Source organism: Ammospiza nelsoni, chromosome 1 (genome assembly GCF_027579445.1).
Source record: "Ammospiza nelsoni isolate bAmmNel1 chromosome 1, bAmmNel1.pri, whole genome shotgun sequence".
In the NCBI taxonomy this organism is placed as follows: Eukaryota; Metazoa; Chordata; class Aves; order Passeriformes; family Passerellidae; genus Ammospiza; species Ammospiza nelsoni.
The window spans coordinates 71,998,604-72,070,692 of record NC_080633.1 but is presented as its reverse complement, the minus strand read 5'-3'; the positions used below and the strand labels follow the sequence as shown (position 1 = coordinate 72,070,692).

Sequence of the window (72,089 nt, the reverse complement as noted above, 5' to 3'; positions counted from 1 at the left end):
GTTCTAACTACTTTTTAATGGAGATTGATTAATCCGTGGAACAGACTGTATGATCTGTTTGCACCTCAAAAGTAGGGCTCAATGATCTGGGACAGGAGGGAGTTTCTTGCACAGTTTAAGCCATAGGAACTGGGATGGGACTTGAGCACTGTGTTACACACAGAGCTGTCAACCAAAATATGTGTGACATGGGAGCAAAGGCTTGTGATCCAGCAGGTGCTTGGCTGTGAACAAGGATTTAACTCCAGCTCTGCTCTCCCTTCTGCTTGGACCCTGTTTAGAAGAGCTAGTGGATGGCCAGAAGGTAGAAAACTGCTGCTGGAAAGGTCAAGCTCCAGAAGAGGCTTATGGTACTGGGCTGACCCTTGTGCCAAGGGATTTTCTATTGTGATTTCTATTTCTTGTCCTACACCTTGCTGACAGGCTCTATGGTTTTCTGCTAAATCACTCCTTCTCGTGCCATTGTGAATGAATTCAGGACCTCAGGAGTACTTCTCAGAAACTGAAAGTCAGCAGTTTCTCTCTTCAATTAAAACTTACCAGAGAGAGCAGAGGGCTGTGTAGACAAGTGTCAGCAATACATCCACATCTACAAGAAAAATTTGGAACAACACAGGCCCATTCTCTGCAACTCAAACAGTTCTGAACAGTATGCTTAGAAAAGTCGCTGTCCTCTTCTCATAGAAAGATAAAGGACCAAATTTGTGCTGCTGCTTTTTAAAGTAGCTTGCCACAGAGTTTAACTGGGGGCCATAAAAGAAGTTCCACAAGAGATGGAGAAGTGTGTCTCTATTTATAAATGTTCAATGTATCAAGATTGTTTTACCCAGGGCAAAGCAACACTAAACTGCTGAGTTTACTGGGGTGAGGCCAATCTCTTCTCATCAACAAAGACCGAACAAATGCAAAAGGTCACTTCTACCTTTCACACTTAGAGAGTGATCTCTTACACTTCCACAATCACTATTACTGTTCAAAGGTGAAACCTGTGCATTATACCTGTTGTATGTTGCATCCCAAACCCAGAACAACAGCTGTCTATATACCTGAGTTCACAAAATTCTCCATTGAAGTTGTTGCCACTTTCTCTACCTCTTTGGGATGTAGATCACATATCAACAGAGATTAGCATCTCATTACCTGTCTGATATTGTCCCTACAGCTATCCCAGTCAGATATTGCTGTGGCACCCTTGTCTTTGTATGAGCAGAATTCTTGAGATGTCATGCATGACTTTCACAAAGCAGGCCTGCCTCACAACACCTGACAAGAGATTTTTACACTGAGCCACTGGATCACAACCTGTAGCGTTATTTCACACTTATTCACCACTGCACACCTGCTCAGGTTTCCACCAAAACAATCTGCTCTGGCCCATTAATCAGTTACAGAGCTCTACCCTCTGCAGCAATGGTCAGTTCCAGACACATGGGGAATTTTACCCAAGATGTTAGTGGGCGGCCCTGCTGAGAATGGGTGAACATCAATGTAGGCTCCCAGTCAGCACCCTCAGCCATTAAAATTGATGGGAAACAGGAGGCTGAAACAAAATTTTAGAGTGAAAGAGAAAAATCAGGCTCTTTGCTGTAGTGCAGTATCTGCTCCACCACAAAAGAGACCAGATCCAGAGCAGTGCAGAGGGCGACTACGACTCAACTACTTTGCTAGGAGATGGTTGCACCAGCACTTCTGAGGTAACACAAAGGGACACAGGACCCTTGGGGCTTGTGGAAGCTGGAGGAAACACAGACGAGGTGGCAAGACACGGCCCAATTCAGTAGAAGATTCATAATTCTCCAAAGAGAGGGGGTCAAACTGTAGAGGGGGTCAAACTGAAGAAAATTCAGGAATCAGTATTTGTTGGATCAGGAAAACTAATAATAAATGAAACAGAAGTCTACTTACACTTCCTCTACACAAAGCTGTGAAGCAGTGATGAAGGGCTTGTGTCTGAAGGAGAAAGGACAATAAGAAGACAACAGCACCCTCCACTGGGGCAGGATGCTTAGCACATCTGCAGCTCGAAGTACGGGTTTCCAGCATATGAACTGAGAAAGAAGCAAGGAAGACACTCTCCAACTCTTCTGACCAGCCACATGTTCTTTGGGCTTGGCCTTCAAAGGCACCACTCTTACTTCTGAAGGAGGCTGGGATGTAGGTTAGCACTTCCTACAAAGGATGGTAATTGGGGCAGACTTTCTCCATCTCTTCATGTACTTCAGGGGAAAAGGTTTAGTCAAGCTGCTCTTATTTTAACATTACAACAGACAGTTTAAAACAGAAGCAATTTCTGCTCAGCAAATATCTATCATTTCAGTCATTGCTGGGTATCTTTCTATTAGATAGGCACAGCAAGAAGGGATGAATGCTTTTCTTCCCTTTTCTTAGCTTGCTTACAAAATTATACACCCCACTGCAGTTGTAGTTCCCTCTGCGGGGCTGGGGCTGTCGGGAAGGAACAGCTGCCCCAACAGAAAGTCTTCAAGGACCACTTGGTAAGAAACAGGCACTTATCTAGATTTAAAGAGTATGAACAGCCTTTTCAACAGGTTAAACACACAGATATACAGAAAGAGAGTAATGAAGAAAAGTGTCATATCCCTAAAGTACTCTGACAAAGCCTTGAGAGAAGTTACTTGGCTGCAGGCAAGATGCCAATGAAAGTGGTCCCCTGACATGAAACAAACTCAGATGAGTCAGGAAAGCTATAAGGTCACACAAAAACCACAGTGAAAGCATGGAGAGCTGGCTCTGGTGGAGGCAGAACTCAGTGAAAGCCCTGCAGGAAACACAGTGTGTTGCTAACTGTGTTACTGTGAGAACAGAGAGCAAATCATGGCTTTGAATATCCTCCCAAGCAAATCCAAAGCATTCTCAACACACCAACTGACCACAAGAATGGAAATCTTATTTTTTTAATGATGTGCCTTAGATACCTCTGAATTTCCCTGATGGGAGAGAGAACCTCCTTTCAAAACAAATTACAGCACATTTCACTTGTATGAAAACAACAGTGTCAGCAAGACTCTGGCTGTGTTTTTAGACTTCCCATATTCAGCGTATGAAACCATGTAAGAAAACCATAATAGCTGTATTTTCTTAAATACTTTTAGGCAGACCATTGTTTTGGGGACAGTTAGAAGAACATCATGATTCAGTACTGGTAGTGTCATGGCACATAAATAAAATTCTCACCGAGAGCATAACAATCGCTTTGTTTTGATGTGCACAGCTGAGCAAGAAGTCATCACCAAAATAAACTTGATTCAAACACACCAGAAATGTTTTTGTTTCTTTTCTTTTTGCTCTTTGCACTGAATTCTATGGCATGCAATCTGCATAGACTAGAGATTATTTTAACTATAACTTTTCGTTTTCAAAATATCTGTTGACTTATCTTTTTAGAATTTTTTAACTCTGCCTAAATATTTTTCATTGCTCATTATTTTGTTTACAGCCATGTGATAAAAAACACGAGAAGCAGATGAGCACAATTCTAACTTGTTATGGGAAAGAATGTGAGATTTAATTTGCATGTTTGAACATAAGCTCTTCTTGGAAAGACAAAGCATGTATGAAATTTCTTATCATAGAAGCCAAGATATTTTTAAGGTGTAAAGTCAAGCATATATAATTAACAGGGAGCAACAGGGCATTTGAGTAGAAACCCCCTGGTGAGTAAATAGAACTCTAGAGGCTTGCAAAGACCTTCCATTCCTTCTCCCAAGAACTGCATAATCATTACTAAAGTAATGATAATTGACAGTTCATGGACACACCTTAATTTTGTTTATATTTTAAAGCTTCCTCACATGGGAGGGAAGATATTCCCTGTCAGGCAATGCTTCCTCATGATTTTTTTTTTTATTCTCATTAAGGAAATATTTCAAATCACCAGTTTTGCTGTAAACTCCCTCCATTGCATACTCCCCTTCACTACTGTCGCATGCTAGAGGTGACACAAAGTCTTCAGCAATTTTCTATACAGACATTAACCATCCTGGTTTCCTTAGAGGTATGAGTTTTTCCCTCTTGCACACTGTGGTACAATCTCAGGATAAGCAGTGGTGGTATTGATAGAGGAGTCAGAGTTGCCACAAAACTGCTCAGGGAATGATATGGTCACCACAGTGGAAAAGGATACTGAGAGTATTCAGGTGGTATGCCAAGGCTGGTTTTGTCTTCATTACCAAAAAAGATAGACATGAAAAGCTGGTATCTGCTATTCTCAATAAAATGCTAGGGAAGACAAAGCTCCTGTAGTTTCCACTTCTAGGCAAACTTCTAGAAGCTTACCCCACAGGTAAGGCACAAAATGCTGCTGAGATCATTTTCCTATCACAGAGTTACAGAGGTCTTCTTTCAACTAGGGTTTTACAGCTTAGGTATCCTGTATTGGGAATCCACTGGGAAAAATCCCACCTTTTCAGCTACAAAACTAATACAAAAGTTTACACCCCTGGTATCCAGACAGTCTACTTGCACTGTGACCTCAAACAAAACAGAGTAACAAACAGAGCAGAGGCAATAATTTGTGGTCAATCACACTGAAAAAAATGTCATAATGTCACTGGGTTAAAAAAAGATCTAATTTAATATGGTAGGACCCATGCCCACACACAAGCTCACTCATGGTTTTGTGTTGTGCTTTTGCTCTGCTGCCAGTTCTGATGCACATTTGTGCACCTGTGTGGATCCCCACAGCAGTGGCCAATGGCTTATCCACATCATAAATACTGCCAAGTTCCCTTCACCCCCCTTCACAAAAAGTAAATTCATTCTAATCACAGCTGGCTCTGGTGGCATTTTAAATTCCTTTTTTAGACTGCAGAAAGCTCCTTCTTTTTATTTTTAAATGAAAGTTAAATTCTCATGCAACCAGAATCCAAGACCAAACTTTAAAGAACAATGCTGCTGACCTAAAGGCATAATATGAACCACTGGAGACAGCAAATCCATCACCACTGAATCAAGGCTTAGCTAACTTCGGATTATCTTCCCACAAGTGATTTCTTTATTGTTCTCATGAAAGTGACTTCTAAATTAATGAGAAATACCCTGGGTGTTTATCCTATTGAGCTCTTTCTCTTGCTGCCTGAAAAAAAAATTAATCATTGTTTAATTAATTATTTAGTCAGGTTCCTTTTGCAAAGAAATATCTTCATGCAAGCAGCTCTCACCACCAGACTTAAACAAAATCAGCAGTCCTATCTCATTTGATTTAACAGGAGATTACAGGCTAAATACCACTTTAATATTACATACTAAACAAACACAAAAAGAATAGTTCACCCAGAGGAAAAGAGCAAGTTGGGAAGATCTGGTGTTATTTGCCTTCTACTGTCATCAAGGAGGACACTTGAGACTTGGAAGGGCAGGCCTGTCAGCACTACAGGATGTAGCTCTTGTTAAAAGGAATACTACTTTTATATTAAAAATAGTGTTGTATTATTATAAAATATAACACAGATGTCTTAGCAGAATTCTAAACAGATGTATGATAACACACAATCCACACATAAATAGAAATAGCCAAAGGCAAAAACACAATTGGGCCAAAAAGTGAGGCTCTTCTCTTTAGTTTTGATTATTTTTGTAGATAAATATTGACTAATGTAATGCAAGAACATTGCAACCATATCCCCACTACAGGAGAGTGACTGAGACTGATATATCAACTTTTCTCATTGTTACATTTCTTGGCTCAGGTGCACCTTGAGAAAAGTCCTTCCCAAGTGTACTTAGCAGCTGTTCTGAAGCCACCAAATTGATGAGTAACAGCAGTGCCAAGTCTTGACTACGAACAAAGAGGATATGACAAAAGATTTCTGTTATTACAGTGGTACTTAGGTGACAAGCCTTGTGGAACAAGTACATCTGAGGGACATTTGGGACAGGCAAAGCAATTCAGCCAAGCAGTGAACTTGGATGACAATAATTCATGTTAAAACCTGTCAGCATCCAAAGGTATGATAGTGTCTGAGAAGTGAAGCTATCAGCCTCAATCTTGTGTTCCTCCTGTTTAAAAACCTGAGCTCTGCTTCACTTCTGAAAGCCAGCAGAGCAGCCCCTGGAAGGACAGAGCACACAGTGCACACAAACCACCTCCTCCCTCATTGCAGTTTTCAGTGATTTTGTTACTGCTTTCTCTCCCTAATCCCACATAGAAGAGAAAATTCCTTCTCCTCCCCATGGCTGCCCTAACACTTGGCCTAGACTAAGCAAGAGTCTCTGCAGCAGAGATTACCCAGCACATGGGGCAGAGTAGAAACTGCTCCATCCCAGGCAAACACCTCTCCTAACATCTTTTGGGGGGTGTTGGGTGGTTTTCTGACTCTTCACATTTCTTCTCTTTGCTCATCTGTGACTCCAGTTTCCTCCTGTATAAAACAATCAGCTCTACAGTACAGAAGTTTTCTGAACAGTCTCCACCTCAGCATGAATTTGTCAGAAGGTTATAATTCTCCTATAAAATGTCCCAGGATTTTCTGCGTTACTCCTCTCTGCATGGAGAAAGGTATGCAACACCAATCCTTATTTACTCTTCCTACCAATAATGTGCCCAGGATGCCTCCAGATCTGAGGATGAAAACCTTGATTTGAGACTCTTTCCCCATTTCAGTGGCCTGCTTATGCCATCCCAAGGCTGTGCCTCCATGTTGCTCTCAGCCAGAAAGCCCTGAAGGTTTCTCTGCTTTCCCTGAGCTCAAGACTGGGCAGCCAGGGCTGCACTTTTCATCAAGGTCAGAGGAAGCACTGACCATGCTGAACAGCGAACACCTATGGACAAAGCTGAAAGTTTTCACACCCCTACAGTTCCAAAAAGCCAGGTAATACAATTCAAAGGAAGCCAGGAGGTCCAGAGACAATTGTGGGCTCAAGATATCGCAAAATGTCACGCTCATACCGTGATGTCACGCTCAGGCGAAACCACTCCCCTTTTACCGTTACCCTGTTATAAATTACCCCGGCTAGCTGTTAATAAACGCCATTTCACCGTCCACCACATTGGTGTCTGTGTGGGCTTTGGTCCGTGTGGCAGGGGCGCTGCCACCAAGCTGTCCTCGACCCGGGACACCATGCCCCTAGCGGCGGCAACGAGTGGTGCCGAAAACCCGGGAACAATCCTGGAAGCAGGAATCGCCTGGGCAAGGGAATGGCAGCTGGAGCAGCGGGACTGTCTCCAGCAGGGAGGATGCTCCCAAAGAATCGACAAAGGGGGAAAATCTCGCACTGGGAATCGGTGAAAGAGGAAGGCTCACGCCTAGGACCGACGAAGGAGGAAATCTCATGCCAGGGCAGCGGAAGAGGAAGTCTCGCACCGAAAATTGATGAAGGAGGAAGGCTCACACCATGGTTGGCGAAGGAGGAGGGCTCACGCCAGGCTGGTGAAGCACGAAGGTTCACACCGTGGCCGGCGAAGGAGGAGGTCTCGCACCGAAAAAACAGCAAAGGAGAGGATTGAATCCCTTTCAAAGGTCATTTTTAAAATTCATAGACAGTGGGGCATAAACTGTGAACCGAGAGACTTTATCCTTGAGGCGTCAAGGCTTCTGCGCATTGGGGTACTTGAGCAGCTGGAAGATGTTCTCCACCCAGAAGTGTGGAATGGTTGCACCGGGGCCCTAGCAGAGGAGGCTATGTCCTCAGGCTCAGGGCGAAATCTAAAATTATGGGGCAGGGTCATGCAGGCTCTGCAAAAAGTTCAGCAAGTTCAGCAGGAGCGGGGAAAGTGGAAGGCCACCCAGGACTGCTTGCGGGAAGAGTCCCGGCAGGGTGTAGGGGTGGCCAGGCAGACCGCGGATGATCATGGGGATTTACAGCCGTGGCGATGCTCTTCACAGCTTCCAAGCCTAGGCGCCCTGGCTACAGGAAAAAAGCGGTCATTTTGGAACGGACTGCTGGAGGAGGCATGTGGTGCCACCGTTAGCTCAGAGGCACGGAGTGCAGCCGTTAGCTTGGAGGTGGGGACGCTGCCATTAATTCGGACTCCGAGGGAGCTGGGGCAGGGCCTCCACCTTACATGCCATGGGGTGGTGAGCCCCCGAAGAGGAGGGAATGCGGGCACGGTCGGTGGGGGAAGAAGGGCTGTGGAACAGCACAGACACGCGCGATCAAGAAAGAGGGGAAAAGCACGGAAAACCTATTCTTACGAGATGCTAGCATCCCCCAGCAGGAGGCGGGGCGAGCCTAGAGGGAGGGATCGGCTCAATGCTAAGAAAAAGGGGCAGCAGTGGCGGTGACGATATCAGACCCTCCCAGCTGCAGCGGGCGCGGGCAGCACGGCGGGTCCGCAGCCCCGCGAATGCGGCAGGTCCATGAGTGGACAGCTGCATGGCCAGGCTGGTCATAACAGCCCGGTGAAGGGCTGGTTGCGGGGTGGGGGCGGCCAGAGGGTCCCCACCACCACCAGCATCCAGGCAATCGCCCGAGCCCCGACCGACGCTCCCGTCCCATGATGTTTGTCAGCGGTGAGGCCTGGTCCCCCACCACGCCGCCTCTCAGGAGAGTCTCGCCATGACCGTGTTTGAGTGCCTGCAGGATGGCTGCGGCAGCCCCGGTGCACGGCCTAGCCATAGGACGCACTAGCAGAGCAGAGCCCCGCCGGGAGGAAGAAGGCGCTGCCCACCCCAGAGGCACCACACTGAGCCATGGCTGTGGCCGTCACCATGAAGACGGCATGGAAGCTGCAAAAGATCATGGCCCACAGCAGCAAGGTGTCCTCAGTAGTCCTGGGAAATGGTTCAGGCCAGATGCTGGCCGCTGGAGGAGACGACTGTCAGGTCAACATATGGTCAGTTAGCAAGCCCAACTGCATCATGATCTTGACAGGTCACACAACCCCCATCAAGAGCCTACAAGTGAACCCAAATGGGAAGCTCATAGTGGCAGGGTCCATTCGAGTTTGGGATCTGGAAGCTGCCAAAGTTCTTCGTACCCTACCAGGTCACAAAGCAAATATCTGCAGCCTTCATTTCCGTCCTTTTGGAAGCTTTGTGGCATCTGGCTCTTTGGACACCAAAGAGTTGTGTCAGGACTGACATGGATCTGCACCGAACTGTGGCTCGCAGATTCAAGCTTCTGTATTATCCCTGTTCGGGCACCATTTGTCACAGTACAGGGAGACTTGGGACTTTCAATATGAGAATTAGCAAGCTTTGTTCACGCTTTGTTTATTGATCAGAGCACTAAACATTTATCTACAACAAATAATAAGCTTATACATACTCTGCAAGCTAAGCAATTTATTGGTTATATTCTAGATATCAGCTTCTTCATTCTAAAGGAGTTACATCTGCTTTTTTTCATGTCTCTAGTCTCTCAACTACAGCACTTTGTTATGGTAAAACAGCTATGCTCAAGGACAGTGTCCTTGCAGGTGCAGGACTTAGATTAGCTGGGATCTTGTTACATAGCTATTTCTCCACAGGATATAAGAAGAAAAGGCTGTATCTTCACATTCAAGGGTCACACAGAAGCAGTTCAGTGTCTCTGCTTCAGCTCTGATGGGAAATGGGTGGCCTCTGCTGCTGATGATCACACTGTAAAGCTGTGGGATCTGACTGTTGGGAAGTTGATGTTTGAGTTTACAGGACACACCAGCCCAATAAACATTGTTGAATTCCATCCCAATGAGTACCTTAAGGCTTCTGGCAGCTCTGACAGGACTGTTCGGTTCTGGGACTTGGAGAAGTTTCAAGTTGTGAGCTGTATTGAAGAGGAGGCCACTCCTGTCAGGTGTGTGCTCTTCAACCCTGATGGCTGCTACTTGTACAGCAGCTTCCAGGACTCGCTGTGAGTGTATGGCTTGGGAGCCAGAGCGCTGCTTTGATGTGGTCTTGGCGAACTGGGGAAAAGCAGCTGACTTGTCTATCAGCAACAACCAGCTGATAGGAGTTTCCTTTGCACAAAGCACAGTCTCTTCCTTCATTGTGGATATCAGCAGAGTCCCAAAGTCACATGCTGTTCCTCAAGGGTTGATCAGGGACGACCAGCCTCTTGTGCCACCTACCCCCACAGGGTCTTCCCTTCACCGCATCTATGACAGGCCCTCAACGAGCTGCAGCAAGCCACAGAGCAGAGTGAAGCACAACTCTGAGAGTGAGAGGCACAGTCCTAGCAGTGAAGATGACTGGGATGAGAAGGAATCAAAGGCCGAGATCTAGAACCAGGAGGATTACAAAGAGATCTTCCAGCCCAAGAATGCAATCTGTTGAACTCCTCCTCAAAATGAGCCCTTTCCTGCCCCTCCTGAGGATGAGCCTGGAACTGCCAAGGAAGCAGTGAAGCCCAGCCAAGCTGTGGATGTCCAGACCTCGCTGCCAAAGCAGGAACTCCCTGATCCAGCCCAGAGGCCACTGAATGCCTCCTCAACTTCTTTGAGCAGAACAGAGCCATCAGTGATTCCTGCAGCCAGGAATGAGCCCATTGGCCTGAAGGCCTCTGACTTTCTTCCAGCTGTGAAGAACCAAAGCCATGGTAGTGCCTTTCGGGAACTGCTGCTCCTCATGGCTGTCCTGGACTAACAGCCACCACCTCCTCATGTACAAATACAGGTGGCCAAGCTTCCCCTGTTCATGGTCTGGCTGGATTTCAGATCTCTCTGTGTGCCCGTCCTTTCCCCCTGCCCCTCTCCAGCATGGTAGGGAAGTGCAATCTGCCTGGCTGGTTGCCCAGCCAGCCCTAGTCCCTTAGGGGCTGGATGGAGGACCCTAGTGGAGAGATGTGTGTGCTGTGTGAGGGGCCCTGGTGGGTGGAGGGCTCCACAGAGCCCTGTAGGGGAGCTGCTTCATTTCAGCTCTTCATCTCAGCATCCAGCTCTGGGCTGCTCTGTGTGCTGGCCTGTACCTGCAGGAGGGCTCTGAGCCTGCTGTCACCCCTCCTTCCCACTTGTGCTGTCAGTTCTTGTTGCCTGGCCCTGTGGGCCGGGGCCCTGCTCTCGCTATGCGGCTGCTGAGGACTGCAGACACTGCCCCACAAACACCTGCTGTGGGGTGATGCCCTTTCCATACAGAAGGGACTTCAACTGCCATGGGGGACCAGCCCGTTGGGCTTCATCTGACATGGGCAAGGACACTGTGCCACTGTGCTGGTGCATCTCAAGGACCTGAACCAAGAGACTTTCTCTTGGCTTCTCAGCCATCCCTGCTGGCACCCAGGGCTTCAGAGGATATCAAATATCTGAATGAAATATACCAAATGACTTAGATTTGGAGCCAGGCTTGAATTTTGCAGTCCAGGCATATCTAGAGGTGTCTGAATACGAGAGATTTACTGGAAAGAGTTATATATACCCTTATAATAATATGTATTTGTAATGTATAGGCCCATATATATCAAGAGTGTTGCAGAGAGAGAATCCATGGCTTTGGACGTTTGCAAGAAGAGCATGTATAGAAGAAAACCATCATTTTCTGTGCCCAACCTGGCTTGATTGGTGTACCTTCTACCAAATAGTTTTCCTTGTTTTGATAGAAAAGGAGCAGAAATATGGCTGAGTATCTCATCTGAGACTTTGTCTTAGCACTTGAGGAATGCAGAGGATATCAAATAAACCCTTTAACACCCTGCGTTGTAACATCTGTACAACACAGCTTAGAGATTGTTGTTCTGCTATTACTACCTAGTAAAGTGGGCCAAACCGCACCTTCAGGGCAAAACTAATAAAACTTGTCAAGTTTATTTTGCAGGACTGAATCTTTAGACACCCCCGCAACCCATATACCCTGCTTCATGAAGGCCACAAGAAGTCATTGAGCAACCCGGCAGCAGACCGTACTAGGGTTGTGAGAAATTCCATGGCTGAACGGGAAGAGATGCTGGCACAGAGAAAGACTGGGGGAGAGGCTCAACAGAAATGTTTTCAATCATGGTTCAAAGTTTTGGAAGAATTCAATTGTGTAATGGTTTGATTGCATGTTCATAATTGTTGTTTTTAAAAGAAAAGTCTTGTTTTAAGGAATATCCATCAAGTAGAGTTAGAACCCTGGCCAAGTTCTAACTGTACTTAAGTGGAATAGGATGATGTCCATCAAGCGGAGTTTGAACTCTGGCCAAGTTCTAACTCTACTTGAATGGAACGATCAACTGTTTTATCACTCGTGTGTGTGTTACCTGATTGATTTCCCAAGCATCAACAGGGAGAAGCCTCTACAAAAGTGCCAAAAAGCTGAGGAAGAAGTCCTGCAAAAATGTTTGAGTCACGGTTCATACAGGCCCCATGATTTGTCGCCTTTGATTCCATCTTATTAGGCCCCTGGCATTGACTTTGGACCTTACAGTTTAAACAAGTGTTAAAAAGATGTTTTAGTGTTGTTCTTTAAAAACCAGTTAAGAATAGTTAACATTTTGCATGTTAAATACTTACAGTTAAGACGAGTTTGTTACGGTTATGTTGCATTGTTCAGTTTCAGTACATTTTTACCAGTTACACGTTTCCCACTTGTCAGTTTTAACCTTAGCATTTTCTATGTTTTAGCTGGTCGTAAAAGGAGGAGGAAACATGGGCTCAAGATATCACAAGATGTCACACTCATAATGCAATGTCACACTCAGGCGAAACCACTCCCCTTTTACCGTTACCCTACCGTTACCCCCATTATAAATTACCCTGGCTAGCTGTTAATAAACGCCATTTCACCGTCCACCACATTGGAGTCTGCGTGTGCTTTGGTCCGTGTGGCAGGGGCGCTGCCACCAAGCCGTCCTCGACCCGGGACACCACGACCCTAGCGACGGCGACAGACAAAGCTGTGTTGAACCAGACACATTGCCTCCGACTTTCATGTTCCCAGATTTAGGTAGCACACCATTGTTACCCCCATTGTTTCCACACAGAAATCCATATTCACAACACCTCAAAAGAAAAACATGATCCCTACCAGTCAACTTCAGGAAATCAAGATATGCTTTGCTCCCCATCTCCTAAGGCTCTCTTCCTTTCCTCTGCCCCTCATTTACTGATTATGAGCATCAGCTGCTTGGTGCAACTCATAGAGGAAACCTCAGCAGCAGCATCTCTCACCTGGAGGAGGTCTGAAGAGCAGGGTGAGGCGAGGGAAGAGGAATTGGGTTACCAGAAAAACTCTCCTTTGTCCTCCAGCCTGTAGTATGGAAAAAGAAATCAATATTGAGTTTCAGATGAAAATAAAAAGGTTTTATTTGAAACACTCTCTCTGTCTTTAACTGGAGAAGGTATATTTTCTACAACTAATAAGTTCTATATCTTTTTATATACTTTTAAGGGAATACGTAATTAATATGGTTTTAAAGTAAACTTTGTAAAAGACATTTTAATATCAGCAAATTGTAATTCCAAAGCTAGCTGTTGAATTGAGCATGTATCCAAGGTTATTTCTGTTCCTCAATATAATAGTATTGGGTTAGTGCATTAAGATAAAATGTGCTGGTTTGCTTGTTTGTTATTGAAAGGGTATTTCCCCCTAGAAACATGTACTTCTTTTATCTTTATAGAGCTATATTAAGACAGAGAAAAGAATGGACAAGCATCTCTTAGTGTGCAATTCCACTTTGTCTGCAGCCCAATTACTAATTTTATTTGTATGCATTAACATTTGAAACAACAAATAAAATTATTTGTTATTTAATAAATACATAAAAATGTAGAATCCATGTGCTAACTTAATTATACATAACATCTTTCCCATCCTGGAAAAAAAATCTAGAGTTCCCAGGAGAGAGGGAAGGGAAGGAGGGACAGGGAGAGGGTGGTCGCAATTGCTTTTCTGGGGAAATGGAGTTGCAAAAGCATCCCAGGAGATTGGGCAGATGAGGAGGAACAATGGAGAAATGGGACTGCATGGAAGGTCATACTGCTGTTGATACTTTTAGAGGCTGGAAGAAGTGAGGGAAAAAGGAAAGACTAAACACAACTGCTTCCCAATGGTACCACCATGGTATGTCCCCTTGCTCAAAAAGGATGGCAGCAGCAATCCCAGCACTGCTTGGAGCTACCCAGTGCTAGACAGTCATGGATTGCCCAAGAGCCAGCCTTCACATCAGCGGGATAGGACAGGCAGAGCATTCTTCCTGGGCCATCCTGCCCTACAGAGCCACCAGCACCACAAAATGCTCTTTAACCTCATCTCCCCATAGCTACAGGAGAGACTCAGCCCCCAGGACTCCTCCCTGCTAACTCCCCAGCACCAGGGTTAAGGAGGCCCCGAGGGCTGGTTGTCTGAATCACTCTGAGTTTTGGGCCCAGGTGCTCTAAGAGTGAGAGCACTAAGATAAGATTGACTGTAACCAGTCTGGGGCTTCCCAGGCCAAGATAAGAGTCCAGTGAGGGGCCTTCGAGGTCTTGGACTGGAGTACCTCCCCTGCAAAGAAAGTCAGAAATGGGGCTGTTCAGCCTGGAGCAGGCTTAGGAAGAGTCTCATGATACATATAAATACCTGAGGGGAGGGTGCAAAGAGGATGGAGCCAGGCTCTTAATGGTGACATGTGACAGATCAGACTCAATGGCTACAAACTGAAATACAGGAAGTTCTCTCAGAACACCAGGAAACACTTTTTCACTCTGAGGGTGACCAAGCAGTGACAAGTTATCCAGAGAGGTTGTAGAGTCTCAGTCCTTGGAAATATTCAAAATATCTCCAAGATATTTTGAAAAGATATTGCATCAAGGCCATATCTCAGCTGGGTCATATATGCATATGACATTGCTCCAGCAGCACTTCACCTTCATCTCTAAGAGACAACTGGGCACAGAGGAACTTCCCTGTGCCTGCATTTCTCCTGGAAGGAAGCCCAGAAAAATTGCAATGTGCACATTCAAACTCCAGCCTGGGCCAGTAGACAAGAAAGTAAAATTCACTGACAAGTGTTGCCATGGCTGGTGATCCCCCTTCACTTATGTTTTCTGCATGCTGCACCAGCACTGACAAATGCAGGTGTTTCATGTCAGCCACACTTAAGCCACCCAACAAACTAGTTCCTTCTCCTGAGGGACAGGCCCCCATGGCTGGCACACCCAATTTTCTAGTCAATATTTCATCATTGCTTTTAAAATATACCTTCCAGTTCATAATAAATGGAATAGGCTTTCAAAAGAGAATTTGCTGCAGAAAAAAATTGCTCATATATTACTGCATACAAGTATTTGAGCCCCTCTAAGGCAGAAATAATACTACAGGCAGTACAGAAAAATCTTTGAATACATTTGTACTTTCATATACTATAAGTCTTGGTTTAAAAAGTGAAGCGTTTTTTCCAGAAAATTTAACTGGGAGATTAAGACCTGGAGAAAAAAATGAGCCATTTATCCTTTAGTATGTGGGGTTAATTTAATTTTCAAACCATACCAAATTGAATTATACATACTTTTATTTTTTTAATATTAAAACAGTCTCAAATGTAATAGAAGCATTAAAGGGAGTATGGCATTGTAAAAGGAAGACTTTGGCAGTGTGGAAAAGAAAAAAAAACACAGGAAGGAAGGTAGTACCCACCCCATGAAAGGTTAAAGGCTTGTCACTTGAGGAATTCTTATTGTTTATACACACATGTATTCCTTTGGCTAGGGCGGTACACGTAAATGGCATTCTTACTTCCTCTCTCTGTGCTCAAGGTCTAATAATACAAATAGAATTGGAGATTAATGTCATTTTTATGCTTGTTTTTCATCCCTGGCAAGTCTATAAAGCAATCTCTCGATAAAGTTTCAGAGCTAAAATAAATTCACACACTTTACAGTAAGTCTAGATGGGCTGCAGAAGTAGTTACATTGAAACGCCATCTAATTACAGAAAATAAATCATTCCTATCTAGACCCCATACAAAAGCCTGCATCCCATCTTTTTGCCTTAAAGGGGAAATCTCAGAGCCCAGCTGTTAAATATTCTTAGGCTGGAGTGGGCTTGGAAGGCAGCTTTAGACCACACATCACTATTTCTAGAAGATGCCTTGAGCAGAGGGAAAGAGGGGGTCACACACTTTGCCTGTGAAGGACGGGTCACACTGGCTCTTGGTACTTTGCTCCTTGCATTTACACAGGACTCTCCACATGGATGGGAATAAATTGGTACTTTTTAACACAGGAATGACACCTGCTGCAGTCTCACAGGCACCAACAAGCAGGCCTGACACCAGTGTTTCGTTACCACCACCAGAATTACAGTGAGTGACAGCCAGAAAATTGTTAAGTATTTCAGCAGGACTGGGGCAGAGCTCTGATTAATATTTAAGCACCTATGTTTGCAGAAGCAACATTCTTATTTGCTTTAAAAATACTTCTCATTACAGTGTAGTCCAGCATTCATAAGGCAAAATATAGCCATGTGGCTTTTGTGAATAATCTCATCCTTCGTTTTCTTGTTTGAAACAATTTTCATAACCATACGGCAGTATTTCAGTAATTCACACTGTAATTGAACTGGAACTGCTGGATTAAGACAATCTTCCATCTTCAATGCCTACCTGCAGAACCAATTTACTTCAGAACCTACCTCACAAGTGGAATACTGTGGAAATTGACAATTTTCTGATTGCAACTATTGGCTGCAGGTACTGGAATGGCAGGAGACTGCGCTGCGTCTGTGAGTTTCTTCTGTTTCTGGCTCTTACTGCCATAAAACACCTCAACCATGAAGAAAAAAAATTGCTCTCATAACCTTGAATTAGATCTCTGTCTGCAACAACAACAACAAAAACAAAAATCTGAGTTGAAGGTATGGAAAGATACTGAAGTAAAGTTATTTTCCTAGTTTAGGTTGGAGTTCCTGGAATGCAAATAAACCAAACTCCTCTCAAAATAGTAAATGTTCTGAACCCAAATGTGGAAAATACTAGACCTGAAGTAAAGGCCTGGAAAAAAATACACGAGATGAGTGGGGAGCACACCTTAAATTGAGCAGGGCTCTTCCTCAATGGAACCTGTGCAGTAAATCTCTTAAGCTGTCAACTGTTTGAAACCTTGGGAGCCCTTTGCTGGGGAGCCACAAAAATTACAGGAAGTGACCTAAAAGAAGAATCACAATGACAAATTTTCACCATCAGATGGTAGCACTTCTATCACTGTCCAAAACACAAAAAGCAGCAAAACTTAGTCTTCAATTTGGTATTGAGATTAGCTACGCCATGGATAAAATCCTGGAAATTAAAATGCAGTGAAATCTAATGGACATACCAGTGCTAAGCCAGGTCAGTGTCAAGTGAGAACTGCGTGCATCTAAGAACAAAATTTTATGTGTGTTGCAAGCTCATATCTTTATTTTCTCCTTGGAAATGGATTCAGGGTCCAGTGACCAAAGTAACCTGTAATGGGGTTAACATATGGAAGTCCAACAGCTTCTGATAAGCAGTACTTTCAACCATTGTCATTTCTGATGTGGATCTGCAAGGACTAGACGTTAATTATCAAAAATGAATGGAATCACACATGCATGTTCTGAAGGAAGACTGTGCAGATGATATGCGTGAACAGACTTGGTGTAAAACCCCACATCTTCCTGTGCATCAGTAGGAGGGTGTTCATTTACATCAGCTGAACTTCAGACTGACACTGTTCAGAGTAACTTTTCAGAAGCTTTTGAAATATGAGCCTTCTTAATAAAAGGGGGGATTTACTTATGATAGTTTATATCTGCTTTACTTTCTAGCTACTAGTAAATCTGTCAAATGAGTGTTCAAGGTACTCTCTAAAATTCACCGCTCCACGAACCTAACGATGATTTCATGTAGCTTAAAGCACTGTGCATTACTACTAAAGTGGTAGATGAAGCTATAAACAAAATTCAAATGATTTTGAAAATACCACTATTTATCTTAAAGCTGTCACTGTAGCACAGGAGAGGTTGTTTCTACTCAACCACACATAGCATCATGTAAAGTTTTTATCATGAAAGAGTTAAAAGGCTACCAGTGAGCATAAACCAGAATACCATGGATTGGCCCTTAACAGAAATAGAAAGCAGAGTGAGTTTTGTGCTTGGAAATATTCCATGAATGAGTCCAACATGGTAATTTCATTTGATAAAGGAGATGTCAGTCTGTAATTCATAAGGCACTTCAGTTCTGTGAGCATTAAAAACTGAGCCAGTTTAAAAGACTGCATATATTAAGGTCCTGGTCCCTTAGTCAGGTAAAATAAAATATTTTGCCTTTGTCAAAGAAATCTTTGCCGTAAGGCTTCAAGATTGTATTGTAAGGGAGAAATATTGCCCTCTGTTCAGGCAGTAAAAGCCTGGTATTCAGTGAGCCAGTATGCTTCTGAAGTATGAATATGACAGGATTTCTGAGCAAGGAGTAAGCAAAGCCATTTTGGAGACACATCTGCACACTGACAGGAGTCTGAGAAGGGGAGTCTTCCCAGCCACAGTGCACTTTAAAGAAACCCTCCCTTTAACTGCAAGACCCTGCTTTGCCTAAATACCCCTTTCAAACCTTGTTTTGAAAGGTAATTCATAAGGAGTGTTCACACATCACTAACAGCATGGGGTTGCTGCTTTCATCGACCCTTGAAATGTAATCACTCAAAACTATAAAACAGCTTCTGCTGAGGAGAATGGGTTTGCCTGAGGGGAGATGATTTGCACACCAGGGCCACCTGTCAACATCCCAAAGCAGCATGAGCTTAATCCCTTCAGAAGCAGCTCTGATGTGCCCTCTTGGAAAACCACTGAGTGGCCAAAGGATATATCTACCAAATCTAGACAGAGCATGTGAGCACAAATGCTTTTGTCTTCATCCACAGAGAAGTTAGGAGGCAGTCGCTCAGAGCAAACCAAAGGTACTGATCTACCTGACTCCTCTCCAATCACACAAGCTTGCACAAAAAGAGTTTACAGGCTATGTTTGGATGTGTATAATTGGGAAACTGTCTTTAAGGAACCTAAAAGATATTACCCACAAGTTCTATCTTCCTAGAAAAAGCTAGGTCTTCCTTACCCTGAGAGGTGTCACATCACAGAAAATACTTCTTGCTCCACTGCCTGAGCCACCTGACTGAGCTGGTACAAAGCCAGTGCAGGATGCTACTGAACTGAGAGGTACCTTCTTCATGTTCAATTCAGAAAACAATTCACTGAGAGAGATCTTTCCATAGAAAAATAAATTTCTGATGCCTCCAGAGATAGATATGTATCCAAACCTTGCTTTAAACTCTGTATTGAAGGAAGCTGAGCTGCAAATAATCAAAATACAAATCCACATTAATCCAACAGGGAAGTAAAAGGCAGTGTGCTTACCCAGGACTTTCTGGTCTGACTTCCATGCAGTATCCCAGCCTATCTGAGCAAGAGCTTAGAACTTCCAAGTCTGGCACTGGAGGACAAAATAAATCACTTGACTGAAAAAATAAATATGAGTTGCTTAGGTATTGTGGCATGCAAGGGGGTTATCTGCAGTAATATTAGTATTTCTGATGTCTGTGCATTTTAAACCACACTGGTTGAGAAATAAATTAATTGCAGAGTCATTTACTGCCAAACTGTCCTGCAAAGCTGAGGAGGCACTGCCAAGCCCTTCTTATTGTAAGATGATCTGAAATACAGAGGGTAGTTTACTTTGTAATTGACCTGAAGAATAACTAACACAACAAACATTCCTATGATTAATGATATTTCAGATAATAGCATATACTGAAAACAGAATACATTGAGAAATATGAGAAACTCTGTGTGATTTGTTCCTGCGTTGCTTCATTCAAATGTTAGAAGCGGTTTTAGACAGTTAAGATGACAATGAGGAATGAGACTGTGGAATACCAGCCTCAAATATGTCGCAGTCTTAGTGGAGAAGGCAAAATCTGGGCATGAAGAAAAAAAAGCTCCAGTCTTAGCTAAAATACAGCTACTCTCTTTCCATCACCAATTTTGAAAACTCTAAAGGATTTTCCCCCGCTGCTCCCTAGGGTGGCCTACTTAGTTAATTGTGTTCAGATTGAAATTAAGTTCTGGTAGGGAAAACCCTCCAAGCTGTGAAAAGCTTCTGACATCATTGTATTATTTTTAAAATTTTCCTCCATCACTCAGCTATGAAGTGTAAAGACTACAGAGCTCTGGTTTGCTCCACAACTTTTCAGTAAATCACTCCATTCCACAATAGGCACTTGGCAGGATAAAAACTGACTCAATCTCATACACAAACCCTTTATTTTTAGTGATTTTCCAAAGCCATTGATTGCAGTGTTTTCTTTATCACTGAAACTGAATGTGTTTCTATCCCCAAAAGGTTTAAGTGAAAGGGATAATAAATAAGAATAATTCTCCTGATTTTATATAAAGCCATGACTTAAAAGGATTACAACACAATTTGTTGTTCAGTAAGTATTACAGACCAGATTTAAACTGTGTTATAATCAATGGAAATTTTTCCTTGGGGCTTAAATTGGCTCCATATCAAGACACACACGTACACAGAGATTCTCTCCTCCCCAGTACCTCAGAAATCTCTCAGGTTAAATGCATAAGCTCTATTACACCAGTTGCTGTAGCCTCCCAGCTTAAAGGAGGGAGATGGAAGTGGCACAGTTCGAGCAGTACAGTGCCATAAATTCACAGACGCCAACTCTCTGGGAAAAGGGCACACAGAAATTGATAAAACACATATATCCCACAAATACCAACTGTTTTGAAAGAGCTGCTGTCAGGCTGCAAATCCAAGCAGACAAAATAGCCCAGGACTGAACTGGGAGTGCTTGCACATCATCACAATGCGCTTCATCAGCTCACTGCTCTGCAGCCACCCACACAGCTCAGAGGTCTCTGCCCACTCCTCCCAGCCCCAGGCTTCCCCCTGGGCAGCTGATGTCTGCCTGCACCTCCTGATGGGCAGGATTACTGCAAGAGCAGCACTGCACAGCCAGAGCTACCTGCCTTCTTTACACAGGCTCCACTTGAACTGATTTGGCAGCTCCTTCACTTTGGTTCAGGACCAGCACCAGGTTCAGCCCAGCAGGCATGAAAAAGCAGTTATATGGAGTGGCCTGCCCCCTCAGATCAGCTGTCCTTCGTTCTGACCTCATTCCTCACATCTTATGCTTGTATCCTTTTCCCACTTAACCTCCTGCTGACAAAATACCTGCTTGCTCTATATCCCTCTGGCCAACAATTTTCCTAGAGCATCCTGATGAGAAAACCCTGGTATGCTAATTCCTCCACATCTTCCTCTGTAAGGACTAAGTTAATGGATTTCACTTTGGGGTAGAACACTTGATAAACGGCCAAGCCTGAGACCAGGACACCTTTGTCCCTATAATTATCTTCCTGCTCACCAGGCAAAGAACAGCTCTATCCTACACCCCTATAGGAGGATAGTTTCACAACTCTATTCAAACTTCCAGAATCAAAGAACAGCTGAGTGTAGTACCCACTTTCTTCTCCCCTTGCACTTTTAGCCACTGTTTGCATCTTTTCACCTCATATCTAGAACTCCAAATACCTTTTCCCAGTCTTTACTGTATCATTCCTCATAAACAGGTGAATAATGAAATGGGGAAATATTGTTCTGGAAAGAGATTTTTTTTCCCCTTCTAACAAAAATTGAAATGAATTTGTATTGTACAGATTGTGACAGGTCATTTCATTCCAGAAGTCATCACATTATATTCATTAACCACAGGACAATGGTGCCTCAAGGTTAGAGCCCAAGGTCTGGAAGTTTAGAATTTAGGTGACGGCAATTGCATGAGCCATGAGAAAGACCACACTCGGTTAAGCACTGTTTAACATGCTGCCTATATCTGCATGGTAACAATGAGGGCATTATGTCCAAATCCTGTGATAACATCCACATCAGAAACTGAAATCCTACATTTAAATGATAAGATGGTGATGAAAGCCATAGACTGCATGACAAAGCAGCACCTGCAATCTCAGCCCTAAACTCTGAGCTGATGGGAGATGGATGTGAATGCTAAAGGAACAAGGAGAGTATCTATCACTTTTGTATCCTGTATTCATGACACAGAGAAAAGATACCACATCTGAACAAATAATACAGAATGATCCTGGTCTCTGAATAGTTTGTGATTGAAAGGAGTAGGCATAATTGATCCACAGAGCTGTAGGCCACAAAAAACAGTAATTAATTCGCCCACCATGCCTCTCTGTATTTTAAAAGTGACTAATGCTCATCTACCTAGTCTTGTACTGGAACCAGTCTCTTGTACTTGAAATACACATTCCAAACAGGTGATATGAATGTCAGAAGGATGGGGAAAAAATTAGTGGGGTTTTTGTTGTGTTGCTACCAGAGCTCCTAGTTCAAAATCTGTGCTTTATTTGCTGTCTCCACTGGTGTAATTTTAGCTTCCAGCTATAAGATCATGTCACACACTTGTCTAGACCTCATTACTCTCTCTCCTTGAAAGAACTTCTCCACTGTAAACCTGTCACCTCTTGATTCTCATTGCTGATAAAATAAACTGAGATACTTAAGTCTTGTTTCAACACCGGATCCCCAAGCCCTCAAAAAACATTTACTCTCACTTCATTTATGTTTCAAAAAATCCTTTTGAAACAGCTGACACTGGAACACTCTGTAACAATCTCACTGTGGCCACACGTGGGTCACATACGATTAACTGATAGCTTACTTATAGTTGAGTTAATATTATTAACACATAGATCATAACCTAGTAACTAATCAGCAAATCAGCCATAAGAATTACCTGTGTTTCACCTATATTTCACCCTTCCTGAAGTACAACAGAGTCCTGTTTCCTATATATTATCCAACTCTCTCTCCTTTCCCACCACCTTTGAAAGAGATTCTAATTTCTGAATTCCAGTGGTTCCTTGAGACCATTACTCCACTCCACCAAAGCCTGTTTATACTTTTAACAATAACTTACTAAGACCAAAAGAGTCCCAACTTTCAACAGTGTTGACACAAGTTTGACACTTATTTCACCTAAGTTTGTGTTCATTTGCCACTTCCACTTCTATCTTTCACTTCTTTCTATAACAGAAAAAAAACTTTTTTCTTCATCAGCCAATTGTATTATTCCAGAATTTCATTCATATCAGTGAAAAATAAGAGGTGCTACAAAAGCTCACAACCTATTCTGATAATTTTTAAGAATGGTTTTCTTCCAGATCTCAAATTTCAACTCATTTTCCTTAATATTAGTCTGAAAAAGTACCTCTTTCATGTCACAAGCTGAGATGTTCTGCATGACAACAGTAATTACTGTGTGTAATAAAGCACTTAATAATCTCTATTAGGATGTCTATTGAGACTCATTATATCTCCAAGTCTTAGCCCTCAGAGTAGTATTTTGCAGCTCTGTAAATCTTGATGTTGACATTAGCAGTAGTCACTGGTCATGGATACAGAATACAACTGAAATTAAGAGGAAGCTGAGAAAATATGGCAAAACAGCTCACTGAGGCAATATTTTCACATTAATCTGTGGATAACAAAAATAAGAGCCATCTTTGGTTTTTCCATTTTAGTGACATGCATCAGAATTAGTCACATAGCTGGATTTGAAGTGTTGGTCTGAATGACCAACAAAGTATTTAGGAAATACTATGACATTCCTAAGTTGAATTTTCCTATTGAGAAGTGAATATTCCTATTAACTTTAATGATCTAAATGCACTGAGTCTGAAACCCCTCAAATCAGAAAAATTGAAGTTGCAGCATTCTCATGGTTTACAACATTTCAAATGTCCAGTTCCTCCCCCTCTTTTCAAAATGAATGTCACTTCCATTCAGTTGCTTTAGGATTTTGGTTGGGGGGCTTTGTTTGGTTTTAGGTTTGGGGTTTTTTTGGGGGGGGGGGGGGGGGAGTTTGGTGGGTTTTTTTTTTTGTTTGTTTTTTTTTTTTTTTTTTTTTTGTTTGTTTTTTTTTTTTTTTGTGAAAGTCATCTGTAGCAAACTGTCCTTTTCAAAAATCTCCCTCAGGAACCTAAAAACTGAAACTGGCGCATTCCATGCCACATAGGAAAGCAAAGACATAAGATCAATAAGTAGAGAAACTTTGGAGAAGCAGCTGATCCCACTCAAGCCCAAAAAGCTCCTTGCCATTTTCTCCTGACTTTGCTAATCAGGACAAAGCAATTCAGATGTAAGAGCTCATTTATAATGTCATCCTTCGGGTCAGTCTCAGACAAACAGTGCAAAGCAAAAGCACTTTGGTGTTCAATGAATCATGTTGTGGGTTTTGAATATGGAATGTGAATGAGCTTGCTGCTGAGGGAGAGCAATGGGCAGGAGCCCAAAGTGTCAACAAATGGAGAAGTAGGTGTGAAAAATGAGGTTGTTTGTGAGCCTGGTGAATGGAGAATGGTTGGTCAGAAGGATGAGAATGAATAAAAGTGAGAGATCACTCGGCTAAAAAGTGGCAGTGTTTTCTATAAAATGCCAAGGTGAGTATCTGAAGAGCAATCTACTGTCCATTCTCACCAGCAATCACAAACTAGGCAGATTTTAAATCACTAAGTTGCAAAAAATTGCATCGAAAGCAGATATTACTAAGGGAAGGTGCAAGTGCCACCACTGTGGGCAATCCAGGGTGAAACACTAATGGGCAGATATCTCAGAGGCTTGGAGTCTCAGCAGTTTCTGGAAACAGGATCCATTTAACTCATCACAGTTGGAGCACCAAAACAATGAGGCTTTGCTGTTGCTGACAGACAGAAACAATCAGTCAGGAATAAAGGAATAAATGTGAACAAAGCAAGCCCCTTGTTTCTGCAAAGATATTTATTTTTAGGTGCAGAATCCAACATAGCTGCACACAGCCACAAGTTTCTGCATGAGCAAATATGCACAAATAGGTCTGATCCTGAAAGAATTTCCCCTTAACTTCACTAAGAGCAGAAATAGATGCTAAAGGCTAATTCTCTGCCCTGAATTCTTCCAATTCTCTGAGCAGCTGCAATAATTTGACCTGTGAAATACAGAGGTGAGAAATGATGTCATCATTCAGCCCCAAGGATTTTGTGAACTCATCTGACTCAAAAGAACCAAAAATATAACTATTTTCCAAGCTCCAACCATACAGCTCATAATGCTGTCAATGCAGAAGACTTGAGACAGCAGTTGAAAGGTCATAAAATCAATACACAGAAAGTCATCTCACAGAAAAGCCAATAGGAGAATAGCTTTGTTTCAGAACAGGGGAGAAAGGTACACATCCCTAATGGTTTCTAGGTGGCAGCTTCTCTGTTGCTTTGAAAGGCCGAAGGGGCATCTTTGATTTTATACATCTAGCTTACTTTTGCAATCAGTCCCATACACATACAGACACCATTATAAGATCAGTTCTTTAACATAGAGGTAAACACTATTCCTCCTGGACAATTTACAAGCAAGGAATTAGAGATGTGCTATCTGATCCTTGAGCTTTCTGGATGGACCATAAACAGGACTCCTCTGTGCAGGATACAGATGGAGCAGAGCTTGGGTGCCTATGGCTGAAACAGGGGTGAAACCACACAGGGTGCAAACACAGCCCAAGTAAACCCTGTAGCACAGCCACACTTAGGAGAAGCCCAGTATTCATTCACTTCCACCCCAGAGCTGTGGATGCCCTCAGGACTCCACCCAAACCCTTCCAATGATAAAGTACAATTGCATAGCACATCTCCAACTGATAGTCTCTGTTGTGGGAATGCCACTGGATGGATGTCAATCATTTCATTTACAGGTGGTTTTCCATCTGGATGTGGACTGTTCTAAAGGCTGGTGAAAACTGCACGGGTAGGATGCCACAGCCCACTCAGGATGGGGCATGCTGTCCATAATAAATGTTCATTTGGCTGATCAAAGACACCAGTCCACATGTCAGGGATCTCTTATCTTATTATATAGTTGCTGTAATTCCAGAAACTAGCCCACTACATAATGAGAGAAGTGTTGGCTAACAAGCTCTTAACTTTTACAACACCTTTTAACATGCTCCCAGTCCTTACAGCAAACTTCAGTACAGAGTACAGGGTAAGAATATGAAAGCTGCACTTTGCCAAGATAAAGTAAAAGAAGAGAGAAATAAAGACATAAAAGAGAGAAAGAGAAGGAGAAAGATCACCAGTGCTTAGATCCTACGTTGGTTCTGCTACCACGGATAGTCCAAATCTGGGGTCAAAAGAGAGAGAAAGGGACCAATCCACTTCCTCTTCTGGTTTATCTGATGCATATATCTTATGTAAAATAGGTTTTTCACACCATTCACATTACATTATTTGTGCATGCACAGACAGCCCTTCAGAGCCCTCCAGGAAGTGAGTGAGGCTGAGGGGGAGTCGGTGCAGGCACAACAAGCACAAGCCTCAAGGCAGAAACAGGAGCTGCCTGAGAACAGTGCTGCTCCATCTCCACAGGACCCTCTCTTCCACTAACAGCCTTCCTCTTGCAACAATCAGAATACTCAAGAATAAAACATGCTTATCTGCTTATGCCCAGTCCTCCACACAAGATTACCCTGGAAATTATGTATTTTCTTCTTGCATGAGGTGGCAACCATAAGCATAGAAAAATGGACTGCCACACTGCAGATGAAGGGGAAAAAATTGAAGACCCACAGAAAGGATAGAGAAAGATATGATACACAGCTTGCTATAGTGTAAGAAATCCCAGCTATTCAGTTTAAGTTACAAGCATTTGTGTACATCACAATGCATTTACTGCAGTGCCTTTTTCCCAGCAACCTCCCTGTCTCCAAACTCTACAATCTCATTTCTTTTACCTGTTAAGACCCCAGTATAAAGTCTCCCACAGAACATTTTGCATATTTTCAGGTCTCAGCTACAAGTAATACAACTACCCTGGGCATATCCGTTATTCCTCTGCAGCGTTTCCAGAGTTCTGAGGGGTTATGGGCTGTAAGTGTGAAAAGCTCTAGTAGCACTTGTACTTTAGAGAAGCTTGAGAAAAAAAAATCCAAGTGTTGTAGCTAAAGAGGAAGGTTCCATTAACCAACAGAACAACAGAAATGCACAAGAGTCTCACTTGCATTCAGCTGGCAGTGGAAACTACCCTGGTTGCTCTGTGTCATGGTTAAAAATGGTACTCCCCAATTTAGTGCTCCCACTGAGACCCTCCAAACTACATGCCCTTTACTCCCTCGCTCCTCCTCCCTCTTCCCCTTCCCCTGTGGCAGGATGGAGAGGAGAATTGGAGCCACAAAAGGTAAAGATTGTGGGTTGAGAAAAGAACAATTTACTGGAAACAGCAATGACATATGGAAATTACCAATAACAGTAATAATATTAACAACAAAGTTGTGCAAGAAACAAAGGATTTGCACATGAGTTCTCACCCCTAACAATATCCAACCTCTCCCTCCACCATGCTACACCGACCCACAAGGGACCCATTTCCCCATCCCTGGAAAATGACCTGAGGTGGTACAAAACAACTTCCAGGTACCATAGCCCCTTCCTGGCTGTTGTCATCTTATTGCAAAAGTCCTGTACTTTCTTGGTGATTTCTCATGGGCACTTCCTTGCAGCACTGACTCCGTCTTCACAGCACAGCCAACAAACTCCAACTCCCTCCTCACCCACCTACCCCTCTCTTTTGTGGCACTCATCCTCATTGGACACAGCTGTGGCCTATTAAGGGCAGGCCTGTTTCTAATCTTTGGGGATTAGTACAGCTGCAACTCCTCAGGTGTGAGACTATCTTCTGCATTATTCTCTTACATTCTATCCCTCCACACCTGGCTACTGCAAAAATTAATCCTGTCCTCCTGAACCAGGACATTCTGCTAAATGCATAATGAGATCACGAGTATCTAGCTGTGCTTGCTTCTCTCAAATATTTAGTCAAAGGAATAGAAGCAAAAGCAATCACCTCAAGAGTGCAGTAAGAACAAACTTTTTTTTGTTTAAAAAAATAAATATCAGGAAAAAGAAAGACTATCCATATGATCTCTCAATAGAGATTCATATGGATCATATGAATGATCCATGAATCTACTGATCCACAGTTCCACATTTTTGCCTTTGAGATACCTCTGGGTAATTTCCTGCTGAGCAAAAAAGGATGGTTGAAAATACAGTGGGGTACTCACTCACAGGCAATATCTGGTCTATAGTAATGTTCATCCAGCTTTTTTTTTTGAAGCATTCCTCCAGATTTTCACATGCATGTATTACATCAGCATATTATATAGATCAATTTGCACAGGACATTCACATGAAATTGTTTCCAAGATGAAAGCGACCAGGAGATGCTCTTTTAAAACTGGAGTACAGCCATCCAGTAATTTGGAGTCACCTCTTGTGAGAGGGTACATCCATTCCTATGTGTGCATGCATGAAAGGGTAAAAGAGCAGAGACAGAACACTCCTTGCAAAACTGAAAATCTCCGTGTTGAGGTGAGATGCATTGAAGAGTAAAACCTCCAACCTTATATGGTCTCTGAGCAACTGGGTCTAGTGCAAGGTGTCCCTGCCCATAGCAGGTGGTTGGAATGAGATGATCTTAAAGTCCAGATTTGAACTATCTATTCTGTGAATCTATGATGATTCTGTCATTATTTTAGATGAAATTATTTTGCAAGTTTTTTCCTGTGAATCTTTTATAACATCACAAAAACTATCCTGTGCTGCTGAGCTTTTCAAGCAATGTCATGTGAAGTTTTTCAATATATGCATCATTAAAGATAAACACACACATATATATATGCACATGCACATATATTAATGTCTACTTATACACATGGACATTTAAAAAATATGCTTTAGCTTTCACTATTTCTGAATTTACACACAGATTTTGGAAAAACATGAAAGAACATCTAATTGTGGCAATATTATTATTATTACACAAATTTTCAAGGAACACATGTTATTAGCAAATCTACCCAATTCTGACATGATACCTCCACCATACTTCCTGTTTGACTATGACAATTAAGGTATACAAGAGGAACAGATAACTACATTACCCAAGTAAAAGACAAAACCATGTTTGTTTGAAATTTCACTTTCTTTCACCTTTGAACTTGTCAGCTATTAAATAATTTCCAAAGCAATGAAAGAGTGGTTTTAATTACATTAATATACAGGTTTGATGTTGATATATTAATATACAATTCAATTTTGAATGTATATGCAGTTTTCATACAAGCCATATTCTGAAATGTAGGGTAATATTTTAAAAAAAGTTTTATGCAGTTCATTTTGAATTCAGCTATGTATTCTCAAGTGATCAAGGTCAGAGACTTCATTTGAAAACAGCACCTGAACATATCTTTTTAAAAAGATATTTTAAGATGGTTGCTGCCACAAGGTCTTCAGGAGGTGCAATATGGAGTGTTGGTAGTGGTGGGATTTTTTTTCAGGTTTGCACAAGTAGACTGTGCTACATCTCAAAGATGCAGCACTATAGAACCTATAGAAGGTGGGAGGGATCATTAGACCATCTGGCCTGATTCTCAGTTTCATCCAAATGTCCTGATGCTACAGGCATGCCGCACTCTTGCAAAAGTCAAAGTATGGGGCACTCCTGGAAAGCAAGGTGGAGGTATGGATCATGCTCACCTGGCAGCCCTCCAGGGTCTGATCCCGTGTGGCAGACACATGTAGGTGTCCCCAGCAGCTGAACCTCTCTGCCCATAAAGAGACAGAACACCAACACCCACCTAACCTTAGGGGGAAATACTTTTGCTGCCCTTAGCATGGTTGATTACCATTGCCAGAAGCATGTGAGCAGGTCATGGCCATCAGGCATCTCAGAGAATGCTCAGTGTCAGCAGTGAGCTGCTCCATTCAATTTTATGCCTACAAAAAAACACCACCTTCTTATCAAAGCAAGGTCAGGAAGCAGAGCTACTCTTAGCTCCCCTGCAGCATTCAGGCACACACACACACTAAGAAAGTGACCTCCAAACAGGCCAGCAGAGGAAGCTGAAATCTTAACACTCCCCTCCAAACTTTTGAGGCTTCCAACATAGGTTAAAGGGGAAAAAAAAATATTAGCGCAACAGATTGTCAACCACAAGAAAGCACCTACAGCCTACATTGCTTCTGCTGGACTCTGGCAAACCAACCCACCTGCTGTGGGGCTAGAGGGTGAAGAGGGACCCTGATAGAGGGGCTACTGCACCAGCAGTTGTCTGCACCCTCTTTTGCTTCAGCAGTAGCACCCCAGCACTTCAGCCCAGCTCCTTTTGTCCAAGCACACTGCCAGCAGACATAGGATTTCCCATTTCTGGGAAGAAAGATAAACAAGAGCCCTCCTTGGATGGTGTGGCAGGAGACCAACACCGAGCTACTGCCTCCATAAAACCAGTGATCACAGAGTGAGTTTGGTCCTGAGGGGGTGCCAGCTCTCCACTGTGCACCTTCGCAATGCAGCTTTGGGACTGGGCGCCTGCCTGTGGCCAAATGGGATCTGCATTAATTTAATGGAACACAACTGTTTTGATTTCAAGAAGATCCCTTTCAATAAATTCCAAGGGAATCTGGCCTTGTTTCAGATTATGTTTTGCTTATTCTAGCTCTTCCTGGAGAAGGAATTTCTAACTAAGCCATTGTAAATTTGTTTTCTTGCCTAGGTACATTAGTACTTCAAACCCAGCTGAAGACAATAATAGCTAAAGTATATAGATCTAACAAGTGAACTCCACCCAAGCTTTTGTTTTAGTGTGCTACTCAGACCTTACCCATTCCTTGGTCTCTGTGTAGATTTCTCTCATCAGCATTTAAATACACACAGAAAAAAGGAAAGGCAAAAAAAACAAACACAACTGGAGACAAGAATGTCACGGTGTAAGTAGAAGAAAATGCTTAATTTTAGATAAGCGCTTGGCTCAGTTTGCTAATCTGCTGTTCAGGAACACTCACTCATGCTGAGAGTATTTCACTCACTGTTAGCCCTGGTGCTTCAAACCCCTCTCCTGACAAGGCTTCTCACTCTGTGAGCACAGGGGTGGCAGAATGAGGCCTCTATGATTTATCCACCTTCCTTGTGGAGCCACCACAAAAACCCGCACAAGTTGCATTGTTCTTGTGCAGGCATGACTGGGATTGGTCAAAAGTGGTGATACATTGGTGCAGTTAAAGTGCTCATCTGCACCTCTGACCAGCTAATTAGGCTGGAGACACATTAATTAGGCTGTTGAGCTGAACAGCAGCTTGGGAGCTGCTTGCCTGGCACAGACAATTGTCCTGGCTTTCTAACCAGGGCAGAAGTGGATGGAAACACTGGTTTGTTTACTTGGTTGTATGTTTTGATTTCCCTGAGTATGCCCCTAAGTTACAGCCTCCACATTTTTGGTTGGGTTGTTTGAGTTGGTTTTGTTTTGTAGCTCTTAAATACAGGTTGGACGGAGAGCTGGGGGTCACTGAGTGAAGGAGACACATCATTTGTTGAAGTCTAGGGATTCTGGTTTGTCCTGGATGTAAAAGACTTGGAGATAAGACCATGATCCAGATGCCTCAGCAGCAAAAGTTATATATAAAGCTGATGAAAGACTCAAATTAATTTGTATGAGTTTGGAGGCTTGATATTTGGGTAACAGATCATGTCAGAGTGAAAATCGCTGAATATACTTTGTAAGCCATACCACTGTATTTATTCTACTCATTTATTTTTTAGCCATGACAAGGAACACAACCAACACCCTTCTTCTCAGTAAGGTTTCCTGAAGGATTAATTTGACCTACTGCATTTTGCAGGCAGACCCTGTCCTGGCAGCCTTCCAACTACAGTTCCACAGCTCTCAGCTCGTGGCAGGTGAGAGAAGCAAAGAAAGAAAAAAATCCAAGCAAGAGCCCCAGGCCAGTACAGTGCTGGCAATAATCTAAGCCCAGCTCAGGGTGTGTGCAAATCAGCCAGCCAGCTCTGTGCCTTCCAGTCAGGGCTTCATAAGTTCATTTGCATCCATCCCTCCAACCTATTTGCTTCGTTCCCCCTGCCTAGTGCCACCAAGAGCCCTGTGCTACATATTCAAACACAGACAGCACCTAAAACACCCATAAAACACTGCAGCCTTACTGCTCCCACTCCAAGGTCAACTTACAAGCATGCCCATTTGAAGAGGCAGAGGCAATCACTCTAATATAGCCATAAGGCGAAATGAGGAACTGGCTCCTAGCAAGGTAAATTGTTGTGATATCATCATCAAGCCCAGCAAAGGAAGAAAGCAAAGCAATGGACATCATCAAGGTTAGGAAGGTTGTATTCAGGCATTAAACACACAAAGCAATAAACTCACTTCAGTGAAACTTAAAACTGCCACAGATAACAAACAGCAGACAGCAAATCAGTCCTTCAGATACCAGGAGAAACTCCTGAAAAGCAGTCATTAATTTGGCTACTGTGATGAATTCCTCCATGGTGAAAGCAACAACCCACTTCACTGCTTCACTGATTCATTGCCTGGGAGGCCATGAAGAACACTGTGATAATTTAACCTGTCTTTCTGTGTAAGACTTCAGCTACCAGCAATCTTTTATAATGCCTTCAGCTGGTAGGAAAGGGGTGGTTTTGATGAAGCAACATTTTTCATACCTTTGTGTGCAGCTGTTGCTTCACTCCATTTCTTGTAGGAAGCCACCTCCCACCTTCCTGCACTGGCAATGGAGAGGAAGCCCAGCAGCAGAATCACTATAACTGGGCCTATCTTGCTTCCCTTTTGTACTCAGAGAAATAGAGACACATCTCACCACAAGAGGAGCTCAGCAGAGCAAAGCTGCCTGTTACACCAACAGGGAACTGGTTACAGCTGCCAGATGCTCACAGCTTTGCACAGTGACATAAGTGACATATGTAACTCTCACACTGGAGATGCAGCTCTTGATCCCAGCATTGCAGAGTGGGACAGACACAAGTGCATGGTTCAGGGGAGTCTGCATCTCCTAATGGTTATTCAACCCCTAGGTAAGGCTAGTCCGTCCTTCCTTCCCCCCTTCCCTTCTTATACTCCATCTGTCTGAAGCAGTAACCGCTGACACAATTTTTGCTCCCCAGATATGTTTGCACTGCTGAGTAGTCGTTAAGCTATTCTAGATAGCTCAGTGTCATATAAAAGGGTTTTACTCACTGAAGCAATGTATCAAGTCTTTGGGCAAATCTGCCTTATATGAGACTTACACAAGTGAAAAATACCAAATGCCCTTATGTCAAGTTTTACTCAGAAGCCTTGTTTGGTATTATTTGGTTTAAAGACACTGGAAATGTCCACTATGCCTGCCTGTTGATGGCACAGGGGGGGAAAAAATACTTTGCTATTTGAGAATATTTCCATCTGGCTTTGGAATTAACAGCTGTACTGGGTCCTGAAATTTCTTCATCTGTTAGACTGCTATCTACTGAATATCCATATTTCATGCCAAATTATAAATCCCCCTCAGGCCTTTTCTCCCTTAACCACTTTAATTTTTCAGTAGTGAAATTGCCTCTCACACTCTCTACCTGTTCTTTTTGTCTAAAAGCTCTCCTGGCCTTCAACAAAATTTCCTTTCCTCCACAGATTGTATCTCTCTTACTCTCTCAGTATTCCAAGTGGCATAACTAAGTCACCTGTACCTAGTTTTGATGTTGGCTACAGCCTTGAAGAAGGGTAGCTTGTGGGTACAATAATTCATTAATTTCCTGTTTATTGCTTAAAGTAATAGAACATTACCTCACCTAACCTAACTTACACTCTCAGTTCTTCCCAGTTAAACCAGCCATATCTACTATGCTATCATAAACAACAGAGAATGTTACCATCTTATTGCAAAAGTCCTACACCTTCTTGGTGATTTCTCGTGGGAATCTCCTCACAGCACTGACTCCTTCACAGCACAGCCAACAAACTCCAACTCCCTCCTCACCCAGCTACCCCACTCTTATGTAGCACTCCTCTTCTTATTGGACACAGCTGTGGCCTATTAAGGGCAGGCCTGTTCCTAATCTTTGGTGATTAGCACAGCTGCAACTCCTCAGGTGTGAGACTACCTTCTGCACTATCTTTATTTTCTTACATTCTATCCTCCCACAAGAGCACTGTATAGTTTTGCCTTGCTTTTGATACTAAAAACCAGTCAGACACATCATTGTAGGCATTTCCTTTTGATGATGCGCCTCCACAGTGCTGCCAATTGGTATCTGTCCCCATCTTGGTGAAATTACTTAGTTGTTTACAGTGATGTCATGAAAGCTGTGTTATGACTCTACCGATGAAGAGATTCAGCTTCTGGTGACTGCAAAATTCCACTTGCCTTGGGCTGTATATTGGCAACCAGTGCCACTTAAATTCATCACTCATAAAATCCTAGAAGAGGCTGCATTTCAAAAGAAAATTAATTGCATTAAAAGAAGAAAATATAAAATCTAATTTCCTTTGCTGTCTCACTGTTCACTGCAAGTTTCAATTTGAGTTTTTCTTCTGCTTGAGTCTTTTATTGGGGGTCATCCCCCACATGATCCTCATAATGAGATTCAAGTACACATTGAAGCTTTTTCAAATATTTGGGACTAAGAGGATCTGTCTCTCTTTTCCCCCTACTCTTCTACATACACATCATCAAAACAGAAATTTAATTATCTTTTCAATAGGTATCACTGCTTTAAATTTGAGTTGCGAGGTTAGTAGAAAGGGACACACATGCAGAGTATGTGAGAACATGTCTCATTTCCATAGGAAATCAGGCTTTATAAAATAGAAGATTTACAAGGAAAATAAGCTGCACTTCTGTTCAGAATAATACACTGACTTGAAACTTCAGCAACGGTGAACATAAAAAGTTACCTATTTCTATTGGTTTTCACTCTGGGTGTTGCAACTCCTCAGAGGTCCTCTGAAGTCACTGGATTTACCTTCATTAATACCAGTAGTGCATTAATTCCATATTTGTAAGTATGTATACAAGTTAAGGAGGTAAGAGAGCATCTCTAGGTCTACACACATGAACATAGACATGAGTGTGCATGAGCACATGTGCACTCAGGCATCACAGAGTATTCATAGGGAAATATCACAACAGCTCCTGTCCCAAAGGACAGAGATTTGCACCTAAGCCAAGACCAAAGTTGTACCAAACTTGAAAAGGTAGAGCTGGCCAGGGAAAGAAGGTGAGTGCAAACTATTTTTCTCCCTGTCCCTCACAAGCTTGCAATAGTGGATTTCTGATGGACCACTTGAATGTCACCTCCACCCACCTGAAACTTGGCTGAGGATCTCAGTCTTTCTTAATTACTGCGCAACGCTATTAAAGCTCTCAGTGGAACCAATGAGTGAATGTTCCAGCCAATTTTACTTCTTGTATTTTAAAAAAAGCACACACTAGTCTGTTGAAAATAATTTTTAGGAATTTTAATCATAGCAAATGTGTCTGAACCATTCTTATTAAAGCAGTGTTTCCACCTATACAGAAGACAAGACTACAGGGATTGACCTACAAAAGTACCATGTATCAAAACAGGGGCAGGGAGAAGGGGGTGGTTAAAAACTGAGCAGTATTTGAGACATCCTTCTAGGGCAGACACATGAAGCAAAGAATGCTTCTCCAGACATTCTGATTTATCCAGCACTTTGATGTCACACTTACAAATTAAATATCTGGCAAGGTTTTGACATGGTGGCCCAGCAGGTCCTGTATCTACAGAGGCTGGTTGGCCCCTGACAAGAAGAAAAGGGGAAGTTATATAAAATCAAATTATACATGTTCTTGCCTCTGAAACACATCAAGGACTTTTAGTTCACAGCCACTGAGCACCGCCAGTCTGTTTATTTAGCTAGAATATAATTAATGAGTACGGGGGAGGGAGCCTAGGGAAGGCAAGGGACCATGTACAACAGTGTAAAACAAGGAGCAGAGGGAGTGCTGGAGCTCTAGGAGAGCCATGTAATATCTGCGTGCCTGAGGCTAGACTCAGCCTTCCAGTTTCTGGTGCAACTATCCTCAAAATAAGAGAGAAGCCTTCATTCAGCTCTTGTTTTAATTAACACACTGAGTATGTGAATAGAGACACATCTTCAAAGCTGGCACAGAGATAGAGAACTAGCTCTCACTTCAAAGCTGTGCTGAGGACACTTCAGCTGACAGAAGGACTCTTCAGTATTTTTCCTTTGCCTTTTTGTTTTAACACCTGTCAAACTTTATTCGCCTTCACCAAAAAAAGAAAACCACACCCCAACCATCCTCACTCCTCCCTACCTCCCCTAGTAACAGAGAAACCTTTGCTAATGGGGACAGTGCAAAGACAGGCCTTGTGGGATGCGTGTCTGCTTTAGGTTACAGCTCACTTGCAATGTCTTTGGAGCAATCAGGGATACTGCAGGTGAAGTAATTTAAACGGATACCAAGTGCAAGCAGCTCAAAATACACATTGGGAAGCTGTCAGGCAGCACCCTGAGAGAATCCATGTGTGTGCAGCCAGTCCTGCCCTCCTGCTGCTGCCCTGTGCTGCACCAGCCTGCTGGCTTTGAAGCACAGGAAAAATACCTCACTGCAAGGACTGCCACTGCTCCTTCTGCTCTTTCCAGCAACCACCGACCACATCTGCTCACTCCTGGGACTTAAAATTTTTTTTCTTCTTGGAGGTCCTCTGCTTAGCAAGGTTCAGACTCCAAAACAGGAAGCCCAATGGGATTCATTTGAAGCATAGCTGAAATTCAGGGGCACCTCTGTTTTCTCCCAACAGAGTTTAAATAGATACAGAACAGATGGTATAAACGTGGCCTGCATGAAGAACAGCTTTACTCTTGTTTTTTATTTTCTTAGTGCCTGTTTTTGTTTTTTCCAAAACAATTATAGCCAAAAAAAGGGTGAAAGAGAAGGGGAAGAATGAGAAATACTTTTTGGAGGCTATGCAAAAGAGAATCTGAGCAGCACATTAACCCTCAGCGCAGCATCAGACACAGTGCCCTGCCATGAGGGAGGTTGCTTTGGGACTTTCCTCACCTGAAGCTGACTAGAAGAGCAGCTTCTCCAGTTTGCAGAGCACCTCATGGCCAGAAGAGCGTCACATTTCTGTCAACTTAGAAAGCTGAAGGAATCTAACAGAATTTTACAGTTTCTTTTGAAGTTCAAAAGTCCTATCTACAACAGAGGAATCCTGTGCTCTTACCAGAGAGGTCATGTTGGGCCATTCCAGCAAGGAGCATTATCTGAGATATGTACTTATAGGGCCATTGTTTCAACAGGGATTTGTGGTGGGTCACATCCCATCAGCTGGTTCAACACCCGTGCCAAGACACCTCCTTCCTCTGGGCTACTAAGCAAGAACAGCAGGGTGGGACAGAGCCTGGACAATTTAACCAAATTTCCATTTCCTTTAGCAAAACCTGAGTCATTGACCAAATCAAGCATTTAAGAATCTCTTAAGGAGGGGGATAACTCGCCCTCAACATTTTTAAATGTCTCTCTATCACAGGCTGGTTGCTTTAGATCCATAAAGTTAGGACTGCCACTGCATCTAGGACATATGACAGATCCTCAGAGCCCAAGGCAGCTAACAGCTCCAAATGAGGTATAAGACTCAAGTTTGGTCTCAGAGAAGTCACAGTCACAACTAATTCCACATGCAGTGCTCTGTGTGCTCGACAGCCAGAAAGCCCAGATTCTGCACATTTCAGCAGGCATTTTAATCTTAATAGGCAGCACGTGACGTTTCATTAAGATTTCAGTGCTACTGCAGTGTTCAGCTGTTAGGAGGTTCCTGAGGTTTTACAAAACAGAAGCACATACACACATTGTGAAACTCAGCAGATCTAATCCGAGATATGAATATGGATTTTGTTCTTCCTTATCTCCCTCCCTCATCAAAGGAAGTGGAATTGCAAAATTAATGTTGCTGATAAACTAAAAAAAAACAAAACAAAACCCACAAACTAACAAAAAAACTAAAACCCAGCAACAACAAAAAAAAAAGATCCATTCATATTAATAAATGATACTATCTTTAAAATCAGATTGTGCAAATAATCTCTAGTCTCCAAGTTGCTTTATCTTGTTCTGCTGTTGCTTCTTTCAAAAATATTTGGGCTGTATTAAAGAAACAATAATCCTAAATACTGATTTTGAAAGGACCTATGATAATAACAGCAGATAATGGGGTATTGCAAATAGAACTTGGGAGCCCTGGAGACGTTCCTGCTTCTGTGAAGATTTTATTACCAGTTTCATCACTGAAAATGCAGTAGAAATTTGCAGTCATTCATACAAAGGTAAGTTTCTCCTTGCAAGTCTGTAGGGAAACAGGATGGTCCAAACAAAGGGCTGAAGAAGAGGGAACAGGAGACAGCACACTCCTAAGGAAGCAGCACAAAGGGATTTTTAGGCTGCTTGTCACAAGGGACCAAAGAACCTCAACCCAAGATGTCAAGCATCAGCAATAACAGACAGTACCTATGGTATTAAAAAATATCCTCGTTTATGCACTACTCCTGACATTTCTCTCTATCCCAAGGGTTTGCTGGAGCTGCTGAATGCTTGTTCTGCCTGGATGGCTGCCGAAAGACATTCAGTGTTGCAATTCTCTGTTTCTCACAAAACCACACTCTTTGCTGGTAACATTTTACAACTCTTATCACGCTGTTCAATCCAGCTACAACTGTCCAAATCTTGTCTTCTCTAAACCAGGGGAGGTCAAAAAGAAAGAACACACTATATATCCATTGCAGTTAGCTGGTTTAGCAAATAAAACCATTAAGCAGGGCTTCTGTTTTATCAACCTGTAGGTTTAGGAAATCCCCTCAGCATTTCTGCATAGCAGAAAAGAAGTGATTGGAATTCAGTTTATTTCTCCAAAGCTTTTTAAACCATCATTGTTCTGGATTCCTAAGGTGGATTTTGGTGTGGGTTTGAACTGCAAGGTTGTGGGGCTTTCTACCATAAATTAAGAATGCTCAGCCATGTTGCAATAAGCAATTAAAAACAGAAGCTACAGAAATAAGTTTTTAGACTCAGATGCTTGAAAACAGCTGCCTTGGGGTGTTAAAGAGCCTCTCCTAGTCAATATACTTTCAAATTTCAAAATAAAGCCTTCCCCAAAGCAGAGCTTTTTACTTCAAACATTCCTTAAGAATTGTGCAGACTAGCCAAGCATCAAGCAAAAAATACATGAATGTGAAGTCCACCTCTGTTCAAGAAAGTATTTAATCATCTGTGACTGAATCCCTTTGGCTTCCTCAGATTTAGTACTTCAGTGCTTTCTCAGCATATTTTCTGAATTGTGTCCCCAGTATTTAACCACATTCTGTAAGCGTATCTTCAAGAAATATCTGCAACCATTATTCAAAAAAATTAAGTGAGAAATTATTAATTTGCAATTCAATCAGCAAATTGGCCATACTTGGGAACTGATCTCCCTGTTATGCTCATAGCCAGCCCCACGTGTCTACCACAAGCATGACAGGCTGCTTTGACAGTCTTGTAGGATTCACCACTGTTTTTAAAATTCTTCAGTGAGATCACACACTTACAATGACACCTGAATTCAAAACATCTTGCAGAAGATTATTTTCCCCCCTCCCCACCCCCAAACTCCTCCATCTTGAGGCACATCCAGATTTCTCTCGAGCAGATGCAAATCCCAGTGGTACAGATCAAGTCAGGGCATGCAAGCACCTATAGGGCAATGCTTCCCAAACTGATGAGTGCAGTGACAACACACACTCATCTTTTCATAACTCTCAAAATAGGAATGTAAATAACCTTCAGCCTGAAACACTCAGGTTTCTCAGTTTAGGTTTGGGGTTTTTTACTTAATGTTGAAAACCAAGTCAGAAATCTACAGACCTCTAATCTAATCCTACTATTTCCTTTGAATGCAATAACTGTGCCAAATGGCCACTTTTGATTTCAGCTTTTCAGATCTAATAGATTCACTAAGTCCTGTCTTCAGCGGTTGGGCATTACCAACATTGTCAACTTCATTATTTGTTCTGGGAGACACACATGCTCAGTTTCTATTTTCAACAATGTGACTCAACTGCACACACTGAGAAGTCAAGATTTGGCTTTTTTATCCCAGTTTCTCCCCACTGAATTCCTGTTCAGCTTTAGTCCAAGTCCTGAGCTTCACTGATGATTCAGTATCCTAAAAAATTTCTGTACATCCATCAAGCCTTTCAGTGAAACCAGTACAAACCAGTACTTTTGAAATAGGCTGCTTCCAACTCAAAGGCGTTGAAGAAAAAGGAAATCTGGAGTTTCAGTGACATTCTTGAGACACAATTGACATAAGCAGGCCACTGCTAAACATGCCCAGTAGATGTTTTTGTACATACAGATCTGAATTTCCAGGCTAGTGTCTAATCATGTGCTCATTTTCAGGTGTCCTTTCCTTCTCCACCCACTCTTCACTCTTTCAAACCAGTTAGGCCAAGTCTGTATGTTGTCTTCCAGCTTGCAAGAGTGCTCTATGCAGTCCTGTTTCAAAAGAACTTCAGTTTATCTTACAACTAAAAGCCCAAGCATCTGGTTGTTCCCTTTGGATGCCTATTCCAGCCTGGAGGAACAGAGCAAGGCATGGTTCCTCACCTGAACTCCAGAAGAGGCGTCAGCTGTGGAGCAGAGTTCCATCCAACAGCAGTAGGAGCTGGTTTGCAGGGAACAGCTCAGAGGGAATAGCAATCTCACAGGAGATCCAGGTAATCATACCAAAGCTTCCTGTTACCAAGCTATCCCAGCACCACAAAGTACGTGACCTTCCTGAGACAGAAAAACCTTAGGATCTTTCACCAGCCCTCTTGATGAGGGCTCTACATGAGCATGTGCTGCGTGCATGCCCCACCACACACCCTGCCCCAGCACAGGAATGTGTCCCTGTGCTCATATGCATAGGTGCTCCATGTATGCCCAAGAATTCCCATTTCATCCCCATGATTATGTGCCCCAGGGTGAAATGGATGAGGAGAGTGAAAACAGACTCACGTACATCTGAAGGGGGAATGTGGGATGGACAGAAGTGCTTTCTTCTGCTTGTGGATCTTAACTAATCCCTTGAATTGACTCTGACATTCAGGAACATGATTAGCACAAAAAAAATAGAGGATTTAGAACTATAATAAAAATATATTGAAGCATAAGAAAATGCTTGAAAAATGCATTTTCCAAACATTCATTAAGCATTAAATTTCACTGATGTTGGAAGGTTAGTTTTTTTCATCAGAGATGCTCTGGGCAACTTGAGAAATGTCTGGAAAATTGTTCAACTTGAGGCTGAAGCAAGAAGCTTCGCTTGTTGACACAAGCATGCAAGAGGTAAAGTGACAAAGAGAGAGAGCACAACAAGCCCAGCTGTCAGGCCTAAGAACACTGTACAGCACCAGAAAGGTCACTAACATGTTCTAAATCCACTGCATTTACAGACAATCTTGTCCTACTGAAGCTCTTGCTCAAAATCTTTGCCTTCAGGGCCAGCAGATCTTTCAGCAGCCTCCCAGATGCTGCTGGGATTAATTTGCTGCCATGTACCTTCTTCCCTCCCTTCCCCCTCCATCCACCCATAGAAAAAGGTCTGGGAAAAACAAATCTCAAGCAAGCCATACTTTCTGTGCCATTGGGATAAGCAGGCATTTCAACCCCAACACTTACTAGAGAGATGTTCACTCAACATGTGAACATCTCCTGCAGTACTCATGCAAGTGGCTTATGCCAGTAGGCCCCATTCCCTGGGGCTAGTTTGGCTGTGGATGGTGGGTACAGATCCATTCTCATGAGTGGGAGAAAGCAGCATCCTCTGCTCCCTGGCATTGCTGTGAAAAGATCCAGAGAACACAGGCTTGGCTCCATTTACACGACAGACTCATGCATGGAGCTTTTGCTTCTGGGACATCTACAGAAGAGTTCAGACCATGTATTAATTGTGTGGTTTTGGTTCTGGAATTTGTTACATTCTGCTGTGAATGTAACAAATTCAGTGTGTATTATCAACTACCCTTACTCCAAAAAATCATGTGCACTATCAAAAAAAGCTGGATGCCTATAGCTCCAGCAATCATGTGACTGGGAAGAGGTGCTCAAGGCAAGAGGGAACCTGTGTACCAGTCTGCACAATGCAGGCTTAAGTGAAGGCCAGCAATCCCTCATTCCTATAAGCAAAGCTTATACTTAAAATTTTTAATTTTATTAAAACAGAAAAAAAGTTTTGTGGCTTAGTAGTCATCAGCTATAGTTCTGTATTCCATACTAATTAAAACTTGAATGCCCTTTCACTATTTACCACAACTCATACTTTACACATTGCCTTTAAACAGCAAGTGATGAATTTCAGCCACCCTCTCATAAAATACAGATTGATTCTGCCAAATTCCCTGCCATGCTCCTCATTTGATGGCAAAATAACAGAGGAACCATAATTCACTTGCTATCACTCTTTTCCTGCTAACGTTTTATTCAGAATTAGCTTCATTAGTAAAGATGAAACTTTGGACTCATGACTGCTCCATGTTTACAAAACATACAGGCTCCTTTACATCGTGGTTAAGCATGAACAATCACTGAACACACAATTTCCTAAAAAAATCCTGCATACCAAAATTGCATATTTTGAATTTTTAAAATTCACTAAACAAAATTTCACAGAGTGAACCCTAAAGTCTGTTTGCCAGCAAAGCACAAGCCAACAATGGAAGTTGGGACCATCCAGGAAAAAATACTGGACCCCAACACACACACCTTTCCTATTAAACAAGCAAATAAATACACATTCATACAGAGTAATGTGCTCTAAAAATGCAGGTGCTTGAATAATTACCCACACATTTTAGCATAAGTTTTGGTTTCTCAAACAGAACTGAGTCACAGCAAGCTTCTGTCTTTCTTTTTGGTGGAACTAGGCAGTGACTTCTTACTGGACACCAGAGAACAAAAGCTAACCTGGAACCTGATGATTTTGGCACAAGTCAAACGTGTTTCTCCACAAAGGAAAGATACAAAGACAAGGCTGGTTTTTAAAAATAATAATAAAAAAATTAGCAGTACTTTTTAATGCCAGGCATTGAACCAAGGAATGGGATAGACTGCACTGCATTTTTAAAGTAGTGTGACTATTGACATACTTGAGAAACATTTTAACACTGTACATTACAACAAACTATTTAGTTCATTTCTACACAAGTCAGCAAAAAAGCTAGGTGATCTAACATATATAACAGCTGCAAATTTAAAATTCTAGTCACAGTCTAAAGCCAGAACAAAAACTTTTCCAGAACTCCTATTCATAAAAAGGAATAAACATACACACCATGCGCGTACACGCAGGCAAAAATCTTGAGGTTTTACTTATTGCTCTTACACAAGGCTGTGAGCAGGCAAATGTCTGGATCAGAAATTAGGTCAAACATGCATTTCAGCAGGCACAAAAGTACAGGAAATTCATATTAACAAAACAATGAACTGTGTTACGTAGTACAGGATGGTATTCTGCTAATATAACACTTAACGTCATTAATTCCGGATAAACTCCAGGTCTGCCTGTTGTATAATATGTTATGCAGTATGGTATTTTAACCTAATTTCTGATTCCTCTTTTATTGTGCACTCTCCATAGGGAGATGAAGAGGGCCTTTCTTTGCAATGTCAGAGAATCCTCGGCCTCAAGAGCTTCAGTTGGGCGGGTATGGCTGGAAGGAGGTAACGCTACCACCACTGTGTGTGTCACCAGGACCTGCTCCCTGACTGCCTCGTGGTTTTGTGCATTCACTGATAACTCAGATAACAAATGCTGAACCTGGCACAAAATGCACCAGCATTGTACCCAGAGCATCTTTCACCTATGCCATAAGCTTCTGGTACACCCAGAAATTGCTACAGGATAAGGCAGTAAAGGGTCAAATCCTGTGTCTGGTCAGTTCCTCAAGAGTCTTGTAAAAGGCAGGATTTTTTGTGAACTGGCTTTCCTTTACACAACAAGCAGCATAGCATGGATGTCAGTAGAAATCTGGCTAGCTACTGGCAACAAGAGACGAGCACGTTCACAAGACACATTTGGGAATACCTGGTGTTCCCTACTGCAACCACATGAAACATGCTGTGGAGAGGTGTCCATGTAATTACAATACTTGCAAGCCAGATGCAAGACACACTGCACATGAGCCTTGCACAAAAAAGGCATTGAGTGTTTTATCTGAAGACTTTTTTTTTTTCCTGTGCTATGCATACATATGACAGTAGATAAAAATCAGCACAATGGTTCCTCTCCATACGTGAGCAAACACACATCATTACAACTAAGCACCCTATATTCCATTCTTCCCTTAATGGAAATCAAGGAAGAAAATGGTGGTTTAGAAACAGGGAGGGAAAGAAATCCAGCATGAAGTCAGAGGTATTTTCCTAACAGAAGTGTGAGCTGAGAATGTTTATTGTGAACCAGCAACTGGATTTTGTGACAAAACCAGAAAACCAAGGATGACTATGGAGCCAACTTGGGCACTGCATAGTCAAAACTATGTTATAATATGGCATTCAGCAATCTCCAAGAATTAGAAAGAACAATAGGTAGACAACAAGAGGACACGGTTCAGGGAAGTTACGTCTTGTAATCACAAAAAGAAGCGGTGCAAATCAACAGATTTTTCTGTCTTATTAAAGGTCTGCCACGTGCCCCTTGATCCAATCCCTAAATCTCATCTAAGTTTCAGCAATCAGACTTGCCAAATACCCAAATTCACACTGGGCTCTATTTTACTTATGAGCAGTACTACTAAAGCTAGTGGGACTGCTTAGAGCAAGGTGCTACTACAGTGAACATTCAGGAAGTTGGCTCTTCCCAAGAAGTGAACTGCAAATGACTGGGGTTTCATGACAGTCACAGGAGACTGTCATGAAAGGGAGGAGGGACACTTACTGTGTTTGTTTTTCAAATCTGTCCTCATGAAATCAACACTAGTAAGACTGAAACATGGGAAGAAGGTTCTGTTAAGCTCACCCTGACATTCTGACACCAGGACAGTCACAGCAGTTCAGGAGGAGTGGCTCACCCAGTAAGAGGTTAGGCTGGCCTGGATTCTTCTCCAAGATACATCACTGCCTCTTACTAGATGACTGCATACAACAGTCCTTGGTCTCAGTTCCAATGGTGAAGCTTTCTTAGAGCAACACCTCTGTCACACCACCCACTAGTGCACAGTTGCAACGCCTAGGAAAGAGGAAGGCAAAATAGATCTAGATTCTTCATAAACAAGTAAGTAAACCTAACCTGCAGAAAAAGAAAATTAAGAGCAATATGTTATCACATCCTTGCAGGAGTCCCAGGACTTCTCATGACCCATTTCTTCACTAATGGCTATGAAAGCCAGGTAATCAGGAAGTCTGCAGCCAGACTGGAGGTAAAACAGCATGTCCAATGTTTACCATGCAAAGCTATCCTTCCCATAAAGCCAGTGAGGCAGAACTGTTTTGACTGCACTTTTTAGGTTTCCTTTCTAGTCCACTTTGAATCCCTTCTTGAAAGCGCCTTCAAATAAAAGATGCTGGAAGTACCACTTTTCTGTAGTTGAAAGAAATGGGGAAAAACAGAGGCAAAAACCAGACACCAAGGAAGAAAATAATTGCTTCTAAAATGCTACCTTTTAAAAACTATTGTACAATTCCCTAACTTGGTTTAATTAATGCGCCATTTAAAACATATAAAATACTTTACCAGCTACATGATTTCTCTGTTTTATGAATCTCCCTCCCTCCCCTCATTAAAAAATAATGCATGTGTAGACTGGTATTAAACAGCTCGTACAGTTGTGCGCCAGTTCTCATTTAATTCTACGTAGAGCAGTTTTGATTTTAATACACTGTGTTTAAAGAAGAGCCCGTACTGTGTACTTCACAGTATAACCAGCTACATGGAGGTCTTTAATCTCATAACACAATAAAAAAAGATCACTGTGAAGTTGCAGTCCCTTTGATAGATGGTTGAGGTGACACATGCAGTCCTCCTCAGTGCCACGGCCGCCAGACACGGGATGTGATTTTCTCCACAGGCTGCCGACAGACCTGATGCCACCCCTCTGGGGGCCACAGCCAGGTGAGCACCGCTGCCCGGTGCACAGCGTCCTGCAGTCACTGGGGAAAGCTGCACGGAATTGTCTTGCTCAATACCACCATCATCAACCCGACCCAACCTGACCCCGGGGGAGCACGGCCCCCGCCGCCTCAGCCGCAGGAGATCACCGTGAAGCGCTTGGAAATGCACGACATGTTGTGGAGGACGATGCCCAGGAGGAAGACCAGGACGCAGGCCACCAGGATCACAGTGCACACCCCCGACCAGGTGGAGCTTTTCACAGCGCCTCTCCGGTCTGGCTCCTCCGCTCCCGCCTCGGCGGGAAGGCCGCCCTGCAGCGGCTGCTGCTCCGCAGGGATCGTCACCACCGTCAGGGACTTCTGCTGGCTACCGGGCAGGAGACGGCAGCCAATGTCTCCCGGCAGCAGCGCCCGCTCCTTGGAGAGAGGCAAGGGCAGCATGTAGCACCCATTGCTGGGCAGTTTGATGAAGACAGGGGTGTGCTCCGAGGTGTGGGGGATGGCGATGACGGCGATCACCTCGGGGTCATCGGGCAGCTGTGACACAGAGTACCCCGGAGGCAGCTTGGTGATCCCACGGCACCAGGGGCAGCGCAGGTCCTTCTGGCTGGTCCTCATCTGCTGCAGGCACACGGAGCAGCAGGTGTGCTTGCAGTCCAGCAGCTTGGGCCGCCGGCGGGGGCTGTAGTAGTTGAAGCAAATCTGGCACTCCAGCAGAGAGTCCTGGGATAAGGTCTCCATGGCAGCCAGTGCAGGGAAGCACAGCAGGCCTTGTGGTGAGCCCTGACACCCCAAGGCAAGGGGTAGGAGTCTTCCCACCACTTCTCCTCAGGGCAAGAGGTAGCAGCCTTCCCACCACTTCTCCTCAGGACAGCACCCGCCTTCCCAACACTGCTTTCCTCAGGGCAGCACTAGGCAGCAGCTATGGAGAACACAGGAAAACATCCAGCCTGAAACTTTCAGCACCTGAGAAAACAGAAGAACATGAGAGAACTGGTTATTCACAGGAGCATGTGGGAACAGAAGGGTCCAGCCAAAGGAGAATGAAAACTAGCACTGACTTTGTTATCTGGTGGGAGAAACAAATTTGTTGTTGTTCACTAGAAAGCATCTTCCCACCACCTTCACCAAACAGCCCAGTGGCAAAACTTCCAGTCAGTCATCAGTACTATCACTAGGTCTCTTACTGGGGTTTTTCCTCCTAATTTTCCCAGCAATCAAACCCCCATCACCCCATCAGTCCACCACTCACAGTTATATTTATGCCCATAACAGAGTGGCTGTATAGTTCACTAGCCAGGTCCCACAGCAACAAGCTCCTGTCATACTTTCAGCACTTTTCAGCCCTTCCTGCACCAAAACAATTGTTCTCATTTAATCCTTTAAATCCCTGAGGATTTTGAGCTATTTGGCTCAACTGCTAAGTCTGCATGAAAGGTGGGGGAAAGAAAAAGTATGTTTAAATGGAAGCATTTCCACAGGCTCCTGAATTTGCGCCTGTGCACGAATGAGCAACCAAGCAACTATACTGCAACACCTACATTTGCACATAACGAAAACGAATTGTATCATTTTCAGTCAAATTAACTGTTGGCTCAGTTACACAAGCAGCTTGTTGAACATGGCCCTCTGCAACACAGACCTTCTCACTAATGAAAACCTCACCCAAGACAAAAGGCCAGGACCACTGAACACCACAAAGAAAAGAAATAAAACAGAATAATAACAGAACGAAAGATAATGCATTTAATTAAAAGCAAATGGTTACTGATCTTGTTCTAAATCCTTATAAAGGGATTCCCTTTACAATTCCCATTTTCCCACTTATTATTTACATCTTTGCCAAGAAGAAGGCATCTGTGTTTACCTGCAGTGCGTAGTTCAGCTTTGTTTGATTTTGGTCACTCCAACACAATTAATATGAAGAAGGGGTGACAGCTTTACAACATTTTACACTTCCTTCTTTCCTGTGTTTGAAGAAGTATCAGCCTGAATTTGCTTCCAGAGAATAAAGAAAACCCAAAATATCTGCAGGATGACCTCTGATCTTCTTTTATTACAATGTTATTTCCAAACTAGAGTTAACACCCAAGAACCACAGCTTTCAGAGGACTTCTTCCTTTCTATACAATAACTTCTTGCTCTCCTCTCTAGATTATAGCACCTAGATTGCAACATACTAATCAATGGGTGATATCAGAAAGACAAATATTGTAGTTTAAGAAGAGAAGGCAGGCATAGACAGGGGATTTGCAACCCAGGACAGTGCTCTGGACCTCACTGTCCTGTACCCTACTTCTGGCAGTTACCAGTATTTGAATAGGGAAAACAAAATTCACGTCATCTCTTCAGATGCTGATGACTGGTAGACCGACACTGGCAGAACTGGCCCTGCTTGCAGATTTTGTAACAGCAGTGGATTTTGGCTCACAAGATGCTTCAACAAACACACAGTGATAATCCTGACTTGGGAAGGAGCAGGGGGCAGTCGGAAGGCAGGAGCTCCTAGAACATGTAAAACAGCTTCAGGGGGAACTGGCACACCCTGTCCACCAGCACTTTTGGGATGCCTTATCTTAATGTGGCACAGAGACCACTGCTGAGAGAGATGCCCACCTTTATGAAGCCCATGGGACACCCAGCTCCACACCAGCACCATGCTACACAAAGGCATCAAAAGATACTCTGTGTGCTGGGGAGCTGAACACTGCTGCAGAAGGGGCTACACATCTGTGTGCAGGCCACACCGAGAGAAAGTGTAAGAAAATGAGGAGAGGTTTTATCTTCCTTATTTCCTTATCCATTACTATCTCCATATCCCTATGGTACAGGCACACACAAAGGAAGACTATCAAGAAAGGAGCTGACACGATAACAGACTAGCATACAGCTGAAAGAGAAAAGTGAAAGAGAGATATCCATGATGCCGGGCAATTTCTGGCTGAAAAAAAAGTATTAAGAGACAATGGCCAGAATAGAAATTAGTTACAGAAACTCAGAAAAGAAGCAATGAAGCCACCAGATCCAGTTTTCAGCCACAAGCAACTCAGCAGTTTTGCATTTTGCACAGAAGTATCCATACAAAATCTGCAGTTACAGACCATCCAAATCAAAGTCGAGCTCAAGACAGTAAAAGACACAATTCTTACCTGCTTTATCTGCCAATCTATCAAAAAAGCTTCAGGTATAACAATACTGCAGTATTACAAGAAAAAATCCCAATGCCCAGAAATTCAGAAATTAAGGCTTATCATAAAATCATAGAAGAGACTCAAACATCACCTGGTTCCAACCCCTGCTGTGGGCAAGGACACTTTCCACTAGACCAGGTTGTCAGAGCTCCATCCAGCCTAGTCTTGAATACTTCAAGGGATGGGGCAGCCACAGCTACTCTGTGCAACTTGTTCAGTGCCTCAGCACCCTCACAGTGCATGCTAATCTCTAACCCAAACCTACTCTCATGTGACTAGTCTGCCCAAGGACAGAGTGGAAGTACTGCTTCTGCAGATGTAAATCAGTTTATCTGCAAGGTCAGGAATGGGCTTGCCACCTACGTGACAAAAACTGCTCATACTTTCCCAAAACATCTCAAATCATAATCAGAGGTGTGGATCAGCAGTAATGACCACTAAGTAGAGAGGTTAGTATGATTCCTTCAGAACATAACTAAAGACAAGTTAAAGAGTAGCCACAGCCATCTAACCCCTTGACCTTTGCTGACATTGCCTTGTTCAAAGGTTGGACGTGCAGCTTCACAGGTGCAATGCAACCTTATTCCAACCATACAACTCTCTAGCACTCTGTCACAGCTCAGTTTCAAGATAAAAGAAAGTCAAGCCATCATCTAGTAGAAAAATCTATTTGAAAAAAATTTGCACTACATACCTAAGAAGGAAAAATCCATGGGAGCTCTCAGTACTCTTCTACCACTTCACTTTAATAACTATGCCAAGAGGAGCAGGTTTCCTCTTAGACAGGAGACCAAGCTCTTTAGCTTGTCCCCAATGCACCCTGACACCAACTGAAGGTACTGAGCTGCCACAGGCGAACAGCTCATTCAAAGCTTACTCAGACTGGACTCTTCTCTGTGCTTCAAGCACAAAGGTAGAGAGGCAGCCAGGACTGCACATGAAGGCACAGCTGACATCAAGTATCAGCCAAAACCATTGTTGTGCCATTTGCTCTCATCACGCAGTGACACCCAAGGTGGACACAGGGAGTGTTGACAGAAGAAAACAGAGTGGGGAGAAAAAGCAGTAAATACTGTCAGGGATATCCACAGGTCCCTGCAAAAGTGATAGCACATGTATATGTGTGAGTAGGGCCACATGTGGAATGGGGACAGGGACTATGACAGTGAAACCACAGACACAGAAGCAATGGCAGCTACAAGCAGTGACTGCCTGGCACAAACCTGACAGCCCTGCAAATTCTTCAGGGCTGAGATCTAACCTATAACACAAATAATAACTAACTGGAAATGAAAATCCACAAGATTCAAAACTCATGTGTCAGAAAGGCGCAGCAGAAGCAAAGGCAGCAAGAAGCGATAGGCCATGAAAAGCAGACTCTCTCCCTGTCCTGCATTCTCTTTCCTTTCCATTACATCTACCCAATATCCACAAGGTTGCCAGTGGCTGGCAAGGAGAGGAATTCGTAAGCAGTTACAGAAACCCACAGAAAAACCTGCAAAGCTGATGACCTCTGCAGCAGCCAGGTGGCTGAGAACATGGCACAAAGGTCCTCCCTGCAGATTTGGGCTGCCCTTTGCACAAGCCGTGAGTTTTTCAAATTGTAGGACCCAATACCAGTAAAGCCCTGAAGAATAAAGCAAGTATTTCAGCTGTTAGTCATGCTATCTGTTCAGCCAGTACCTCACTGGAGACCACAGCAATGACCCAAGTTCTCTCTAGGTGAGCAGGAGGCCAGGAATACCAAGGCATCAGCTTCCTATTCCTAAAAAAGCTGAAGGGGCATTTGTTGCTCTTACTATTGACACCTTCCCAACACAATGTGGGGAGGTGCTATGGGAGCGAATAGATGAAGGTTGTTGTAGCTGTGACAGTGAGAGGAAGAAAGCCCAAGTTTGCTCTGCACAAATGCTAGCTACAAATTGGCCAGGTCACAAAAGACAGCTATTTTTGGAACCCAGTGCTAAGCAAGACACTGAACACTCAAGCCCAGAGCTGTACATAAAGTCAGAGAACACAGTAATTAATGGCAAATCCTTGCCTAGCAACACAATATTTTTCCTATGTAAGGACAGCCCCTGTGATATTAAGCAATGGAAACCACAGCCCAGAAGGGGTGATGCCTTCACTGAAGGACTCAGAACTACCTTAAGACATATTTCCTAACTTACTAGGTTCCAAAATTTTATTAACTTAAAAACCCCAAGTATATACTTCAGTGATGCCTGTGGAACCCAGTACAATTCACAGATGACTGAACATCATATAACATTTTAAAAAGCTGGCTCGGGGCATGCTGAAGTAGTTAACTGATCACTGAGAGAAAGCCTCAAAACTTTTCACAGACTTACAGATGGATTTAGGCAGTCTACTTGCTGTACAGCAAGGCTGTAACATAATTCCAGCAAGGCAGTGCATCGACCATACTTCACCTTTACCAAGAAAGGTTCATTATGTAAACTCTCCAAACACATAAGCAATTCTTTGGCTGTATTACTGAGTATGTATGATTTATGAAGAAGAAAGAATCATTCGTTTCAGGTGTCCTTAGGCTGTAAAGGAGATGGGGTGAGAAGGGAGTGCTGTTCTCAATAGGAGAACTAATTGCAAGAATCATGTGCCCAAAGATATGGAAGGAAATGTGTGTTACAGCCGCCTCCAAAAAGATAATTGGAAGCATTTCTGCTACAAAAATTCAGCATCAGTGAACATTTTTCACAAATTCACATTTAGACAAAACACACTTGGGCTAACTGCAAATGCCCAGGATGTACTACCTGATTTCCCCTGAATATCCTTCACTAAATGATCTTCTTTATTTTTAGGCTGTTCTGTAGCACTAATTACCATAGTAACTGAGAACAGCACAACGAACAATTAATTTATTCGTCACAACACCCTTGTTAAGAGACAAGTATTATCATCATTATATTCTTTCATCATCTAAGAAAAGAAGCACTTAGACACGAAGCCGTTGGTCCAAGGTCATGCAAGCACCACCCAGATTGCCTCAAGTTCCGGTACAATTTCATCACAACTCTACTTTTCACGTCACAAGCCACAGGGCAGAGGTGACAGATTCTTTTGTGCAATAAAGCACAGACACCTACACATTTTTCCCCACCTCCTTCAGCTGGCAGCATCCCCACGGTATGCCTAGGACTTGGGGGGGGGGGCTTTCATTAAACATATCAACATATTTTCACATATAATGAAAAACACGAGAGCCTGAGCCCCAGAAACTACCTATCTACACTGGCACAGTTCATGTACCATACAGAATACAATTGACAAATTATATGCATTTTGAGGGACATAAAGCTAACAATAAAACAGCAAAGTAAATCCAGTCTTTTCTCCAGAATTACCTGTTCTCCAGGAACCTTCTTGTAAATCAGGCAGCCTACACTCACCATCCTTTCCATTTCATTATTCACAATTGCACAGAAATATTGCAGAAGGAAAGTATTTTAATTCAGTCAAAGCCTCAGCCAGTGCAAGCTGTCCTTTAGTTTTAGTCCAGCCCTTGCCAAGATGAGCATCTTGGTATACAGTCCTGGGTGCATAAAGCCACAAAAAATAAAGCTGAGTGAAACTGTGATATATGAGTCTGTAATACCCTGTGAACCAGGGGATCCATGCTGATGGCAAGAGAACCTGCTGTGGATGATCCCAACATCAGACAGAACACCAGTTTGTCCAGCCTCTCAGGCAGCTGAGAAATCAGTGGTGGGTCACAAAAAAGGAGCCTAGTTGTCATTCCACAGCATTTACCTAAGAAATTGTCACCAGCCAGCCCTAGGAAGAGGAGACAGAGGAAGAAAGGTCACCTACAGGAACATAATGAGATACAGACAATTATGGGTTTGGAGCAAAAACAGATCAGGTGAAAACACCAGCCTTTGGTGTTTAGAGAAAACAGAGAGAGACTCACATGCTGCTCCATGTTCCATCTCATATCACCAGCTGTGCTGCTCCCTCTTTTTATCTGCAAACTTTGACACGTCCACATTCCCTGCCTCCAAAGACCTTATTTTGGTCAAATATGACCAGGATAAGCTGCACTTTGTTCCAACAGCAAACACTACAAATCACCTGCAACATGCCAGGTCAGCAAACATTTCATCCTGTGCAGGCAGAACAGTACAGCTGTTCTGTATGATATGTTCATCAGACAGTTTCACATGAGGACTTTACAAGTGAAAAACGTTATCTGAAATTAAAATATTCCACAGAAATATGCCCATTTCAGACAGGCAGAGACAGAGTGGACAGCTTTACTACCTCTCAGCAGCCCTCTGTGCAGGTGATCCTAGAGGCCAGGTAATGGGAGCATGGTCTGCTCCTCACCAGCCCAACTCTGATGTCTGCAGGTTTTTGACAAGGTCAATTGTCAAGCTATGGTTCTCTAAGTCTCCTAGTCCCCCTCCATGCTGGCAGAGCACCCCCAGGTGCAGCTCTGCCCTGCTAAAAGGAGTGTGATGGTACTTCTCATCATTCTTGCTGTTCTAAGTTGCCCTTCTCTGCATGAGCAGTGCACTGAAGACCTGACTGTGGTCCTAAGACATATCACATCTGAAAATGTTCCAGCGCAGGATATAAAAAGGTTCCTTGCATTTTGCAAATAAACAGAATCTCCAGCATTCAAAGCATCCCAGGGGATGATGCTCATTTCTACAGCCCACTCTGAGCTTGCAGGGCCATTAGCACTTCCTCGGTTTTGTTGGCTGCTCTTAATTATGCCTGAATCACTTCTAAACCCCAGGATGAGAGGAATGAAAAACCAGGTTTTTCCACTACCATGTGAGAGATCCATTTGCCATTCAAACTAACACTGTGAAGAATGGCAGTGGAAGGTGTGGTGTGAAAGGAGTTCTACCTCTCAGCCCTGAATAAAAGCAGTAGCTACTCATGACCAGGACAGAAGGTGCAAGTGGTTGGTTAGGTAGTTGGCAAGACAGATTTAGAAACTGCTCCCAAACTTAAAGTGAGGTCACAAGTTAAGTCACTGAGGCCAAAATCCCACAAAATACAGGAGAAGCTAGTGGTGCTAAACTCACACTCAGTAAGAGCTTTCAAATGCAATGTAACATCCTGTTTCTAAGCGATTTTCACTTATGGCAATGTGACATACTACTGTGGCATTCAAACTGCTGAGAGAGGCATGAAGCACCTGATCACTTAAATTACAAATTTTATTCTCCCATTAGAGCTTTATGCTTCATCTGCCATTGACAGAATTTGCCTGATACCTAAATAGAAACTTAATTAAAAGATTCTTCCCTCCCTCCCCTGAGGATCTTGTATTAGACTTAGGAACTACACCATCAAAAAAAATTAATTTTAAATAAAGCTCAAATGCAGACTTTTCTCACTGATACAGGTCAGTGGGTGACTGAGTCTATTAAGACACTAGTCTATAATTAGAGGAGAGAGTGCTACAGCTCTCCAAGGTCATTGAGTGGATTTTCATAAAACTAGGATAAAATCTACCTGCCTATGGGCCCAAACAGCAAGGAAAGAAATCAATGCTTACATGTTCATACACTGCCTATACAATGCAAAAACTGCAAACTCAGCTTCACACTTACCTCAGGAAACAAAAGCCCTTTAAATGACAGTTTTAATTGCTGTGTCTGCTCTGTGCCCCCACCTCGTACTCCCCACGACGTGCTTAACATGGTTTCTGCTCTCTGCACTCATCCAGCACAGTTTCCCTGAGGACCTATGTGACCCACCTCCACCTGGCTGCTCTCAAGGCCTGGGATGGCCTGAGGTTTGTTTTCTTCAAGTGCAGGAAGGGGTTGTTTCCCTTTTTTGCTTCAGAAAACATGAGGGGAAAACCATAATAGATCTAGAGGAGTCAAAGTATGCATCCTTTTACATTGAAGTAGATGGAATTAAGGAATTGGAAAATATTTTGTTAAAAGCCCCACGACAATAAGTAAGGAAATTCTCTTCTTTCATCAATCATAATTGATAGAATAAGGTCTGAAAGAGATTAGAAGGGCACAGGAAGCTTTGTTCCTCTTTTTTTACCTTTCTTCTGCAATCCTCTAAGCGGGCAGCACAAAGGAGTAAAAGCCCCCTGTTTATCAACAGAGAATGCAGAAAAGCTGTGCCAAAGCCAAACCACCACTTCCAGGAGTTCATCTTCACAAGAGAGGGGAAGGTTGCCAACTAATATGCCTCCTCAAGGTCAACAGCTCTGTCATTTCATAATGCAGACAAATCATGATCTCCATGAAGTTCTGGCCTCTGATAAGCGCTACAGCTACTCCAGGTCACAGCACTGGTCATTCAGGTTTGCAGATTACACCAAAAGAAACTGGAACTGATCCAAAAGCTCCTTTCTTATTGGAAACTAATCATTCACCCTGTAACATTCTGTCAGCTTGTAATATTAATACCACTCTCGCTTCCGGGATTTTGGGAACAGTCCAACTCTGACTGCAAATATGGATCACAAGCAGAGTTAAATCAAGTTGAACTGCATAATATTGATTATTTCCTATTTCATGATTTATCTCTTTGTCTTCAGACCAGTAAAATCCTTCAAAGAGATGCAGCAGGTTATACCACATAAATAATTACTTCCAATACTTTTCCAAACCACATGATTCTACCTGTGATTGTACACTCCACAATTTCCAGTTCTGACAAGTTATCAAGCGCATGACCTGATGTTAGCCAGGGAAGTTAATGGGATGACACATGCTCTTCAGATCAATTGCAGGTTTACATACTCAACACGTGATCCATCAACACCACCAATACAGAACCCAGTGCCAGAAGCCACAGGCTGTTTCCAAATGCTGACACCTTTGTTTCCCCTACACCACGCTGAAAGGTGTGATCTGAAGAAACACAATGATAACCTTCCCAAAATAGTTACAACTAAACAAATTGGTTACACATCAACTATCCCAACCAGCTCCACACAGTCACAAAAAGCCCCAGCACCATCAGATGAAACTGCAGATTAGTGGTGAGATAACAAACTAACATCAGGAAAGGCTCCCGGCTCTCTCCATGCCCATGGACGTGGACATCAGCATGCCCACGACAGAAACAAGACTCCCAAGGATGGACTTCTAGAATGAAGCCTGCAACAAAGTGAGCAGATTTGCACCCAGTCTCTCCACCAGATGAACCAGGACTGTTTTCAGACAGAAGTGGTCCTGCAGCTAAAAAAAGCAGTGCTCTCTCTCAAGGGTGATGATCATAACTCAGGTTAGTGCTACCACAACAGTCTCTGGTGGGCTGAGATAAATTACAGCTCTGGGACACTGAGCTCAGAGCTGCTACCCCTTCTGCTGTGGCAGACACGCTGCAGTGGCAACTTGCAATTGGCTGCTCAAATGCTCAGGTATGGGAAGATGAACTATTCCTGCCCACATTATGTGAAAGATACTGTTGCTTTCCTTCACAGAGATGGTACTGAATTCCAAGATCCACTCCTGTAGCTGCATGAAGTTCATCAGACCTGCCAAGCTTTGTTATTTTGAATTTCATTCTTTACAGTAAGTTTGAAAGTTTAGGCCAGACATCGCCCATCATACTTCTGCCAGTCAAAATCTGCTTTTGAAACATCCTGGTGTGAAAATACCTTCCATTTGGCAGCACTTAAACTAACAGTTTACAGCGTTTTTGCTGTATGAAGGAGTGCAAATGCTCAGAAAGGACTATGTTACGCCACAACAGAGCAAAACAAAATGAAGCAAACTGCTTCACACCTCTTAATTTTTTGCTTGGTTCTGCAGTCCCTGCAATGTAACAGCACAAACTTAGGCAAGGAAACTAGCATAATGCTGCTAATGCTCAACACATCATCACAATCCTAAATAGTCTACGGCCACAGTGAGTCCTAGGCTCACAGGAGTATGGACAATCAAGGCAATATTCTGTAAAAAAGAAGGCTGCTAGTCCAGTTTATCTGAAGAAAAGCCTGAAAGCATGAACTTCAGATGCCAGTTAGGTAGGATCTCTAAACTTCAGTCTCTGATTTCCAGGCCAGTCTCATGATTTCTGCATGAGAGTTAGAGCTAACTAAAGAAAAAGTTTTGAGCTGAACAAACTCATTGGCAGTTTCAGATCAAATTGTGCAAATACTTTCTCCTTCAGCAAAAATGGAAATTTCCATTAAGATGTCAGCTTAATGGAAATTCTACCTCCATTTCAATTTGACCATTTTCTTTCAGAAGAAATTTTTTAAAAGGTAATGTAAAGGGCAAACAAAGCTTTTTGTACTGACTCTGGAATAATTTTTCTTCTGATTTGGTCGAGCCAGAAGTGTCACTCACAGTGCTCTCCCGCTGAATGAGGAATGCTTAAGTCTAGTGATACACCATGACTTTTTTTTGCTTTCCTAGTTTAACAAAGGCAAAAGAGATACACTGAAACCATCAGCTATAGTTTTATGAAGTGTGCTTTCAACAATTGTGATTCACCTTTTTTGCTTGCTGGCTTAAAAATAAAACCACAAAATGGGGCGTTTTCAACATACAAGTTACATTTCGCAATGTGACGAAAAGCTGAAGAGGACTATGTGGTCAATAGGATTGCTGGCTTTGTCAAGTGTTTCTTGAAAAGGATTGGAAGGATCTTACAGCAAAAAGACAGGTGGTTCACAGATTTCTTTAAAAAAAAAAAAGGAAACACTCATCCCAATGTTCTCCAGCATACATCCCAAGATCATTAATTACTTTTGAGGCATTACATCAGAGAAGCCTTACCACGTATTTCCAACATGTATTTCGCCTTTAATTCAGCGTTCATTTCTGGTCCGCATGCTACAAGAGGAACATTCATATGTGTCCAAGGACAGGCAGCAGAGCTGCTGATGGGTCTGGAGCACAAGCCTGATGAGAAGCATCTGAGGGAGCTGGAGGTGTCAAGCATGGAGAGAAAGAGGCTCAGGGGAGACCTTATCACTCTCTAAAATTGCCTGAAAGGAGGGTGTGGTGAGGTGGAGGTTGGGCTCTTGTCTCAGGTAACAAGTGACAGAACAAGAGGAAATGGCCCCAGGTTGCACGAGAAGAGGCTTAGATTAGATGTTAGAAAAAAATTATTCACTAAAAGGATTGTCAAGCATTGAAACAAGCTGCCCAGGGAAGTGGTGGAGTGACTGTGCCTGGAGGTATTTAAAAGATGTGGAAATCTGGCACCTGGGGACATGGTTTAGTGGTGAACAAAACAATGCTGAGTTAATGGTTGGACTCAATGATCTTAAAGGCTTCTTCCAACCTAAACCATTCCGTGATTCTATTCCATGCAACATCACACTGAATAGCAGTGAGGAACCAAGGAGGTGCCTTAGGGACAGCTCACTAAAGAAGGGAAAAGTCTAGAGAGTATTGCACTGGATGTGATTATCTCAGACATGGTGTGAATACACACAGCCTTATGCATATCTGCAAGATCTGACCATTTTCCACTCAATTGAGTTCTTTACCTAATTTCTGTTATAGCATTGTATCTGTGTCTTACAGTGGCACACTGAACATTGGCAATGCCAACGCACACAACCAAACTGATGCCAAAGGCACCACACTGACAACACCCATTTAGGCTCTGACCCACAGATGCAAAATCAGTGTTAAAAAACAGAATCAAAAACTGCCTCTTTTATATTGCCAAAACAAGTTCTTGAGTGGGATGAAAAAAAATTCAGCTCTGGACCAAGATCTGCTTTGTGACACAAACTACAATATCTCTTGCTTTACAGCCAAAAGGTTTTCAGAATTATTTACTGACATAATTTTTACTTTTTAGAGTTGAGTCAGTGTTTTCTTAACTTTTGCCTAAGTGCCTTCACTGTCAGGTGTCTTTCAATAGAATGGTTACTGCTTTGAGGTTTTTTTTGCCAACCACAGAAATGGTCCAAACATTTTACTAAAGCAAGCCATAAATTTTAAAAAATGCTTCATATTTTGCCAAATAACAGCATGGATTGGAAAAATCATTTTCTATTTTTTAAACCACTCCTTCACACTGTGCTCTCTATTTTTTAAGCCATGAAACCTCTGCCAGTTTCTTTCATGCCAAGTTTGCAGAACACCTGCCAGAGTGTGCTCTTTGCCAATAAACAGGATCCATAAGTACCATGATGATCAAAAAAATTATGTAAAGATCAATACAAATAACTACTACTGTTATTCTTATTAACATTCATGCTTTTTTGCTCTGTGTTCTCATCTTCTGGAGCAGCTGCCTCCAGAAAAGAGCAAGCAAAGTGAGAGGTGCCAGCAGGTGGCACTCCAGAATATTAAGCACCAGGGCTCCCAGGACCAAGGAAGCCAGTTCTGCTTGGCTGTCCCAATACACCTTTAGCACCCTTCAGGAGGATTGGTTTAGAATGATCATCTCCACCTTCCTTCTCCCAAAGAGCAGGGAAAAGTGCTGCCAGTCACAAGTTTTACTTACAAGCTGGATGGGATGTAGCAGCACACTGAGATGGACCTTGCACGGTCCTTTCTAGAAGCAAGGGGCACCAGCACCCCCAAAGCACTGAGCTCATTACTCACTCCCTGAGCAAGGGGAGAGCTCCCACTGGGCCCCTACTGTGGCTTTCCCACCTTGTGCATGCAGAAGTGCCAGCATCTTGCTGCCTCCCACCACTCTCCTACACTCCTCCCAACACAGGACAGAGCTGAAGCAATGCTGGCTTTTACTGCTTTAAGACAGCATTGCCAACAAAAACCAAACCCCAGCAATCAGGAGACCAGTTCCTCTGTGTTTGTCTTTAGCTGTACCCTACACACACAGAACAGCTACAGCACTCACCTGCACAGCTAGGAAGTGTCACTACAGATGGTTCCCCAAGGTACCAGGTGAAGACACCCACCCTGCTGTGAGCTTTCAGCATTGCCCCACCACTCACACAGCAAAGTCAGTCACACCAGCACTTCTTCCAATCAAACACTGACTGTCAGTAAAGCCTACCTAAATGTCTCAGCAGCCAGAAGAAATAAATCCACCCCAAAGAGCTGTGGCCCCCCTGGTCTTTGCATCTCCCATCCAACTCTTAACAGCAATCACTTATTTTGCTCCTGATGACAAATGCTCCCAACCCTTCAATGTTCAAAATTAGGCCCTTGAAAACACTGTGTAACTTGAGGGAGATAGAAGGAGGTATCCTTAAACCCAGAAGGATTGTGCTGATCCTTTAGAAAATGAAATTTTAAAGAAACTGTAAGACAGTTGTTTTGTCCAACTCTAGGCATCAAGCACAGCAGTCAACATTTAGAGAGATAATGAATTGCTTCATTTGACAAAGATGCAATTTTCACATTGTTCTACCCTGGAAGAATTTAGAGTTTAAAAGTACTGAAGGTTCATACAACTGGGTGGAAAAAAAAAAAGCCTGCCATTTTTATCAGAAGTCTTTATGAATTACCTAAAAGCTACACAAACATGGAAAATAACCAGCCCTCTTAAATAAGCAAAGTATTTACTGCTTAAACTCTCCTTAAAGGCAAACCTGTACCACAGGATCCATCTGCTCATGTGGAAATAGCAGAAAAGATCTGTCATGAAGTAATTTCCTTTCCTCTCCTGTATATGTCAGTGGATCAGTGGCATTTCCCTGCCCCCCTCCCTCCAAACTGACCCCAAATATAGAGACAGAAAACTGGAAAAGTTTAAGGTCAAATCTGTGTATATGAACAACAAATGAAACCAAAGTAATGTGTCCTTCTTGCAGAATAGGCCCCACAATCAGTGCCATGACCTCCACTGTGTTTAGGGAACTCCTTTGTATTTAGAATTTCAAACTCATTTCCTCATAAGCTATAAGCAGCTCTTTTCTTGATGGTGCACTAGTATCAACCCCATGAAAGAGGCACAATGCAGCTCAAGGTTTATGCTCTGCACACAAGTTTGCTCAAAACGTGTTTTTAGAGTAAGTTATCTTTAATACACAAAGATGGGCTGACAGCGTGGAAAGAAGAATGAGGCAACTGTTCATGCTTACTCTACCTTCCTAGCTGCTATCTCACTGTGGATGTGGACCATAAAGTATTCACCTGTGGGAAGACAGATTATGAAGCATATCTGTAACCTATACACAGAGCAGCAATGAAGTGTGTAACTGGTTAATACCAGAAGTATTTCCAAGTTCAAAGTCACACAGTTGTTGCTCAAAGAACTTACTTGAATCTCCTGTTTCCACAGATGTCCCTGAACAGATGCACGGATGCTTTCCTCAATATCCCACCCACCTGATCAGGAAGCAGAACTAAGGGGTGATGAGGCTTCAGTACTCTCCTTGCTATTAGGTGCAATAAACCTCCACCTCTAGTGAGGAGATTGCAATTAGTGTGGACTCTCAGGAGCCTTAATGTTGCCAGGCAGCAAAAAGCAGGCAAGTGCATCGTAAGTGGGGTCAGAAAGGCACACCAAATTCTCTGGCACTGACTAGTCAATAGATATGAAAAGGGTCAATCCCTTTGTAAGTTACGCGATTCTGTGAAATTTGGAAGAAAATATCATATATTTAATGGGGGTGAGAGACCAAAGGAGGAGCATTAGAATAAAAGCTTCTTGCTTTAAAGACAATAGCTTTCTCCACCTATATTCTTTTTTTAGCTTGATTTTTGCAAATGAGCTCAGATTTTGCAAGTAGACTTTCAGGCTCCTCAAAATAAAGAACACAGGTGCAAGACACAGGTGTGAGTTGTACAATCATAAGAATAAAGGCATATGACCTCTTGTAAGAAAAAAAAAATCATTAAGTATTTTCATCCCTGTATGTTGATCACCACCCCTCTAAAGAAAGCAGTAAAGGTCGCTGAAATGCACAGGCCTTTGCTGATGGAAAAATGCTATTGTATATTGTTTAAAATGACACAAAAGAAACCAGCATGAAAGCTAGAAAATTAGACCTTTAAAGGAGTGAGCTGAAAAATTCCAACTCAGCATTATATCCTGATTTAAAAATGCACAAGTACAGGTTATGGACCTCTATGTTCCTCTTCATTTGAAAAAGCAACAGTATTATAATTTCATTAAAGGACAAATTTCTAGAGTTGTCTTCTTAAAATTGCCAGTTCATGTTCCTTAATTTTTTTGTTCTCATTTCATAACCACCCATTAACATACAGAAGAAGGGGTTTTTGCTGCAGCTCCTCCAAGAGCTACAACCATGAAGTTCCTGTAGTTGTGGGATTACATTTCCACTGCCCCTCACCAAAAAACAGCCACTTATCTTTGGCTCACACTAACTCCAAACATAAGGACAGAAGCAAGGAAAGCCAGCATGCCACATAATCCTAACTTTTCTTCAAATAACTCCTTACTACCTTAAGTAGCCCAGCTCACACCTTGTTGTATCAGGGATGCAGCTGCAACAGAAGAGATCTGCACAGTATATCAGGACTCCAAGAGGTAAATGAATATGAGGGAGTTTCTTCCCTAAACTGCTTTTGAATACAGGCAAAATAAACTCTTAAAATGCACATTTTCCTGCCAAAATGCTTTTCACTTGTTTACCTTGCCTTTTTGCAAAGATGTTCAGGAGCACCAGTATGATAGCATGAATTTATTTTATGCATTAATATAATTATAAATTTATATATGAGTCTAAGGAAGTGTATCACAGACACTTTGTAGGTGAGCATACAATTTCTTTAAAGCTGTGAAAACCAGACCGCGTCCAATTCTGCCAGCATCTCTTTCTGCCACTGGCCACTCCATACAAAGCAGTTCCACTGAGCTGGGTGAAGTTCCTTTCACAGTAACTGCTCTCAAGAGCAGATTTGAGCCAGACTTGCCCAGGAATCCCTACGGTGGAGAAACCATCCTGGTCAAATTTCCAAATGCCAACACGTGTGACACATGCTGTCTGAGAGAAACAGACCTTCCCAGCCTTTAGATAAAGAGGAGAAAGGCTCAATCTCAAACATTCAGTAAAAGCTTTCAAAGAAGACAACCACTGGATTTTTAAGACCACCTCAAAATCATCCTGACATGCCCTAGATTTCACAATCTATTTTAAAATTCCCTTTCAACCACTATTACTTGTGTTTTCCATAGAAGTCACACAAACAGGGAGAGTGGCAGCTTGCAAAAGACTGTAAGCTGAAAGCCAGAAGACAGCCTGAAATGGAGAGTATTAAAAAATCCAAGTTTCTGTATGCTTGAAGACTTTCAGGAGGGTTGTGTTTCTGTCCAAAGGGGGTTGCTAATTAGCCAACTGTAAAAGTAGCAGTTGTAAGCAGTCCTTGTAAAAATAGTTATTGAAAGCAAATTTGTGAGTAACACAACTTCACTGAATTCTAATTTGCTATTGCTGACCAGCTTCTCTCTTCTACACATCCTTAAACTTCATACTGACACATCACCTACTCCACAGACTATCAGTCTGTTCAATTAACACAATTCCAGCATTTCTGCTGATTTCTATTTTAAGAAGGGCATCTCATCTACTTCAGAAAGTAAAATCTGAAGTCTAAAGAGTAGCTTATTCCTGTTCTCAATCTAGCTCTATACCACATGTCAGAAATATTTATGCCAAATAAGAGGTCTCCTCAGATAAATCATATCACATCCCCTATTTGCTACACTTTGAACTCACAACTAATTTCAGTATTCTAGTATCACACTTCGTTAGTGTGGGACAAGCCCATAAAAGTGGTATTTTGTGCTTGCAAATTCAGCCATGATGATTAAATAAAAATAGAGAAAAGTGAGTTTTCATGAAAATTTATGAATTTTCAAATTAACACCTTACGAATTATATGAAATCAACAGCTATTCCACCTGTATTAAAGGAAGAGGTACCTTTCTACTAAATAATGGAAATTTGGTAGTCCACTTTCAGAACTGTGAAATGCCGCTTACTCCAGCTCAAGGTACTGCAGACAGGATAACCCTTGTTACCAGCCTCCAACAGGGACTGGGCTTCCCAGCTACACTGCAGCTCCCACAACCACAACAGCAACTAAACTTTAAAAGAGGAGATGGAAGTCAGCCATGAAGCCAAACCCCAAGGGAAGAATGGGAAATAAAGTATGCTAATTACAGTTCCCATGGGGTATGGTGCTAGCATTCCTACATCTAACCCTTCAGTTCTATTTCTCAGTGAAAGAGATTTGGAGGGGGGGGGGGGGCAGGCTGTATCCCTTCATAAAGTAAACCAATGAACCTTCACAAAACCTTGGATGAACCTTGACAAAATTAGGATGCAGAAAAACTATTCCAGAAGGCAATGCAGGGCAAATCCTCAAACCAGCTTAAAACCAACTGAAGAAGCAAACAGCCTTCACCCTTGCACTGCTCAGAATCTAAGGAGGAGGGATTTTTCTAGGAACATTCTTGAAGCTTTGTACCAATATATCTCTGACCAATATATCCTTTACCATGGAGTTCTTCCCATTTCTGCCTTTAAAGAAAATCACTACACAGGACTGGATCTTTACACACTTAACTCTCAAGGCTTTAGCTAGTTTGTCCTGGCCCAACAGAAAGGCTTCAGTATAGAGTCTTCATGGTGGTGCCCCAGTGCTTGACACTGAACTGGAATGGAATTAAGAGAGGCTCATGGCTTCTGGATGCTGCAAACACACTATTTCCTCATGCCACTAATACCTCATCCTCAAGTTAGAACATAAATTTGTCAGGGCTTAGCAATGGGACAAAACAGCCAAAACACAGCAAAGTATCTCATTAAATATGAGGGAAAAACAATTCTTTTCATCATCTCCAGGATCTCCGTGCAAGTTACCACACTGAACCCCCCCCCCAAAAAAAAAAATTTCAGAGAATTAGGTACAAGCAATCTAGCCTGATGAAAAAACTAATTATTTCAACACAATCCAATAATCTAGCATATCAGTAGTGCTGATAACCTGCTCTTTTCAATGGCCCCTTGTTCTTCTCCTTACTCTGAAAAAAAAGCTATTCCAAGCTGCAATGCACCTGGAGGAGCAAGGAATGCATCTGTCACAGGGCCGGTTCACCTATGTAAGATGTGGCCTGAGAATTGCAGCAACCTCTCCAAGGGATATCTAGTGCTTACTTTCCTCAAGGCAGAACCTCAGAGAGATGATAATGTTTAAATTAACCCTTTTGCAGACAGTCTTTCAACAGAGTCTCAAGAGTGGCTGCCTCAAAGGGATCTGGGGAAGGTAACTACAAAAGGGAGACTGTTGACTGCAAGTTTAAATTCCCAGCAAAGATTACAGCATCGTCATTAAAAGCTTAGGGGGTACTACTTTAGAAGAAGTTGAAACACGCATAGTTGCAATACTGGGTCGCCGATCTGCAATTTAGAAACCACCCCCATTAACAGTTATGCACTGGAATGAGCATCTAAACTATTAAAAACTGACATTATTGGAGGTCTCAGCTTTACCTGCAATAGCAAGATCTAAGCTGGCCTAAACTGAGCTTCAAATGAGCCTTCAGTTCAAACTGAGCTGCATGCAACAGGATCAGGACTTCCCCAAGTCACATGCTAGTAACAGACTCAGTGAACCCGCACAAGAACCTGGGTATGCTCACAGCAGAAGGAAACTTTTCTTCACTAAGGGTGAATCTGACTAAATTACAATATTCTTTTCCCTTATCCCAGATAAAGTTTCAAGTACCAGGAATTTCAGTAGTTCAGGGGAGCTTCACCAATGCCTACTCCTTAACCCCATTCCACTTCAAAGTGCACAATTCAATATCAAAGGAAAAGTGAGTGTGAGGGAAAGGAAGTTCCTTTCCCTGCTCCAATCAATGTCTAATTATTTTATATTAAAAATTAATTTGAAAAGGGGCTAGAATCCAGGCAGTCCAATGAATTTACCTAGGAAGAGAAAAGCATCCAGGATGAAAAGTTGCTAGATAAAGGTGGGAACTCAGCTTCCTTTGGGCTGAGTATCAGACCTAGCCCAAAGAGAGCAAGCCCTAGCTCCTCCAAAGCTTACAACTCCACAGAAGGTACTTAACTCCTGGAAGGAATACAAAGCAGAAGTTCAACTGATTTTTGTGCAACAGAAAGAGGGATACCGACTTAAAAGTCTTCATCTTGATCCTCCCTTGTAGCCAGTTCAAGTGTCTCCTGATTTAGGATGCCAGCCTTTGCAAATGCTGTTCCAGCTTTTCTCTGGGCATTGCAAAAGAAGCTGTGCTATACGCATAACACAGAACACAGAGCCCAGAGGCTTGATACTGCGGTACTTTAAATCTTTTGTGGTGGACCAACTCTGTTGCAAATGCTCCCAAGTTGCTTAATGTTTTGAAAACCATGTGATTAATGCTACAAATGACAGCCAATCCAACTGAGCTAAACACTGAACACCAAGTACTGTACCTTCCCATCCACTGCTCCCCTTCAGCTGAGACAGTCAGGAGGGTGCAGGGTTTCAGACACTCATCTGAAATCACACATGAAGAGTTAGTCAATATAAAGAAAAAATTGAGCTATTCAGAGGCATTTCACATGCATAAGAAAAAGGTCAGCAAATAAATTATCTTTAGCAAACAACCCACATGCAGTGGGCTTTAGTTTTTGACTTAATACATCTCAAAAACAGGACAAGCTAGCAGACTTTCATGCCAGTGAACGAAAGCCCCACAAATAATCACACAGCCATTAAAAGGTTAAAAAGGGTGGGTGTGAGGAGGCATTCTCTTTGCAGAATTCAGGAGCTGCATCTCCTGTGCAAACAGGAAGCCATGACCTGGGCCGTCCCTCTGGCCAGGCGGCCAGACCGGGACTCACTGGGCTGCCCGCACAATCAGGCAGCACCAAGGCGGCAGCAGCACATCAGCTGGCAGGCAGGATGCTGCAAAGCTCTGCTTAAAAACTGCCCTAGCATGGCCACCTTTCCCTGAGCACTGGGCTTCAGCTTTTAAAATAAAAGCATGTGTGACTGTGTCAGCATCTCAACCAGAAGTGTCCATCCACAGCAGACGTTAAAATTAATTTTCAAAACAAGCCGCTTGATTACTTTATTGTTATTTTATATGAATCCTCATTCAGAGCCTGGCACCATTACTGCCCTCAGCTAAAGCCACATGCAAGGGACAATACACCAGGCAGCTTTCACTGTGTGAACTGGGGGTAGACAGGAGGGGGCATTTCCTTTGCTTTCTAGAAGCAGATGAACTCCCACTCAATAGTTAATTCAGACTCTAAGCTATTTTCACCAATCACTTGAAAGTTAAATAATTATCACATTTTAAAAAATCTAGCAATTATATTTTGCATTCCCCCCCTTCCCAACAGCTATTGCTCTTGTGACAATATTCATCTTGTCCATGATGTCTATTATCTGCTATATAAATATTGATGATCTGAGTAATTGCTGTTCTGTAGATATGCTTCTCAAAGATATAAATTTCTCTGCCTGAAGTAGGCTGCTGACAAAGTGCTTTCCTCATTTTGCATGGCAATGAAACATTACTGGAGGTGTCACTGGGAGGAGGGGAAGAAATTAAAAAAGCAGCGAGTAATAACAGCCTTTGAAGAGGAGAAATGAAGTGATGTTTGTCTGTGCTGGGAAGACCAAATAGTAGCAAAGAACAATAAGTTACTAAGCTGGTATTCAGGCAGCTTAAGTTTAGCTTATGCTGCGCCAACACCAAGCACAGCTGAAAAGTAAATAACTCCTCTGGGCTTAGTGCTGGCCACCACTAAACTGGGCAGGCCTAGTAGTGACATGTTGTGTACAACATCCACACTGTACTTATCCCCTGGTGGCAAGGGTTACTTCTTCTAGATCAAAATCCAACCAGAAAGCCAAGCCAAGGAGGAAGCACACCACACTGAACATTATGCTGGGACAAACACGTATCCAATGCCACCCTGTGTAACCTTTGGCAGCACAAAGCCAATGTGTCACACCAAAGCAAAGATGGTCCTGACGCAACCCAACACTCAAACATGGATACCACAGGCACAAAACACAGCATTGCTTCAATATGTTCTTACTGGTTCAGTGCATTTGCCCAGCAGGCCTTGGGAACAGCCAGGCAGTCCTCTGTCTTCCTGCAATTGATGAGAATCACTAAGAACACCCCACTGCACGTTCTGGCTCATCTGATCATACTGCCCTCTGGTGTGGCAACCCAATTTTGAGAGAACTCTCCCAATGGCACATGGCCTCACCCTTCCAGACTTGAAATTTGCCTCTGGACAGTAAACAATATGTGACAGATGAAGGCTCTTCCTTAGTAGGCACAGACTTCCTACAATACAAAACCTGAGTCTGAACTTCAATAAAATTACCCCTCTGGAATTATGGGTCAAGAGAACCCATAATTTTTTTCAGTCATGTAGAATTTGGTAAAGTTTATACTAAGAAAGTTTCCTTGTAGAAATAATCTGAGGTTTTCACCAATCATTTACAGTATCTGGAAACAAACACTGGACAAAGACCTTTATTAAATTTTCTTTTTAAATCTTTTGAACTTATATATGCTACAGAAATTAAGGGGGAACTCTGCCTGATTTACATCTGTATTACTGAAATTTAGGAAGTATGTGAAGAGGCTGGAGAAGGCAGCAGCAGTAAAGATACCAGACGCCCTATGGGAGCTGGAGGCCAGGGCAGGGGCAGGAGGTGGGTAGGGACAGAGTGGGCAGGAAGCAAGGGGGAACACAGATAACAGGCAAGCAACATTTGGCATGTCCAGAGCTGGAGAGAGAGGAACGTTTGTTTGTATGAATGTTTGTAATGAGCATAAGAGGTACATCTGGAAGTCTTATTTCTCTCTTGCCTAGTTCTAACAACTACATAATAAATCATTATACATAATCATAGCAGCCACTTTTTTATATATGTATTACATGCACACGAACAGACTCAAAGTAGTTTACTAAACACTCATACAATCTATCTTCTCCCTGCAATACTGAATGTTAAGCCATCTGCTTTTTCAGTGGACCTCTTGTCATATAATTAACTCTCCTTCCAGTTTCTACAGCTGGTTCCTTCCCCCATAATTTCTACAATGCTTTGGGGTTTGTATGTTACAATCTCTCATCACAACCGCTGCTCATCTCTGCATTTTGAAGGGAAGTTGCTTCCAGCAGAAAACTGAAGGTTGAACTGTTACCAGTAACACTGGGCATGCTTAACTACTACTAAGCCACACAGCATAGCCTAATTAGTCCAATAAGTCTTTAAAAAAAATCCACATGACCTCGGTTCTTACACTGAGTCACTTTGGAGACCAGTTGAAACAGAGCCCTGAGTAATTCTCTAAGATCAAGAGCAGACTGCATTACTTAAAGAGGACTGGATCCTAACTAAAACAATCATTTAACCCCCATCATCTCACCTCCATTTTTCTCCCTCTTCTGTTTTTAAGACAAGACACAATTTAGTGACCTCCAACAAGTAGCTCATCTTAATTACACGGCCTCCTATATTTCTCAGAACCACTTTGTTAGTGTGCTGATTAGTTGCAACACATGCTGTATGCACATGGAATGCTCTCCTGCTAATGCAAATTACTTTGCATGTAAACACAAAATGCAGGTGGGCCAAACCACTAACTACCCAATTCACAAGCACAGACTTCATACTCTCAAGCTTTCACATGCATATTCATTTCAATGCACTGAAATGTAAAACCCCTTTAAGAAATGTGCCTCAAATCTAAAGTGTTCACATTCCTGAGTCACTAGAAAGTGAAATTAAATTATTTTCAGGTAGTTCTTAATCCCATGTTTCACTGTGAAATCACAGTCACGTAACTTTACTAAAGCTATGCCTGTCCAGCACATCTTTTCCTGCACAGCAACGTCGGTCAGGAGCATGACAAAATACAATCTCCATCCACCACAACTGCATCACCGAATTTCCTCGGAGAGGATGCAAACCAGCAGCATTCCCAGCTCAGTGTGTTTTCATGAAGAGAGCAGCGAGCTTCATCACAGCTGTGCCAAAGTCACTATGTCCACAAAAAGAAATGCTTCACTGGATTTGTATCCGGCTACAGTCTCTCTCACAGAGATATGAAAATGCAATTTCACTATAAAAATAAATACAGTGGAGTGAATAATTTCTTGCACTGGGCACATGGCCATCTAATTTCACTGCTTCCAAAAAGCCACTGTCCTAAGACCTAGGAAGCAGACAGTGTGTGGACTGCAGGACCTGCTTCTCTAGCTCTTTCCGATTTGCCTCAGCTTTCCCGGGGAGTGCAAGGCTTCCAGCATGGTGTCTGTGCCTCCCAGATGCTGAGCACCCTTTCTCAACAGGTAAGGGCAGGAGCACCTCTCTCTGCTGGTGCAAGATCTGTAAGGAGGCTTTGCAGCGGCAGCCAAGGCACCAGGAAACAGGGATCCTTGTTCTGTGATGAAGGAAGAGCTAAATCACCAACACACATCCACAAAGTAGCACAGAGACGTGTGTGGTTTTGGGAGAAGCAGCACGCCTCCTAGTCTTTCCCTTTGATAGAACACAATTACTTTGCACCAGCTTTTTACAGCAAAGGAGTTCACAAGAAGAAATTTTGCCAATACCTGGAGTTTTGTGCTTTACAAAGCTAACAAAATCCAGTCAAAAGACTTACAGAAAGTGTATGAGCACTATTCTAATTAAATTTATTTACATTATGTACTTCTGATACAAAGCACCAGCTACCAAATACATCACCCAATAATTCAAAGAAACCAAATAAGCAGTTTGAGATTCCAGGCAGTCCGCTGAAATTGCTACTCCTACAAGCATCTTTTTTCTTGATTTTAGGCTACAGAAGGTAACGTGCCAGCAATCTATCTTAGAACAGAAGCTGATGAAATAGGGGCATTTACAAAAAAAAAAGGGCAATACAACACAGTTCATGAACCCATTTGCTTACCAAATGAACATGTTTAGCAATTTCCTTCTATGCAGCACTAAATAAATGCAACTTGCATTTCTTCTATTTATGATTTTTGTGACTTAAAACCTTTTCCTCTTCAGCTATAGCTAAATGGCTCCCAGTTTTCACTTTGAGAATATTCCAAGAATATTCAAGCTCCAGATGTCTAAACACATGTATCCTGACACACAAGACTAATCCCCACTTTCTAGGTGCACTACAACCAAACCACAGCTTTGTTTTCAAATGAAGTTGATCTTTAAAACCTTTAAAAATGTACTGAAATAAGGCCAGCAATAAATTTGGGATTGCCTTGAGGAGGAAGAGGAGTGCTCAGTCCTCTTTGTACTTATCTCCAAATGTTGACAGTTTTGTGGCTTTTTTCCTTTGTTTCTTTTGCAGTAAAACTCAGCTGGTTTAAACAATTGCCTTCAATGTTCTCATCAACACAGGAGAAAAGAGGAAGAGCTGATGCAAGAAGCTTTTCCTTTTGGACAGTTCAGAGCTTTCAGTGCTCTGGCTTGTAGGTTTCTGTCTGGTTAGAGCTTTGAATGGAAAACACTCATGAGATCCACAGGAGGTCACAAAACACTGCCAGAAATCAGATGCAGGTAAGACGCAATAAAGAAGCAAAACAACCAAACCCCCAAAGTATCTGCTCCCTTATATTACTTTTCTTTTTTCTTGCTTGCAAATCTTGCCACAATTGGAAAAGTGGCAAGAAAAGAAAATGTTAATGTGGTCATAGAGTAATTACTTAACTCAGCTTTTGAAAGTACAGTCAAGGACTTTCCTCTCGTGGAAGAGACACATTTCACACAAAGAAGCTCAGAACTTCTGTCATGCCTGGCAGTACTGAAACACCCAAAACCAGTTTCATCCATCTAGACAACTGCATGCATCCCTTTCACTGAACAAGTAAGCCATGCTGAAATATAAAAGGCCCTGCACCTTAAGATTTACAAAAGGGGGAAGCTGATACATCTCACAAGTATGCAGCACATCACACCCATGACTTCAGACCCTCTTGAGGCAGGCACTGCTTTTGCTCAGACACGTGTCACAAAGGAAATGGAGAAGGGAGACTCCCAAACTGTGATGCAGGTCAGGACACTCGAAGATGTGCACTGCACACTTCAGAACTAAGAGTAGCCACCACCTCTAGTACTAATTAATAGCAAAAAAAAAAAAAAAAACAAAAGCAAGAAAACAATGA

The 72,089-nt window shown here is 42.7% G+C and overlaps 1 protein-coding gene, 1 long non-coding RNA gene and 1 pseudogene across 2 annotated transcripts; 1 reads left to right on the top strand and 2 right to left on the bottom strand.

Moving 5' to 3' along the window:
- The first annotated feature begins 8,651 nt into the window (after nucleotides 1-8,651).
- Nucleotides 8,652-10,526, top strand: LOC132070727 (katanin p80 WD40 repeat-containing subunit B1-like; annotated as a pseudogene).
- A 5,648-nt stretch (nucleotides 10,527-16,174) lies between these two features.
- On the bottom strand, nucleotides 16,175-33,686 carry LOC132083901 (uncharacterized). The gene is made up of 4 exons (XR_009420003.1): nucleotides 33,634-33,686; nucleotides 19,206-19,281; nucleotides 16,861-16,978; nucleotides 16,175-16,649 (listed from the first exon to the last, which is right to left on the bottom strand). It is a non-coding gene; the product is annotated as an uncharacterized LOC132083901 (long non-coding RNA).
- Nucleotides 33,687-42,231: 8,545 nt separating this feature from the next.
- Nucleotides 42,232-66,399, bottom strand: RNF152 (ring finger protein 152). The gene is made up of 2 exons (XM_059488138.1): nucleotides 66,369-66,399; nucleotides 42,232-46,844 (listed from the first exon to the last, which is right to left on the bottom strand). Exon 2 carries the CDS (start codon nucleotides 46,617-46,619, stop codon nucleotides 46,008-46,010), a length of 612 nt encoding a protein of 203 aa, XP_059344121.1. The 5' UTR covers nucleotides 46,620-46,844; nucleotides 66,369-66,399; the 3' UTR covers nucleotides 42,232-46,007.
- Between the last annotated feature and the right edge of the window lie 5,690 nt (nucleotides 66,400-72,089).

Coding starts and splice junctions, on each gene's coding strand:
- RNF152 (XM_059488138.1), bottom strand. CDS start 46,619: ATGGAGACCTTATCCCAGGACTCTCTGCTGGAGTGCCAGATTTGCTTC.